This window comes from Tympanuchus pallidicinctus, unplaced genomic scaffold (assembly GCF_026119805.1).
Source record: "Tympanuchus pallidicinctus isolate F22 unplaced genomic scaffold, pur_lepc_1.0 scaffold9, whole genome shotgun sequence".
NCBI classification, from domain to species: Eukaryota; Metazoa; Chordata; class Aves; order Galliformes; family Phasianidae; genus Tympanuchus; species Tympanuchus pallidicinctus.
In genome coordinates, this window is record NW_026294813.1 from 21,574,371 (window position 1) to 21,635,318 (window position 60,948).

At 41.8% G+C, this 60,948-nt stretch overlaps 1 protein-coding gene across 1 annotated transcript; it reads left to right on the top strand.

Annotated features, from left to right (window-relative positions):
- Positions 1-25,939: 25,939 nt before the first annotated feature.
- On the top strand, positions 25,940-60,626 carry SLC14A2 (solute carrier family 14 member 2). The gene is made up of 16 exons (XM_052670004.1): positions 25,940-26,122; positions 27,038-27,166; positions 28,835-29,027; positions 29,862-30,009; positions 31,331-31,465; positions 32,293-32,342; positions 33,334-33,595; positions 45,563-45,822; positions 51,343-51,505; positions 52,229-52,418; positions 52,762-52,890; positions 53,891-54,083; positions 55,118-55,265; positions 55,858-55,992; positions 56,871-56,920; positions 58,822-60,626. The coding sequence occupies exons 1-16, from the start codon at positions 25,944-25,946 to the stop codon at positions 58,996-58,998; spliced, it is 2,541 nt and encodes an 846-aa protein (XP_052525964.1). The 5' UTR covers positions 25,940-25,943; the 3' UTR covers positions 58,999-60,626.
- The last annotated feature ends 322 nt before the right edge of the window (positions 60,627-60,948 follow it).

The window sequence follows — 60,948 nt, forward strand, 5'->3', positions numbered from 1 at the left end:
TGCATAGGAAAAAAAGAAGTAAAATTGCATATAGGCATCCCAGGAATGAAGGGCAGAGCTGAGAAAGAGAGTCTTGCAGAAGAAATCTTGGAGAGCTGGATTTGCAGCTCCTCCTACTGCCAGGCAGGCGCTCTGAGAATCTGGCAGAAGCTGAACACACAGGGACCCACGCCTTGCTGCCAGCAGACCTCTCCCCATCACGCTCACTGAGAGTGCTGTTCCAGCTATCGATTTGCCTTATGACTGGACTTAAGTGCCTGCAGCTTGAAACCATGATGCCCTTGCTCACCGCTTCCCTGCTTTGAATAGCTCTGTCAGCATGCAGCCACAGGAGCCATAGTTTATGCTGAACTGCTATAGTCAGTAACAGAGACCCATCCACACCCTGAGCTCTTTGAGCTCATTCTTGCAGTAGTTTTTTTTTTTGGATGTAGCATAAAAGTGATTGCAATCTAAAGGCTTGTTACAGTGGGAGAAAATGCAGGAGATGCTCAGGAGGGAACATAGGCTGAGGACACGCAACGTTGCCTGTCAAGGAGAGCAAGCCCGGAAGACAGCAGCTCTGCTGCTAAAAGATGTGGCTGCCTGGAAAGCCTGCCAAAGCACAGCTCAGATACCTTAAGTCATGAACATCAGATAAGGCTTGTCATTTTAAATAGATACGGTAGGCTCCTGGAGCACTCTGCATTGAGAATAACCATGCAGCCCGTGCTCTTGGTTGCAATCCAAAACCAAACTGCCTCTTTATGCATGAGTCATGAGGCTGTGGACTTGTTCCATGGCCCCACACTATTTCTTCATTGCTTCACACACATTTAGGAAACCAGTGCATAAATTCACCCGCTGGTTCGTTAGGCTCTCCTTCCACACACATGTATACTCATGGATAGGCCATGCCAAGTTTGCAAGATCAAATCACAAACATTGCTTGCAATTAGCATACAATATGCTCAAGAGCTGCAGCATGACAAACAGCTGCCCGTTGGTCAGGTACAGCACAGGGACAGAACCTGTCTGCATTTTCACATGGAAAGAAGCTGTGAGATGTTTCTGGGGAGGAAATACAGCACTCATTCCAGGAAGCTGTTATCAGAAAGATGTTCAGAACCTCACTAACCTCTGGTCTCTATTATTCCCCTTCCTCTGACATCTCCACGTTATTATTATCCGTTTACCACAGATTTAAACCATAGCAAAGAAAACAGAATAGAATCAATATCTCTCTTTGCAGCTAGGAGGACAAAAATGTTCAGCTTCCCGGTGAGGAAAAATGGCCCTTTCTTTCTTTCTTCCTTTCTTCCTTTCTAATTTTAAACTTCACTTAAGGTTTAGTGATTGAACAAAAGCAGACAAAAAATATTGCAGTTATCTGACGTACAGAAGTGTAACACGAAGTCTGCTCATTATGGATAATATTTATGGCAGATCATAACATTAAATTACAACTCAGCCGCCTCAGCCAGAAATTGGTAACACCACACATGTGCTTCTAATTAAGGGCTTTTGAAGTTGCCCTGGATATTTATTTTGGGGGGATTTAGTGCACAGAACGATTAAAGTTTGCTCTTGTTAGGAGTTCTGCAATCTGAAAAAAAAAAGGAGAAAAACTGCAAACGGACCTCAAACTAATATATATGTTCATTTTCGCATGATTGTATATGTGTGCTTGTGTTTGTATCTATAAAAAATAAAAATGTGTGTGTTAACATAGATAAAATAATATATTAAAAAGTGGGAGACAAAGGGTCCTTTATTTCAAATGTGGTCCAAGTCCAAAATTTGTGGCCGTAATTTTGTTTATAGGAAATCCTTTATAATGCTAGTTTAGTGTTTCCATATGGAATTCTCATAGGACTCTTTTTTCTCCCCTCCCTTTTTTATTTGGATAAGGCAGGAGAAAAGTGAATGTACATTCCAAAGATGCATAGTCATTCCGGATCAAATTCAATGGATTCTGGCAAGAGTTGAAAAACACAGATGCAGTGTTTTAGGTCTCCTGCTGTGCAGCCTCCAGCCGTGAGTGTCTGGTTGAAGCACTTTGTAAAATCATGAAAACCCTATTAAATTCATGAAATTTGATATACTGCATTTTCAAGCTAACTTTCCATTGAACTGTCCATGAAGATGGAATTTAACTGGCTTGCTTATACAGCGAGTGTGCACAAACACACTTAACCATCTGCACATGAGCAGCAGGAGTTGCAGCAGTCCTTTACAGGGGTCTTTTCCCTCCACTTCTACAGCTGAATGTTCCTCTCCAAACAGCAGAAACTAAACCTAACCTTCGGAGACATTTCCTATCAAGCTTGCTCTAACTTTTCTACCACCCAGCTCACCCAACAGCCTTCACACAATTAAAGGGCTGAAGAGGTCCCAATGTTTAGGTGAAGGGAAGCTGACCTCCGACACAGCTGCCTTCTTACAAGTGAAAACAAAATCCCTTGCTAGGAAACTACCCAAATGAAAGCAGGCTGATATTCTTACTTCATTTCCTATTGGATTTCACATAATAAAGCCATCATATGTTTAAGCTTGGGTTTCTTTTCTCCTTTTTTAAATAAAAAGTGAGAGTGGTCCCCTGAGGTGAATGGTCTTGCTGTTAAAATTGTCCTTGAGACATAGGCAATTGCAACCCCTTGCATGCCTGTCAAGGTGCAAGATGAATGTATTTTAGTAAAACCAATCTGGCCTTGCCAGATTGTCTAGGCACCCACTTGGCTGAAAGCTGTAACAGGTTCAATAAAATATGTGTGTACCTGAGTTCACTACATGACTGCGTGAGGTTTTCTCTACCTCTGCATGAGGCAAATGGGGCTTTCCTGTAAAATACATTGTACTTCCAATTGTGCCTTTTATTCAAGGATCTGCAGGTACTTTAGAAACACTGAAATTCATAAAGATTCAGACCAGAAGGAACATTTCAGCATTCAACCCATTTTACACAGACTGTAAATTTTATCCTGTAGATGTTATATTGAGTGTAGTAGTGTTGACTTCCAGTGTTGAGATGAAAACTTCCAAGAAAAGTGGAATCCACTACTTTTTCTGATAGTTTGCTCCAAAAGCTAACCCGCCCTTCTTTTAGAAAAGACATCACCCACAATAAATAAGCCCCAGGGTTAAAGACAGCATTGGTAATTATTATAATTAAGATTGTCCAGAGGAGACTTGCTTCCAACCTTTTTGAGCAAAACCAATGAAAATTTGCCTTCTTTTCTCTTCCTGGTCTCTATCAGTTATGTTCCATCCCGTCCTTGTAACAATTAGGATTTTGTGGAGAAATGCACAGCATTGATGGCACGTGAATATATCATCATAATTTTGGAACAATCTTTCCCCTTTCTGCTGTCTAAGCTTTGCATCAGCATGGGTTTGTAGCTTATTAAATAGGTTTGCACCTTTTGATGAAAGGTACTATTACTAGTAATACAGAAATTCAGAATTGGAAGTTCTTTGCAAAAGAAATATCCAGAAGTTTGTTCATTTGTTTAAAAATCACAGAACCCTCTGGTTTGGAAATAAAGTCTTACATTTCAGGACCACAGTGCATATTTAACACATTTTCTGGCCTCGGATATGCCAAAACAGAGACAATAGGCTGTTTGCTGTTTCCCATTCAAAATAAGAAAGGCAAAGAAATTCCACAAGTCCCTTAGGTACTCACTTTTTTTATAAATAAAGCTCTAAACTTGAGCTTGTTTCAACGCTGATGTTTTTGTAAGAGTTAGACGTGAATTCTCTTAGATTTGATCAGGTGAATTACTTTCTGGAGCTACCTGCTTATCTCTAGTGACCAAAAAGGAAGTCTAGTGCATCTCATTCAGACTTTTATGCCTTTTTAGATGTTTATTCTGGGTGATTTGCTCCTTTACAAAACACATTCAAATGAAGAAAATTGCCAGTCTTACAGTTGCTGTGATTGTTCAGAAACGTAAGCACACAAACAGCAGAGATATGGGTTTTTTTTATATTGGAGGATGGCATATTCCTGCTCTATGTGCCACTAGTGTCAAAGAGTAAGCTAAGCTATTTTACATGCCTTCAAATGATATTGATATAATGATCCATAATACAATACTCTGTGGTCTTCCAATTTCCTTTAAAACACTGAATCATTCATTTGCAGATGCAAGGAACATTAATTAATGAGGTTTATGTTAACAGACATCTTGAGAGGATTAACATGCAAAAATTAGATAACTGAGTGCAAGTCATTTAGGCTTAAAGTGCAACTCCTGCTGTGCTGTGTGAAAATTTTATGCAGAAAAGTACCTGTATTCTCCATGGTGCAACAAGCTAATGGGGGACGTATTAAGCTTTACTAATTCAATACACAAATCTTAATATGTGCCCCAAAGCTATGAGAGTCATGTATTTACTATTCTCTGCATTTTAGCAGGGAAGGCTGTTCAAAGAAGAAGAAAAAACAGTCTGAGAATATTGTGCTGGACATGCAGTAAGAAAAGAGAATCTGGGAGATTCTTGTCTTCATCCCAGCCTCTTCACTCCTACCCCAGCCCTTTCTGCCATCAACAGGGGGTAACAGGGACACATCTGTGGACACATCTCATGTGGGACTCTTTTGATCCCTGTTCTTTTGTGCCTTGTTCTTCCAAAGCCTCCTGAAATTTGGATTGATGCCTTTTTGTCAAACCATGATCCTATTTACCCCTGCAGTTTATGATGGTTTTGTCCTTCTTCCCAATAACTGAAGTGATTGGAGAGATACGTCCTTTTGTAGTCTCATTCTCTCTGTTGGGTTGCCATCCCATCAGGACCAGCAGATGACCATGTTCCTCACATATCCAGAGCTTTTATTCTTGAAAAGAGACTATTCTTGACTAGTATTTTCAAACGAGTAGAAGATATTGTAGATTTAACAGGTCTTTATAGTTTTCCCTATAACTCTCTTTTTTAAAATTTCAGACTACTACAAAAGCAAAAAATACAGAAGCAAAGCACTGCCACATTCAAAACAGAGCTCAAAGTTAATAACTAAGGCTAATAACTTCAAAACAAGATTCATAAACCACTTTTCTCACTTGAACCCCTAATGTATTTGACTTGGACAGTCTGCAGACCGCTTTCCTTGTAAGTCTCCTATCTAGCTGCACATTGCCACATATAGTCTCCAGCCTTACTGCATTTGAACTGTAAATTTTTTGGAGCAAAAAATGACCATTTTTGCAGTCTCTTCCAGAGCATCCAACTCCCTGATCAACACCAAATGCTACCACTGCACAAGTAATACTACCTGGTGAAATACTCATCATCAGGCTTGGGAGCAACAGCCAAAGGCTCCATAAATTCACACTACCACAGCTATTCATTACCTCAAACACTGTTTTGGATATCAACCTTCCTTCTCCCTCTCCAACAACAATAACATCTTTTAAAAAGGAGCACTGTGCTCATTGCTTAAATGTAATGAAATGTTTTGTCCACCACACAAGAAGCTAGGTCTCAAAGCCTTCTCTGTTTCCTCAGGCAAAACTCCAATGAGACAATTCAAAATGACCACACCATTACTAGCATCCTACTTAATAGGCACTGGGGGTTTCACTGAGGAGTAGCAGAAATGGACACAGTTCAACAATTCCTAAAAATCCAATTTAGAAGACTGGAAATACAAATCTGTTGAAATACAGCTCTCCTATCCTCTTGCAAATTCCAATGGGGAAGGAAAAAAAAAAAAAAAAAAAAAAAAAAACCTTTAAATGAATGTTAATATTTCTCTTGCTTGTGGAATTCTATTTTTAGATATAGGATTTGTATTAGATGTTCTATGACAAGCTTGGTTATCTTGCCTATTTTTATTCTTATTATTGTTCATATTGTGTTCTTTACGGAAGCCTTTATCTACTAGGAAAGATGTTATACATACCCCTCCCCCAGAAAAAAGATGGCTCTTCTCTAAAGAATGTTTGGATTAAAACATGAAACAAAAGATACATTGATATAGACAAACATATGGGAATCCATGAGCACAATACAAGGTAGTACCAGTCAGATGAATACACAAGATCTCAATATGCCAGAAGCCTGATCATTACCAAATTCTATATTTCACTGCTCACTGGTCTATTTTTGTGCAAATCACTTCTAATCAGGTAATTTGTTTCCTTAGCACCAAGTCATTTTCCTAGTAGGCCTGGAGAGGACTGGCAGATAGATGGAAGAAGAGAAAATAGGAAGGAATGATTGATAGCAAGTCTGACAAAGCTCTAGGAGAGCCTTTATATGGAAATACCAGGGGAAAAAACCTGCCTAGTTCTCAGTTCCCCAAAGATGAGTCTGTATATGGAGTCATAGGATGGGTTGTGTGGTGGCAACTGTAAGACTGATTTTGACAACTTACTGATGGATTAATGATACTTCTGAAATACCAAAGTGAATTATGGGGCCCCATCTCATTAGCTTAGGAGTTACAAACTTCAGTTTACCTTGGAGATTTCCTTCACTTTACAGATAAGAGAAGCCCACATTTCCAAGAGACTGAGCCTGCTTGTGACCCAAGATGAGGCCAGAGGAGAGAGGCAGAAACATTGCGTTTCCTTGAAGGTATCATTAAAGGAGAACTGCAGCTTGAATGCATCTTAAACGCACCAGAAATATGACTCCTTTCTGGTGAAAAATTTTGTATTTCCTGGAGTATATAGTAGCCTCTAGAAATAAATCAAAGTAACAGAATTAAAGCAAACCACAACCTCAGTCAACACCAGCACTCATGAAACTATAAAGCCAAGTCAGCCAAGACAGCCAGCACAACTTTGCCATGGGCAGATCATCCCCAACCTACCCAGTAGCCTTCTGTGATGGAATGACAGCATCAGTGGACAAAGGAAGGGCAATTGATGTCATCTAGCTAGACATCTGACAAGGCCTTTGACATAGTCCCATATCACATCCCTACATCTAAACTGATGAATACGAATTTGAAGGGTGATCTATTTGGTAGATAAAAAAAAATGGTTGGATGGTCACAGCTAAAGAGTTGTGGTCAGTGGCTCTATGTCCAGACCAATGACTAGTGCTGTTTCCGAGAGGTCAGTCTTGGGACAGTTGCTCTTTAAAATCTTTGTCAGTCACATGGACAGTGAGACTGAGTACATCCTCAGCAAGTTTGCGGATGACACCAAGCTGAGTTGAGACATTAGAAGGAGGAAGTGCCATTCAGAGGGACCTGGACAGTCTTGAAAATTGGTTCCACATGAACCTAACAAGATTCAGTAAGGCCAAGCACAAGGTGTTGCACTGGGGTTGCAGAAATCCCAGGTAATTGAACAGCCTTGTGGAGAAAGACTGGGCAACCTGATCTAGTGTCTGATTTAATGGTTGACAGCCCAACATACAGGAGGGGATTTAGGACTGGACCAGCTTTTCAGAAGCTTCTAACTCAAGCCATTCTGTGATTATATCATACTATGATTCCATCATTCTATGATTAATCAAGAGTACAATAGCAACCAGTTCACAGAGTTATTACAAATGCTTCTGTCTTCATCATGTCTTTCCCTATAGCCAGGGATTATTTTCATAATAGGAGCAACAATAAATATCCATAGTTGTTTAATCAGGCACAGAATTCCATAATGCTGACATATGTGACAGTATTAGGACAATTGAGCTAAATCAGTGTTTCCATTTTCACAGTGGCCATCTGGTTGCTAAGTGTTTCCATTTTTTCCTCCCATCACTTTGGCTTGATGGTTTGTGTATTCAGATCTATGTTGTTCCATGACAGCCCTTTTCAACCACAGGTCTCACAAGCATCAGTCCAGTTCCACAGTGGACAACCATTGGCTGAAATCTGCACAGCACTTAAGAGTGCCACGTACACTGTGGTAACGAAGGCCCTCGTCAAGAATATATTGGAGCCAAGAGACTTTTAACTGACTTCAGTAATCTTTGTATCTAGCTTGTGAGGATTCAGTTTCTGAGGTTGTTGATCTGTCACCTTTCATGAGCACTAATTTAACTAATGCATTTTTCAATGCAGCTCAACTATCTCTTGGATAATTTCAAATGTGCAAAGTCAGATGAGTGTGCTGTATGGCATGGTCCATAAAAATGAAAGGTCAGCTACCAATTGTCTTCAATTGAAGCTTAGTGACTTCAGAAAAGTCCCTTTCACAGCCATGATAATTTATGGGCAGATATATTTCCACCTATTTTCTTCCAACAACAAAATTCTCTGGTTTGCGGTCATTGATTTTATAAAAGAGATAATAAAAGTGTAATGAGTATGGAGATGCAAAAGTGGAAATGACACTGAGAAAGTAATAAACATTAAAATGAATATATAAACAAGTCTATAAACGAAACCCTCGAGACATTTGCCATGTGTAATGTAACTTTTATACCTCTTACTTCATAATGCATAACTTTCAAAGAAAATTAATTTAATTCCTTTGCTAACCTTACCCAACCCCAATCAAGCAATAGGTAGCAGGAAAAACAATTATGTGCACACACAGTAAACTTTCATTTAGTTCAAATGGTGATTCAAGTATTTTGATTGCATAATAAAGATCTGAAATCCATTTTACCAATAGCAACACTGAAATTCCAGCAATTTCATTCTTTACATGAGACTGCTCGGATGCTTTAACCCCACTTAAACTTCTAAAGTGAGGCTTTATGGGATACTTATCAACGTTTGCCTATGTGCATTTCATCAGCTACTTTTCTGTGTTTCAGAAATACTCTGTAAATACAGGAGCAGCCTTGCAGTAGGCTGAAATCTATTCAAATGTGTATGGCTTGATTTTCCCTGCTGCTAAGCCTCCCTGCCTTCTGCTGACTTCGACGGACTTTAAACCACACATACAAACATCGTAAAATCACAGTGACAGTTAAGATGCTCAATTACAAATATTTCCACAATCACAGGCAAACATGCCAGCCTTAAACAGTCCTACTCTCAGGTTTCCCTCCTGTAAAACAGAAAACAAAAGCATCTTATCATGCCTTTCTAAGGCTAGGATAGGACTGTTTCTAGAGCCAGCTGATGCCTAAGGCACGGGATGAATAAGCATGATCAAAAAGCCCAAAGATATGAAAAACTGGAAAAAAAATCACTCTGTATTAATAAATGTCTGAAAGTTTTGCTGCTCTTCAGTTTTTGTGTCACAGATGAGAAATCTACAGACACATAAAGGCTGCAATTCTGCACGTGATTTCATTAATTGCCAAAGGCAAGGTGTACAAACCTACTATTATCATGATTCATATCAATTTGTTTTTAAAACTGATAAAAATTCCAAAAGCTCCAGTTCAGTACATGGCCCGTTCCAGTAGCTGTCAGAGGACATCAGAGCAACCCATACTTCCTCTGACTTCACTGGAGTTTGGACAAGGACCCAGCATCTTTGAATCACGAGCAAATTCAGGAGCTTTGGACAGACCCTGAGCTTTATCCAACCCCAGGGTTCTTGAGTGCTCACGAAGACATGAATTAAATGCAGGCGTGGTAACACTAGTGTCAACAACACTGTTTTTTCCTACATCTCAGCTCACTTAACAAACAGGCAATTCTTCCATCTTTCATTGGAAAACAACAGAGAAGAACTATTTTCCAAGCAGACCTCATCCCAGGACAATGGCAGCCAGGAGCAGCTCAATCAGCTGCTGCAGTTGCCAGTGCCCCAGGACAGGAGAGCTGGGAGAGGCAGCTGCTAGTTTGGATGAACATCTGGGCAGCTGTATGCAGTCCAGAGCATGAGCATTTCTGGCCCCTGCCTGCCCTCTTCTTTGTGCAGGTCAATTAGTCAGAGGTTAAACGTCTCTTGCCCCAAGTTTCAAGCAGGACATGACAGTATGGTGGGCACTAACATATTTACAAGTCCCCTCCAACCGTCCTTTAAATCTGGCTGTAAGTGGCTGCTGTACTTTTAAACTAATACCTTTTTCCAGATTCTCAGCTTCTTAAGTATTTACAACTTAAAACACTTATCTCTCCCATTACCTCAACCAACTTGTCAATATGTCAGATGAGGAACATGTTGGCAAATTGGCTGCAAATGTTTTTTCTCCTTACCCTCACATGTCCAAAACATACAAATTACGCCATCCTGAACTCACATAAACTCCCAACTGTGTTTATTTCAGATCTGTAAAGCTGACTTGACTTTTCAAATTGATACAAGAAAACAGAAACAAATCACTCTACAGCCTCCAAGTTGGCTTCTGCTGCCCAAACATCTTTCTTTTTGTGCCTCAGGTCTCAACAATTCTCTACCAAATGTCTGAGCTCCAGCCATGCAGATGAGTTCTCACATGTGTCTTTTAGGTCTTTTCACACAGAGAGATTTCTTCTTCTTTTAACTTGCAAATGTCTGGTTTTCTTTAATCATTCACATACTTACTAAGAATCTTGCCAACGTCCATTTAAACCAAGCTTTCTTGTATTCAGTATTCAGTCACGCCATCCAAAGAGCTATCTTACAACTTCTACCTCTAGCATAATCTATAATGAGAACTGTGTGAATAATTGATTTTACTTTTTAATGCTTGAACTGACAAAAGTATGAGTAAAAAATAACATTAGATGAGTCAGAAATTGTTTCGTTTCTCTCAAAGGGATGAAAACAAGCACAAAAACACAATAAATGTTTTATTGCAGCATATTTCTCCTTTGAAAAATTATCACTGAATTTAGCTAAAGTAGGCTTTAAAAAACAACCAAACCATAACAGTTTGATTTCCCCTCCCTGCATTTGATCTTATTTGCTTTCTTCTGACAAATTACTCTGCTAAATACAGCTGTTAATGGTAGAAATTGTGTGACTGAAATGGCTTTTTTAACAATAAAGTGCATCTTTTTCTCTTCTATATCACAAGAAAGGGACAGAGCAGGAAATCAAACCTTTTCCTCTCTTCTCATAGCACAAAACAAAGTGATACGTTGCTCTTTCATGAGCATTGTAGACAAGATGCTCTAAATTCTTCACTGAAATCCCTCTGGTAGCTTGTGAAGTAGGAATTTTGATGGTAAAAATGGATGAGTGGATTATGTGGCTTTGCCAGGGACACAGCAGAGGATGAAACTCACACTGCCCAGCCTAGAAAGCAGTATTTACTCAAGATTGGATATGAGGATCTATCATGAGGTTTTGTTTATACCATAGATGTAGAAAACATAATCTGTGGCTCAGAGATAACATAGCTGATGTCGAGTTCAACATTATTTATAGTGTGTTTCTTTCACTGGCGGTGTCAACCATAGCATTTCAGCTCTTCCTAGAAACACAGGAAGTCCCAGAGCAGCTTTTGGGAAAGGTATTTTGGTGCATAACAAGGACCCTCGGTACATCTTGACCCCAAATCTAACCCTGACTTTGGCTCCAGATGAAGCATTCAGACTAAGGGATTCAAACCAAGGGGAAGCAGCTCTCGGCTTTTTTTTCTGCAGCTGGCAAACTACAGCCAAACCCTTGGCTTTCCAATTCAACTTTTCATGACCCTCCAAACTAATCCCAACCTTTGTGCTGGCCTCAGTACAACTGGCAAATTTATATTATGAGACTCATTATGCATCCTTTAGTCTCACAACCCTATATTACCTAAGCACTGGCTGTCAACAAGGCACTCAAGGCCACACAAGCCCAACAATATGGCAATTATATAAACTGACACTAGTTAGACATTTCCTCCAGACAACTGGAAGTCTTCATTGAAACAAAATGTGCATATCAAGCGTTACAATAGAACCTAGCACTAAATCTAACCTTGGCTATAGAAAAGGCATATTCCTCCATGCGAAAATTCACTGCAAATAAAACAAGCTGATGCAAACTTTATATTTTCCTTCACAGTCATGCCAAAGTTCAGCTACAAGCTTGGATCTGCAGCGTTTCTTTCAAGTCCTATGAAAGTAACTTGAACAATAAGACACAGAAGGAAAAAGACAGAAAGCACCACAGAAGAATTAAGCTTAATATCACATAGAGCTTAATACCAAATAAAGTGATACCAATATTCCCCAATTCTCAGAAGAAGCAAATTTGAAAATAACCGTAGCTGTGTAATCAACAGTTTCATATAGGTTATCATCCCTTATCTAAGACCAGCCTCTGCTAGGAATATATATGGAGACCAAAATCAGAATAAGGCAACCAAATCAATGGAGATAACAAAATTCAACTCTACTTCCCATTCTATGGCAATTTTTTTCACAGCTGTCACCCCACTGGTCTTCTTACAAGCACACAAAAACAAGAACACAGAATTTTGTTTTTAAAAAGGTACAAATTCTGAAGAAATCTGCACTAAGCAATTTCTGAAATTTCAAATTGTATTTTAATTTGCAAAAAAAAAAAAAAAAAAAAAAGCAAACAACTTTAGCAAATAAATTTAGTTCCTAAACTCCCAATATCTGCATCTGTGTTCTTCCAAAGCTCTCCTATACGAGCAACTAACCACAAATCTCAGGAAATGCACGCTGCCTACCCCAAGGATGAGCCCCAAAATGTTGTACCCACTCACAGTGAGAGAGAAGTGGGCATTATTCACATAGGGTGAAGCTGGGAACACATCTCACTCAGGCACCAGTGCTGCATTTTCACCTATTTGCCAATGAATGACTGTGTATGAACCGTGTCATGGCTTTGCCTCTGGTTCCCTATTCACACACATCCTAACTCCTATCAGTAATCTGGATAATCATACATCTTTCTTCTGGATGAGGCATACATCAACCTAATCCTAATCCTGGCTCTCCAGCCTTTCTTCTTTGGCATCCAACCCGAACATACCCGAACATCTATAAATGAAACTTAGGAGGAAGCTTGGCTAAATGCTCTTCTTTCTGTCTCATCCCTTTCCTCACAAGCATCGGTGTTTCAGCTAAAATATATCCCTGCACAAATCTTAGTTCAATTCTTCCCCTGTATCATGGGCACTCATCCCACTCCCAGTAGGAGTCACTCCTAGGGGCCCCAGCTCCCACCACGGCCAAGACATTGTTAAAAACACCCAAAGAACAATTTTCCTGCATTTCTGCAAGGAGGGGAAAAATTTCCTTTACCTCCTCCACAAATCCCTCATTTAAAAGCTTTGCTGTGGCGGAGTTCCTGGATCACGTGCTCCACCCAAAGAAGAATTAAGATTAAACTAATTTGTGCATTTGTCATCTGACCCTTTCAGCCCTCAAATTTAATTTAAAAACTTCTTGTATTTCTGAGAGATAATACTCACCTCTAATTAGAAACATCGTTTTTATCAGGTTTCATGTGCTTTCAGCCTTACAAGATCCTCTGTGTGTGAATGGAGCATCCTACTTCAACACAAATACATTGGCAACCAAAATACACCAGAGACATCTTCTGATGGTGTGATTTGATGTCTCAGTTATACGAAATTGCAGTTCTCTCAGCAGAGTAACAAAGAACCAAACAGGGAAAAAGAAAAATGTGGCCACAAAGCAAAGAACTCCACAGAAATGTGGAAATCTCAGGAGACGGAAATTTTCTCCTGAAAATCTCTAATGCTCTATTCGGAAAATCTCTATTCAGCCTGCAGTGCACCATTTCCCCATTTTGAAACCACAGTTCATTTTATTTGTAACTTGATATTACAGATGCATCACATTTTTTTAGAGGATTAAAGCAAAATGAAAAATTTTGAAAACGAAATAATCATAACTTGTATTCTTCTTGTTAGGGGCTTTATAAAAGGAGGGGTTTGGACACCCCATTTTTAAATTCCTCAGCCCTTCCCAAAATGCCAGCCTTTCTTGAAACACTGAGACTCCAGGTGGATATGCCTCATAACAAAGATACAGAGTATAGATTCAGTCACAACATAAGGAGGTGCAGACATGCACTGATCCAGCAGCGCATACTTGCCTCCATCTGCTCTCAGTATAAAACAACACAAACACAGAGCTGCTCCACTGGGGTTGATGGGTGTGACCCTTCTCTCACTTATAGTAGTGTGATTCTATTAACTACCGAGGAATAAAACTCGAGATGAAAACCAGACAACATCCAGTAAACTCTGGACTTGAGTTGCTGCAATGTAAGGCAGACCATGGAGTGGTGCCAGGGTCTGCCAGGACCCTTGGCAGTGGCATTGCTGTTATCTGCAGCCCTTGCACTTCTGCTTCCTCCATCTCAGGGCCTGATGCAATATCACTAACACTAAGGGAATCCTTCTGCTGAACTTTCAAAAGGAAGAAGTCCATATTCCCAGGGCTCAAGTGCCATCCAACTGCCTCCCAAACAGCAAGGTGGCTGCGTGGGATTAGGTACAAAGCCTTCTATCCTGTAATGCGCCCTATTTTTCCATTTTATTCTATTTGATAAGTTCCAGTGCTATGAGCAACCTGGGAAATTTGGTCTGTCATCTATGATCTTTGAAGTGTAAACTTCAGACTCATGCAAAACAGAGAGCAGAATTGATGTCTGTATTTCCAGGTGAGCAAAGCTGCAGACTTCAAAGGTTCGGTATTAGACTATGAAGCTTCTTAAAGACTGTCACCTGAGCTCCTCAAAAGCTGGCTGAAAGTGCACCCATACATCCTGATAAATGTATTCTTTGATCTGAGTGATAAAAACAACTGTTTTTCTACATGTAAACTCCTTTTTTGTAAATGTTTATGAACTGTGGGAAATTATGTCTCTGCCAGAATTTAAAATAAAGCGATTCAATGGGTTTGCTTTGCATTTACCATTCATTATGCTCACTAACATTGCAGGAATCCCAGGGGAGTTTTCAGGGAAGGTTTGCAGTGTTGTAGTTACCTGGGAAACACACAATAAATTGTTGCTATCTAAAAAAGAAAATCCCTGCTAACTTTCTATTAAACACTAAGAGATGTGAAGTATATGGAGAAATGTCTTTACAGTTACCCTGTTAAAATGCTGCATATTTTGTTTCAAGTTTTAACCAAATGTTGGCCAAGTGCTGGCACTTTTATTCATTGCGAGCACATTACAAACTGTGGTTTACCACACGTTGTTAAAGACAGTCCAGTGTTCAGCTGGACTGGCCCAGCAATATCAGCAACCATGCAATTGTTTCTGCAGTTAAAATATTTACAGGCAAAGTTTTGCTGGAGAGAAGTCTGATCCTTTCGTGCTTGCCAAAAAAACAGCAGCACATTTCGCAGAGTTCTTTTGCCATTCCTACTGACTCGTGCAGGTATCTGATGCCAGCAGAAATGTTTACAGGTGTAGCAACTAGCCGCCTCTGGTCAGTTTATGTACAGCTTCTTAAAGATATATTCTGCACGAGCACTTTGAATTTCAGGCAGGTCAAAGATCACTTAGGCCCAATAGGTCAGTGGTGAAGACCTAGATCCTCCAACTCCAGCATGCCACTGGTGTTCCAGGGTTCACCATACAGTGTCACATAAGTAGGCACAGAGATATCACAAAAGCAATCTGTACCTCAGGCAGTTCTGCTGCTGCAGATCAGCCTGGAGAAGAGAAAGCTGTGGAGTGACCTCATTGTAGCCTTTCAATACCTAAAAGGAGCCTATAAACAGGAGTGGAATCAACTCTTTACAAGATAACAGCAGGACAAGGGAAAATGATTTTAAGTAGAGGAAGATTGAGGTTGGATGTCTGGGGGAAGTTCTTTGCTATGAGAGTGGTGAGGTGCTGGAACAGCTGCCCAGAGAGGCTGTGGATGCCCCGTCCATCCCTGGAGGTTTTCAAGGCCAGGTTGGATGGGGCCCTGGGCAGCCTGGTTTAGTATTAGATATGGAGGTTGGCAGCCTTGCATGCAGCAGGGAGGTTGGAGATTCATGATCCTTGAGGTCCCTTCCAACCCAAGCTGTTCTATGATTCTATGATTCTGTCACAGCTTAAGAAGTCATCATCACTCTTAACCACCATCAATTAGGTGGACATAGGGCAATGTCCTCACAGCTCAGCATTCAGGACAGCACAGAACTGCTCCAGCTTCACTGCAGCACAGAAAGACTTCCTAAGACCACCTGGCACAGTGGCAAAACTAAATCTGTTTCTTCCACACTGAAATATCCTTAAAACATATTTCTTTCCTCACTCTTTCTTTCATTTTCATCGGTTGTAGCATCCCAGCCAGAAAAAAAGCATTACCCCTTGAGACACCTACGTTTTGTCCAGCCATATCCTGGGACTACTGGGTGACCCTGCATGAGCAATGCGCTTTCATCAGATGTCCTCCAAAGATCTCTTCCAACCTCAATCAGTCTATATTTCTATGGTCCTTTAAAAATATTTATGGCAAAACTGAGCTTTACAGGTCAGCTGGGTGCAGAAATTAACATTTCCCCACTGGTGAGACAGAGCAATGACTGTTTCTGAGAGCAAAGCATTCAGTCATTGAGAAGGAGAAATACAGTGGGCCACATCAAAGAGAAAGTTATTAAAATAGGGATACAAAAGGCAGGAATGACTGTCAAGACCAGACAGATAGATATGCTAAACTAGAAATGCTACAAAGGGAGATGAGATGAGATCTCTAGCTTCTTGGGTGAAAAATAAAATAGGGCTTAGAAAGAAAGACATCATACAAAAAATATCTGCAGGATTTAGAGTGATGACAGAGAGTAGAAGGCAAAAAGATGGGAATGGGAAGCTGTACTGAGCCCAGCAGCACGACTTTTCCTGAGCACGGACCCATTCCTGCTCGAGGTCAGACAGGATGGAAAACATCTCAGACCATCCCGATCGGTTTTCCAGCTCAAGCTCAATGGGGCTGTCCCTTCCCTTCTAAGAAAAATCTGGCCCTGCTTAGGATCACATTTCTAAGGCCATCATCCTTGAAAGAAGGCTGATCACAGCAAAACTGAGTTCTGTTTGAAGGCAAGGCACAGATCCAAACTGCCATCCAGCTCCAGGTCCCTCTTCTGGTCCCTCCAAACCCACCTCCTTGTGCACTGTGGCCTCATCACATAGGCATTTAACACTGTGCAGCTTCACGCTGCAGTTTTCACCCTACCTTTAAATCAGTGTCATCACGATGTAAAATAATGGACCGAAAGCCTCAGTTAGCTAAATTTAAAAGTTGACCTGCTTGTTTTTCCTCTCTTTATGTTTATTTTCCTCACCTGTTTCTTAAATTCATTCCTGAAACAAGCAGACCCTTTTTTGTTCCCACTCGCAAAGGATTTTTTAAAGAGAGGGAGGGAGAGAAATAGACCCACAAAGCCAAAAAGAAACAGAGGATCCAAGTGGAGAGGTATGTGTTATTGGACAAGTGTTTAATTTATGGGACTTGGCCCGCAGAACAAGAGTTTGAATTGTACTTCAATAAGTGGAGCTCTTAGAATAAATGTGGCTTGTAAAGTTGTTTTACAGTCTGCTTTGCAGAGCAGCCAACACCTCATGGAAACCTTTGAAAAACATTCTGTTTAGAAGCGATGGTGTTTATATTTCATATTTTCTCTATTTGTTTTCCCCTCTGGTTTTATAACTGAAACCATATGCAAGAAACCAGCATTTTTGTGTCTTAAAATATCTACCTGGTCTAACTACTTTTATTATTAGGGAAAAAAAAAAAAAAAAAAAAAAGCTGTGTTTTGAAAATTCTTTATACACTAGACACTGGATTCAGATCTTAACATATCCTTGTTTGATATCTCAAATTTCCCAAGTGACATTGGTATAGTCGCTTTGCTGAGATTCATCATCCCTCTCCCTCCACATATGCAGTGCAGCTGTTTGCACCTGAGCTGTCTGTCTTTCCCAAATGCTACAGAGTTTACAATATGATTCACCTGTACAGGACAGGAGAGTGTGAATCGTGCTCTAGATCCATATATTGACTAGCTAAAGGGAGACTACTTGAGCTGCTGAGGTAGAGACTTATGCTGGAAATCTCCATGGTTAGCAACACAAGCCCCACCTTAATCTCGCTGTATCACTGAAGGGATGAGATAGGTATCTCTGAAAGGGAATTCACCTCTCCATATTGACTGTAGAAAAAGCAAAAAAAAGTAAGGTTTTACATGGTTAAAGAGAGTCAGGAGGATTTCCACTCTACTGGCATCATTTTGGAGCTCTGGAAGGCAGACCATCTTCCATAGTTACACATGCACACGTGTGTATTCGTACAAACCATGCACAAATGGTGCCACGGGCACTACTTACTCAGTATGCTAGGACAATCCATTGACTAAACTTCGTCCTTTTGTTTGGCAGATTAGGAGACACCACAGAAAAGAGGGAAAAGAGGAAGCAGTAAAGGATTGCCTTGGAGAGAAGGAAAGTATTGCATTTTTATTCCATACAGAACCAGGAAAGAAAGATACAGAACGTCTACAAGACCACATCCTCAGATAAAAGCATCTAACCACAGATGTAAGAGTCATTTTACCCCATAAAACTATCCCGATTGCTAATTTTTTCATGGTGGTTGTGTTTGTACAGATATGACAGAACTGCTATGGAACATGGTTTTATTTAATGCCTGTGACAGGAAAAAAAATTACCCTACTATTTTGGGTTGATCTGTTTGTTGTTTATTATTACTATTATTATTACCATTGCTGCTGATTTGTTTTATTTAGGTGTCTTGGATAAGAACATAGGATTTCTGTGCCTGTCTTACCTACCTGGTCTGACTGTCTGGTAATTTCACCCTGATGGGCAGCTAAACTCCACTGCACTGCTCTCACTCTCTCTCCTCTAAACTGAAAAAGGGCAGCTTTTGTGCTCTGTTTACAGAGGCCAGCTTTGCAACACAACTGCTACCAAAACCTTGCCATGTAAACCCAACACAGTGTTTTGTGCCTGCTCTCTGCAAGCGTGTTACATTCAACCTCATGGCTGTTCTGAAATGCCCTGCTTTCTCCGTTTATTTCCAGTGTCACGGACTGATCCCTGGTAGAGCTTTGCTTAGTAAAGTCATTACAAGTCAGCCAAGCATTCTGTCACCATCCCAAAGTTTTGCCCTCTAGCTGTACAGTCTATTTCCTTTCCATTTCTTTATGGCTTCTGCTGTGAGCAACACGCCTTTACAAACTGCTTCTTTTCAAAAACCCTTGTGAGGCCACGTCCTTGGAAGTCAACACTTCTTTAGTCACCTCTATGCACTCAGCCCTCCCAGCTCCCCTACTGATTTCTTTTCATTTTGCACAGCTTGGAGGCAAGTGATACCGTGGGATTCAAGCCAGAAAGGATTGACATTTCTAGCCTGGGTGACTGCCTACCCAAGCTAGAAAGCATGACAACGAAACATTTGCATCCTGATGGTGGACACACAAACTTCTTTAGAGCCAGGATTTTCATTCAAATGGGAGAGGTTACAGCACCTGCTCACCATACCAGTGAAGAAGGAAAGACCAGTTGCTCAGGTTTGGTCTCAGCTGCCTTAGCGCAATGTTCATCTCCCTGCAATAATCAGAAATGAGCACACAATGTGCAGTTGAATCTCCAGGTACATCTTGATCAGAGGAGGTTTCAAATAATATGGGTTACTTACCCCTCCTGGATCATGCACCCTTCCACTGTTCACAGCCACCTTGTACTATTATTTGTTTGCAGTTCCCCTAACTATCTGCTGGCTTTGTGAGGGTGCAATACCATGAATATTTTCTCCAGTAGAAAAGCCCATGTTTACTCTAGGAAGCTTAAAAATGCAAAGCTCTATGCTATCATTGTCCTGCACCCCAAAAGCATGGTAGAACAGCAGTCTGCTTGGGAATTAATAGACACAGGTAGGTCCAGAGATGAATCACAACTGCTAGGCACAACATTACGGCCTGACACATGCTCCTGAGAAGAGGGATGTCTTTTAAGGACAGTGATGAATCAGTGTTTGCTGACAAAAGGCCTTTTTCTCAAGGAATTTCCCATCAGCAGTAGGTGTGCCGTAAGTGATTCAGGCTCTCCTAAGCCCTAATTAGCTAACTGTTCAAACGATTTCTCTATTATTCCTGGAGCCTGTAGCAGGAAGCACATGTCTGCTGCTTGATAGGTGCTCAATTCAAAGTATGTTTTTCCAGGGTAAGTCTGCTGCAGGGATCACTGTGCCCATCACAGCCCTCTAGGACCTTCTCCATCCCTTTGGGCTGCACTGCTGCAAAGCCCTACAGCTCATTGCTGTGGCAGTGTGGATGATTTTAGCATCCTATCTTTTTAGCACTGTTCCTTTTCCAAAAAATTTGGGAATTTCAGCCATCTCCTCCCAGGCTGCCTTCCCCCGTGAAGTGGATGAGCACGCTACCTTGCAAATAGAGGTTTAATTCCCCTCTGATATATAGAGAAATGAGAATCACGTGACCAGAACTGTTTCCTAGCTCCTGAGCTTTGATGCAGATTGCAGGCATGTTGCAGATGGCCTGGTGATTTAAAGCACTGTCCTGGGACTGCAGATCCCTCTTCCATAAACATGATGGTTGACCTTGCAAAAATCTCCATGGCTGGAATTTCTCTCACCTAAAAATAGTCCTTGAGGTTCAGCAGCCAATCTCCCTCTGGCAATCTCCTGCCAGAGGGAGGCACCCCCTTATTCACATCTAATATAGGCATATGAGAAAAGTGACATGAATCACTCTCCTGAGATACTAGCTTTCCTCTGCACTGATGGCAAAAGGCTCTCACATGACTGCTTTGCACTTAACCCCTAATAGTTAAATTATGTGAGAGAGGGAAAGAATTTTTAAAAACATCCAGGTCCCACATCTCAATTTCAGTGGGAATTGAGCAGTGCAGTCTTGTAAATCTGGACTTTATATGCTCTGCAGTGATGTTTCCCCTTTGTAAAAGCCAACTGTTTTTCTGATGGTGATGTTCAAAATGAACATGAGATACTCAGGTGCTGAGAAGGCAGACACGACTTCTCAGTACTTTTTCTCCCTGACGGTTACAGCTGCGCTTTGTTGTTGGTTATGGATGTTGTTCATAGCTAAGGGGCCACTAACTTTGCTTTACTGATGCATCTTGTGACTTGGAGATCCTAAAAGTCGCTCCATGTGCTTCTTATAATCCTCCTTACCCATGGGATCAAATAAACAGTGCTGTTTTTTTACATATACATGTTGAATCTACAGCCCCAGGCTGAGGCTTGTGTTCAAAGGCCACTGCAAAGAGCTGTGCTGCCAGCAGAGAGAGCCAAAGCACAAGGAAGCAAGAACTGCAGGATGTATTTCCAGAGCTGCATGTAAATTTGTACTCCATGGGGTGAACAGAAAACATCTTCTGGTGGTCAAGGATCCTCTTCTGAGAACATCCAGAACCGTGGATATTTTTACCATCAGCCTGTCAGGCACAACAGCTTTGCTCTCAACTAGGCGTCCCTTCTCATTCTGCTCTTCTGGTGCAGGCTGTGCACTGACAGCCACCTGCCAAAACCCAGGCTTCCACCAGAAGGTGGGGCCCATATTCCACAAAACATGGGGCAAGCTCTTGGCAGTATCATCTGCTCTTGGTCAGCATCTAGAGACCCAGACACACTGCTCCAAATTGATCAGAGCAAACTGATCAGAATCTTTGCAGAAGTCATCTGCAGTGTAACTCCCTGGGGTGCAATGCAGTGTGTTTTCTCTGAAGGGTTTATGTCTTAATGATCTTCTTAATGATCTGCTGTAGTACTTTGGAGTTTTATAAACAAACAGTCCTGCCTGGATATTCATCTGCTTATTAAAGAGCCCACAGCCCTGAGCCAAGGGGCTCATCTTCACTCAGAGCCACATCTGGACGCCAATTTCTGAGCAAGGCTTTGATGCTACCTCAGTTTGCTTTTGGTGGTCTATGAAAAGCAGATGTGGAATGAGGAGCCCTGGCTAGGATCCTGCAAGGCACGCAAACCATGTCCAGTTTGCCCACTGCAGCTCTGCGCCACAACTCCATATCAGTATTAGATCATTTTATGGCCATCATCCCCAAAAGAAGAAAACTAGAGCAAGTTCTAGATGGAAGATTACACTGCTCTCATGGCAGCTCGTACTGTCCTCAGCAGTGGCTCAGGCAGGTGTCTAATCCACGAAACCTTCCTTATTTAAAAAATGATGTCACTGTGGGTCTCTAAACTACAGCAGAAGGTTGCCAGAGCACAAAACAAGAGGTTTACTAACACGTGGATTTTGTGATTTACAGTTTCCTCTTCTCACTACTCAAAAAAGATGGATCTTGGAGAAATTGCTGTGGCTGAAAGTCCGGCTGAGAGGAACCTATGTGCAGAGAAGCAGCCAAGAAGCCAGGACGTGCTGGGGAGAAGTGGAAAACAAATCCCCCAAGTTTTCAAGTATCTCACAGGAGAAATGAAAGAATATGGAGAGTGGATGAAAAGTAAGCATAGGGGTATGCTGGGGCTGTCTGGAAGAGCACGCTGGGAACATATACATCACCAACTATACATCCTGGTCCACAAGACCACTTCACCTTCTAAGACATAGCAGAGAAGGCATGGCCTGAACTCAGTATGAACTTCTGGTGCTTTAGCCCAAATTGTGTTGTTCTTGAGAAAGAAACTTCACTGCCATTACCATGGCTGCACGAATAATTCAGCACGAGCAAAAGATATCTTTTACACTTAATCAGTTATGTCATTAACATCATGTTCCTCATAGCAGTGCCCAGAATCACACGTCAGAGATGAGGATTTAGACTTGTCTGTAAGTGCCTTGGATTTGTAGCCATCTCCCTGTCCATGTGTGGGCTGGCAATGGGGACTTGACTTCTGACTGTACAGGCAAAGGCTTTGTATTTACCAGCCTTTGGGGAGTAATAAGCACCATGAGTGTTACGTTCCTATAAAGTACAAAGCAAGTACTGATCTCAAAGGTTTACTGTCCAGGCAGGAACAATACATCAGCAGATGTTCTGTGTTACTCAGAATTATTATGGGGTTTGAGCTTTGAGAGGCTATGCAAAATTGTGGCTCCTCTGTCAGGGCAAGGTTCGTTAGCAGCACAGCTCCAACCAAGGGAGAGATGTAAGAGGAGGTGAGCTGAGTTACCTCCATTCAGGGAGCTCAGGAGAATGGCAGTTTCATAGAATCATAAATCACTGATGTTGAAAAGACCACTGAGATCATCTAGCCCAACCATCAACCCATGCCTGTGAACACTCAAGACCATTTCATTCAGTGCAGCATTCACCCTTCTTCAAAACCTGGGGATAGTGACTCCACCAGCTCACTGGGAAACCTGTTCCCCGTGGACCCAGATTGGTTCCTTAGCAAAAAGGAATTTCTCCTCTTTTTGTTAACTCCTTGCTACCTTTAGCTTGATAGACAGCTTTTATTACTTGGTGTCCTGAAAATCTTCCTGCCCCTGCATGTTCATAATATTTGAATATAGTTAAAACTAGTGCCTAAACCCAAAAGCATTGCTGACATGCTTCATAGCTCAATACCAAGCATTAGTAAAAATTATCTCTAATTAGTACAACCATTTTTCTCTAAAGAAGACACTCCCTCCAGGATCAACAGCAACATACTTTTGGGATGTCTCTCCCGGGGATGCTGGATAGATTCAGAGTTGTGTCAGTCCCTTGAGAGTTCCTCTTTTTGAGCTACCTCTATCACAAAGCAGAACTTAAGACCCAACTGTAAATAAACAGAGAAGGGAAGTGGAAAAGAAGGGGGTGGTAGGAAGCTGTTACGAATAAGACATTGCCCAGATTCAAGAAGCAGCCTGGCACTTCACAATGTGTCTAATTAACAGTATAAACTGAGTAACTGAATTAATTTCAAATATTTAAGAAAACGAAAGGCACGGGCAGAGTTTCTTTTTCATGTTCTTACACTGTGTTTAATAACACACAATATTACAGTGCCATTTCCATTTTGTCCTCAAGCCAATTTGCACAAGGGTCGGGAACACAGCTACTGCGGTGCTGCAAAACCCTCTTCTGTACATGGACTACTGCGCAGAGGTGCCCTCAGACAACCTCATACCCATCAAGTGGAATGGGTTAGAAGGTGGGAACTGGGAGAGCAATGTTCCTCCTGCTGTAAGAAAATCTCAAGATCACAACCACTTGAGGAACCTGACTATAACTCTATGGGTCCTAACAAGATATATCACTGAGTTCTGAGGGAACTGGCCAGTGCAGACACCAAGTCACTCTCAATGATATTTCAAAATTCATGACAGTCCAGTGAAGTCCCTGGTGACTGGAAAAAAACAAAGGTAATATTGTGCCCTTTTTTAAGAAAGGTAGAAAAAAGAACCCAGGGACCTACTGATGAGCAAATCCTCCTGGAAGCTATGCTGAGGCACATGGAAAGGAAGGAAGTGATACAGGATAACCATAATGGCTTCACCAGGGGCAATATCTGCCTGAGCAATGTGGTGGCCTTCTGTGGTGGCATAATTGCATCAATGGACAAGGGAAGAGCCGCTGATGTCATCTGTCTGGACTTCAGCAAGGCTTTTGACATGTTCCCCTATAACATTTTCTTCAAATTGGAAAGACATGGATTTGATAGATGGACTACCTGCAGAGTATTGGTCAATGGTTCAATGCAGATGATGGCTTGTGTCCCCTAGGGGTCAGGATTGGGCCCAGTGCTCTTTAATATCTTTATGTCAATGACATTGACATTGGGACTGAATGTAAGTTTTCAGGTGATACTGAGCTGTGTGGTGCAGTTGACATGCTTGAGGGGACTGGATGCCATCCAGAGACCTAGACAGACTTGAGTAGAGGGTGAACACAGGAGAACCTCATGATGTTCAGCAAAGACAAGCAAAAGTTCTTGCACCAGGGCTGCGGCAACCTCCACTATCAGTACAAGCTGGAGGATTGGGGTCAGCCATGCTGAAAAGAACTTGTGGGTACTGGTGGATGGCAAAATGGATCTGAGAGTGATGAGGTCTTCCTTGAGCCTTCTCTTCTCCAGACTAAACATTTCCGGCTCTCTCAGCCACTCTTTGTAAGACTTGTGTTCCAGACATTTCTCCATCTTCACTGACTTTCCTTGAACATGCTCCATCATCTCAGTGTCTTACTAGTAGTGAGGAGCCCAGAAATGAACATACCAGTTGAGGTTCAGCCCCACTGGTGCCAAGTGCAGATATACAATCACTTCCCTGATGCTGGTGACTATATTATTATAAGCCAGGATTCCACTGACCTTCTTGGCCACCTGGGAACAGTGCTGGCTAATATTAAGACATCTGTCGACTAACATCTACAGATCATTTTCGGCCACACAGCTTTCCAGCCATTCTGCCCCAAGCCCATGGTGTCACATGGGCTTGCCCTAACTGGAGTACAGGACAGGCATTTTATCTGGTTCGTACAAATGGTCTCAGCTCATCAATGCAGCCTATTCAGTTATCTCCAAAGAGCCTTCCTACCCTCAGACAGATCAGCACTTCCTCTCAGCTTGGTGTCATTTGCAAGCTTACTGAGAGTGCAATCAATCCCCTCATCCAGACCATCAATAAAGATATTACACAGGACTGTCCACCACATACTGAGTCTGAACATTACACCATGATGCAAGCAAGCATGCAGATTCCTGCTACCTCATATATCTGAGCACTGAGACACCTCTGCTATGGGGACCTGCATCACACCCTGTCTCAACAGAATTTTACCACCTGACTTTTCCATGTTCTGGGTCACCAGCTTTCTCCATAAAACAGCAGAAGTGTTTCTTTTATATTTCCCTATCCAAACAAAAACTAGTTTCAGTCTTTGCCTCTGTCCCTCTCTGCATCTGAATTATGCACAGAAACGGGTCTATCTCCTTGTTAAATTTATAGCAGAATCTTCTGCAAAGACTTTTTTTTTAACCATCATAAATAAACCATTTTTTATTAATCTCTCCACAGACTCCATAGCAGCACCCAGTCCCTGTTATTTCAAGTGCCAGATGCAAAAATATGCTCAGACAGCAATAAATCAGAGCCCGTTTTTATAGTCCTGTTGATACATCGCCTCTATTCTGTGGCGAGAAAACAACTGTCAAGCTGAGTGTGCTTTGAAGGAGTCCCAGTGAAATGGTGCCTTATCACCAACGTTTTTATTTTATCTCCGTCAGATAAACCCCTCATGTTTCAGCTGGTGGACTGGATCTTGCGAGGCACCTCTCAAGTGATGTTTGTCAACAACCCTCTCAGTGGGCTCATCATTTTAGTGGGGCTTTTCATCCAGAAGCCATGGTGGCTGCTGACGGGCTGTGTTGGAACTGTCACATCAACGTTAACTGCTCTGGCTCTCAGTCAGGAGAGGTATGTGGGATCTTTGAGATGATCATTATGATATCAGGAGCATGCTGATAGGTTGTAGTCCTGTTTTCAACCCTATTAGAGCCAGCAGACCCACTTTCCCCACTTGACTTGGAGGAAGTCAGGTAAGGACAGAGCTGTGGTTCAGGAGGTTGATACTTGGCCACCACTGTGAGAATAATGTCACCTAACCCAAGTCCTGTTCTCTCCCTGATAACCATTATGTTTTGCCATCACCACACCCATACAATTTGGATCACACAGAGTTTTCTGGATCATCATTCTTTACCAGAGGACTGAAACACCTCTCCTATGAGAAAAGGTTGAGGGAACTGGGATTGTTTAGCTTGGAAAAGAGAAAGCTCCATGGACACCTCACTGTAGTCTTCCAGTACTTGAAGGGAGCGTATAAACAGGAGGGGGAACGGCTGTTTGTGAGGGTGGATGGTGGTAGAACAAGGGAGAATGGATTTAAACTGAGACAAGGGAGGTTTAATTAGGTATTAAGAGGAAGTTTTTCACACAGAGTGTGGTGAGGCACTGGAACAGGTTGTCCAAGGAGGCTGTGGATGCCCCATCCCTGCAGGCACTCAAGGCCAGGCTGGATGTGGCTCTGGGCAGCCTGGTCTGCTGGTTGGTGACCCTGCATGTAGCGGGGGAGTTGAAACTAGATGATCATTGTGGTCCTTTTCAACCCAGACCATTCTATGATTCTATGATTCTAATAATAGTTTAAAAAATCATACATTCCACAGACCTCTGCAATGAAAGTTGGCAACTACCTCACTGCTTTTTCCATCCTGCCTCTACACTCCGTTCACCAGGAGCAGGATATTTTCAAGTTGCATTCAGCAAGTCTCTGTGGCAGATCACCTTCTGCACAGCTTGCTGCTTTGCAAATATTTCTTTGTATCACAGATCAGCCATTGCATCAGGGCTGCACGGCTATAATGGGATCCTGGTGGGAGTGCTCATGGCTGTCTACTCGGATAAGGGAGATTACTACTGGTGGCTTCTTACCCCTGTGGCAGTTATATCCATGGCCTGGTAAGTGTCACGTCTCTCTTAGAGACAATTCTCAAAGAATGAGGAATTCTGCTATGTGAATATTGTACACATTACAAGTCTTGTCTGCACAGTGCCCTACATCAGTAGCTCCAGACAAGGTAGCATTGGAGAAAGCTCTTTATTGAATAAAACACATTGGCAGGAAGTCAAATGAACCAACAAAATCAATCATACCTGAAGGACAAAGCAGCCCTACTTCAGTGCACATTTATGGACCTCATCAGATCTCACTGGGGTGGATGTCAATGTGCCCAGCACTCCTATGATGCTCCCTTATCCAGGTGCTGAACTGACCTGAAGCTCCTTCTTCAGGCTGAATTCCACCTTCCCATCTCAGATGTGCGACCAGTCACGAATCAAATTTTTCCCTACAACTAGTTCCAAAAGCTAGTCAGCATCCTTTCAGGACTATATTTACCATTTCTACATACAGACCTTAACAGCACTGCAGAATCTGTTTAACAGCCTCAACAGAAATTAATTCAAAAGCCAGATTTTAATCACCATCAGTGACAAGATACAAATCATGACTGCATTTCACTGCTTTTGAAATCAGATTTTTCAATATTTTATTTCACTAGTCACTGTCGGCGAAGGTCATTTTGAGACACACTTTTAAAATCCAGAACATGTTGCAAGAATGTTTAGTCTGTCTTGTCTGCCAGAATTCCCTGAGGCTTTTTATTCAAACATTTCCCTGTTTTTCTAGTTCGCAGGGCTCGAGGGTAGAGCTGAAAGGTTTTAAAATTAGACTTTTCAGAGATTCTCTTTTTCAACCAGTAGCTTGAATCTCAGCTTTAGAAGTCAGAATTTCTTTAATTGTTTCTTTTTTTCCTGACAAGATGTATAGCTGGCAGAAGCTTTGTATTTCAACACAGAAACTGGGACACTGTTTTCACTGAAGTGGTGGGTATTTTCTACAGCAATGAGCAAGGAAGCCTTTAAACTGCTCTGGAAACCAAATTCATCATAAAAGAATAGGCTTTATCTGAGAAAACAAAAGGAGAACAAAGCATTTTTTTTCATTGATAATATCTTCACAACAGGACACAATAAGTTGCTTTTGAAATCCCAAATAATTGGTTTCTTTTGTTTTCCAGTTTGTTTTGCTGTTTTATTTTGTTTTGCTTTAGATTAGAACCAGTCTGATGTTCTTTTGGGACTTGAATCCAGCTTCTTGAAGAGTTCAGGTCTTGAAGTTGTATTTCTGTAAGCTGTGCAACGCCTACTGCAACTCTGAAGCTAACTGTAAGGGTGGCTCAGCCCGGTTGCATCATCAGAGTTCAGATAAAACCATCAAAATACAGCCAATTTCCATCAAGTACATGACCTTCACTCTCATTCACATATTTTCTGGGCCCCATTTAACCAAAAAAGACCAAAAAGGAACTTATGTCGTGAGAAGACTCCTCAAATATATGCTTACATCCACTAATGAGTATGATAGTTGCTGTAAAAGGACAGACAGCATTCTCTAACTATTGGACAAATGCAGTCTGCTATGTGAAGGAATTCACTGCCTAGTATTTCCAAAGGAATACCACTGGCTTGCACTTTCCAGAGCTTATGACCAAAATGGTAGGATGAATCACTATTGTAAATATGATGAACAAGCTATACTTGTTTCTCTTTTCCTTTCATTCTTAGTCCAGTCCTGTCCAGTGCTTTGGGATCTATTTTCAGTAGATGGGACCTTCCTGTACTCACTCTGCCCTTCAATACTGCGGTGACTTTGTACTTGGCAGCCACAGGACACTACAACCTTTTTTTTCCTACAACCCTCATCAAGCCTGTAGCATCGGTGCCCAATATCACCTGGTCTGCAATCAATGTGCCTCTGGTAAGCTTCACCCCAACACGTTTATGTTGTTTCATTGAAAATGTGAGCATGAAGACATTTATCTCTGGGTAGCAATTTCTCATATGCCCATTCTGAGCAGCACCCATTTGCAGAAATAAATGGCTTAGTTCATTTCATACAAGAGAGTGTCACATAGGCTCCAGGGGCAGTCCTGGCTAATCCAGCAGAGAAACTGATCAGATCTCAGAGATCCTGAACCTCTCACTCCATCCAAAGTTAGATTGCCCATAAACATGCCACAGCTGCTGTTATCACACGAGTATATCCAAATATGCACACTCACTGTCCAAATGTGGTCAACAGGATGTCAGCAGGACTGTCAATGAAAACATGAAAAGAGGGAAGAAACATCATGATCTCACAGGGGTAGAAATTAATTTACACTCATTCTCCTCTGGCCAGCTTTAGTACTGGAAATTGTCTTGTTACATCCACACACTCAAAGAAATGTTAAGGGGAACAGATATGCTTCATCTTATATAAAAAACTCAAATCAGCCCCAATACAGGATTACTGCTTAGGAGAGTAACAGTTTTTCTCCTTCACTAAAGTCATTTACAACAAAACCACAACAAACACAAGCTGATCATATTACCCCAGAACAAATAAAAGCCCATCTTGGACTGATGAAATTTGGACCAAACAAGAAGCTAACTCTGGACTGAAGGACATAAGCACTTGTGTTCACTCAATAGACCTTCTCAGAGCCAGGGTTGTCACCTTTCCTTTCTAATCAATACTTTGGACAAAATAACTGTTGTGTCCTCCACTCAGAGCTACAATAACATGTCCCCTATCTACTGGCCATTGCAGCTCTTGCAGTCCATCCCAGTTGGTGTTGGTCAAGTGTACGGCTGTGAAAACCCCTGGACTGGAGGCATCTTCCTTGTTGCTTTATTCATCTCTTCCCCACTTATTTGCTTACATGCTGCAATTGGATCTACAGTTGGAATGCTTGCAGGTAAGAAATATTCACCAACATTATCTCAATTAAGAAAATACACTGATCCAAGCCAATATGAGATTCTGTCCAGGATTTACAGTTGCATGGGCTAAGGGAATGCACTCCTGTTTTTGAAGGTGTCTTTGAATTTTAAAGGTCTTCATTTTAAAGGTCACTCAGCATGGTGAAGGGAAGAACAGATGCAGGTTTTCTACAAGCTCTAAATTTGGAACTAAATTTGGAACTGTGGCAGGTAGTTTGTTCCATCTTGCTTAACCTACTGCCACCGGATGAACAGAGAGCACAGCCTCACTCCACTAACCAGAGAAACAATCCTAATTTAACAGAAATGAATGTGACCCCTGAATACAAACAACACCAGTGCCATTTATGTGAGCAAATTTAATGAAAAATATGGTAGAATTAGCATAGTCTGAGGCAACTACAAAGGCTGACAAAGGTTCAGACGTCCAACACAAAGTTCTGATTTGCACTCTGAAGTGCTTTTTACAAGATGTGACCCACCATGAGTTTGTGTTTTAAAGAAAATTATCCATAATTTATAGGGTTAAAAATATTTGACAAGTTTCACGCAGGTCTGACATTTAACTAGAAGAGAAGGGTCTGGAGAAAACATGTGGAAATATAAGCAAGGTGATGAGGGACAGGAGACAGCTGAGGACATTACGGCAGGAAAAGTATTGCCCTTAAGAATAAGGTGGCTTGTGCAATACATAAGATGATGCTGTTTTTAGTGATAGTCCCAATACATATGAGAAGTCCTGCAGAAGTACTTATGATGTCAGGCTTTTTGCAAAACCTCAGCTCCCATCCACAGCAATGATGGAGGGACCAGAACACATTTAGCGTTTTGGCAAATTTTAGCATTTTAGCCATGAGGAAGAGATGGAAAATTATGCTTACTTCTACCAAAACTGTGCCTCCAATACTCAGGACATGAGAACATGTGAGATTTAAACAACACACATGACCACAGCTTTCTGCAAGGAAGAAACCCAAGTGAGAAAGCCTTCACGCACTCTGGCTGAATCTCCCATCCAGATATCCTAGGGACTCGCTCGAGCAAATATGGGGCATAAGTAGGAAGTTTTATCTGAAGAAGCATTTGACACTGAACCACTGCTGTTCTATCACAGCTCCAAAAAAATGAGTTCCTTTAGAGTTCACCCTTTTTCTGCAAATGAACGCTGTGCAAGTGTGAACACTGTAAATTTGGCTGGATATCATAAGGAAGAGACTGAATTTCCAACAGGTAAGATTTACTTCCTGCAAATACTTCCCATAGCTGACCTCAGCCCCCTGTTTTTTTGTCTTGTAGCACTGAGTATTGCAGCACCATTTGACAGCATCTACCTTGGCTTACACAATTACAATTGCGCTCTCGCATGCATTGCAATTGGAGGCATGTTCTATGCCCTGACTTGGCAGACTCATTTGCTGGCCCTTTCTTGTGGTATGTATCTTATATGATAAGGGAAGCAAAAAATTTTTGCATCTACGCAGTACATGAGCAGTACAGGACAACTCTGAATCAATTTTGGGATTCTGATTTTCCAGGAGTTACTTCTGTCATGGCATCAGATTTAAGCTTGGAGGTGCAAACCACAAAGGCCAAAGTAAAGGCTTCTAGATAACAAGTCTTCTGATAAAGAGAAACATCTAGAAACAGTGGAAGGAGTATTTGTAAGGAGACAAGCTATGCCATGAACAGAAGTTTAACAAATTATCCACTCAGGAGATTCATAGAAGCCATTCCAAAATTGTAATTATCCTCAGAGGATTTGCTTCACAGGAGGAGAGCTGTTGTGCAAGTTCAGTTTAAAATCCATTTAGCCAAAGACACCCACCTCCAGCAAAAGCCAAAAGCAGATAATACAGGAAGTTTAAGAACAGTGTACAGTGTAGAAATTCCTAATGAAGGTTAACCCAGCCTCCAGCCATTTGTCATGTTTGATTTGAACATCCCTTCTCAGTTGCTCAGGGATCCCCACAACACACAGGTCAAGTTGTGTAAATGGATAAGGAAATACCACCATCACCAGCTCTTGGCAAAACCATTTTCTTTCACCATCCACTGTTACAGAGCAGATAAGACCAATTGTAGACCACACGGCCAGACACAACATTGGAGCATATTAACCAACAGTTGAATTCTAACATTAATCATATAAAATGAAATGATTTACTGTGCATTTGGATATTTTTATTATTTCTGATAATTTCCTTGGAAAGCTGAGCTATTCTTTGCCAATCCTGAACTCTTTGGTCTTCTTTCGTCAGCACTGTTTTGTGCCTACTCTGGAGCAGCTCTTACTAATGCACTATCTGTGGTAAGTTTAAATATTTTCTGAGCTTTGTTTGTTTGTTTTAGCTGTGTTCTGATTTTCTCATGATACAACGCTGAGGAAATGCTCCAAAATTCTCCATCTTCTGACAGTACCAAAATGAGAGTGCTGCAGCCAGCAGCATTTCTTATAGATGGTGCATCAGCTGGACCGTGCACCTGCAAACTCCACAGTTGACAATATGACTTCAAAAACCTCTGGAGCATATAATCCAGAATGGGAATTTGCACATAGATTTGCAAGTGCTTATGGTTTGAGATGCAATATTAAGCTGCAGCCAACATTTTTAAACGAATCCCAGTGGTCTAAAATTTTATTTGCTTTTCCTAATCTGCCCTCAAATTTTTGACTCAAGTTTGGTCTGGAAATGAGAACTATAATTATTTAAGATTAAAAAAAAAAAAAAAAAAAAAAAAAAGGCCATTGCTATCTTAAATACAGAAACATTGTATCTGGGCAATTCAAGAAAGAAAAGAAGCTAGAAGTGCCAGGCTTTGTTTCTTCAAGATCTGAGAGAATAAAGCAAACCTACATTTTAATAAAATTGATTTAGTAACTTACAATGATTTAAAAAAAAAAAAAGTAGAACTAACAGCTTAAATGCATTAAATATACTCATGTGGCATTCTCTTAATACCATGTAGGCCTATGCAAAAGGCTGCTTTAAGCACACCTTTTGTTTTGGATATGGATTAGGGAAGAGGACAACTGGTTCTTCTCCCTGTAATCTTGGTTTCAGCATGCTGCAGGACAGGTGAGCACTCTGGGTCCCAGAGCAGGACTGTTGGGCAGATGCAATGCCAGTAATTCATGGGCACTGAGGACTGAAGGTGTGTGAACAGTATTCTCAGAACAAGTTTTACAGGACCACGAGGGTAGGATTTTGGTCATTTCTTAGTCAGTTGAAATGTCTACATGTGAGCTGGGTGCAAAAGAGGTTCCAAAACACACCTATCTGTCCACCTTCCTCTACCAGCTTGGACTACCACTCTGTACCTGGCCTTTTTGCTTCTCGGCGCTTCTCTTTTTGCTGTTAACCTCAGACAACCCGGACATCTACAAAATCCCCCTCTGCAAAGTCACCTACCCGGAAGCAAACAGGATCTACTATCTGAGAATGAAGAGAAGAGCATCAGAAAGCAGAAGAGAAGAGCAGAAGCGAAAGGAGCAGGAACCTTCTGGCGACTCAAGAATAAGCACAGGTGGCACTCCCTTGTGCACCCCCAAAAACAGTCGCAGTCACTGATTTCAAATGCCCAGGAGTTAGCAGTTCCTGAGCAGTTGGTTGGATGCAGCAAATACCACCTTCAGCAGCAGCCTGTAAGCCAGGGATTCAGCACTGCCCTTTCTGGATAAAATAGAATTTGCCCTTGAGGCAAGCTTTCCAAAAAGCACTCAGGTAACGTAATAATGGCTGTCTTATCAATCCACATGTTGTTAACTTGAAAGCCACCTCTTATCAACAATAATTATAGGAATAGGCAGAAGAACATAAACACTGACAAGGAGCTGTATTTAATTTTAGATGTGTAATTTAACAAAATAAATATGCCGAGAGGGAGCTGGTATCTAATAATAATAAATAATGTAAGAAGTACATTAAGTGCTGCACTTTAAATTAAGAACATATATATTTGAAAATAGAATAAACAGACTGATCTCTTCCTTTCCTGTGTCCCATCAGTGTCTTGCCTTCTTTCTGTGTCGTAACAGTTACTGCACACACAGGTAAATATTTTTACAGAATGCATACTATTTTTTTGTGCCATCTCCTGATTCCCCATTAAGTGTCAAGACAATGAAAGTATGAATATACGTGCTTTAATCATACTGCAGAAATGACTAGCTAGACATGATCAAAACATTTTTCTTTTCTTTGCATCATCTTCTGTCTTAGAAATAGAAGACCTGTCTCCTGCTGACTGCAGGATTGCAGGTCTGAATCGTGGCATGCATCCAGTGGAAAACATTTTACATAAAGAATGAGATAAACATTTACTGTTGGTAGCAATTACTGCAGTTCTTTCTCTCCCTTTCCCAGGGAAACGCTTCCTTTGAAATAAGCCACAAGCAATAAGCGAGTCAAATACTGCCCTTGTCTGCTGGGGGCTGGACTGGACTGGGGTCTTCTCCATGTTTTCAGGAGCTGTCCAAGAGAAATCTTGTGAAACACCATCGTCATCGTAATGGGAAATAGAGAGTGGCTTTGCTGCTGTGTCACCCAGTGTGGTGGTTTCTAACAGGCATAAGGTACAAGCGAAACACTGCTATTTTAAGCTTCCTCCAAGTCCTTTTAACAGGGAGGGTCCAATTGCCCACAAGAGAGCTGTCTTTGGGAACATTTCCAAAAGCCACTACAAAGCAAGCCTAGCAGAAAGGCTTCCACATTCTAAAGTCATTTCCTGTGATCAGTTTAAAAATTGTAGGCACAAAGGATGTTGAAGATTTAAGGTCAAAGTTCAAAGAAGTATCAGTCACTGTTCAGATTAGATGCTGTCCTTTTTGCATCTTGATGTGGGGTTGTTTTGCACGTTCATTTGAGTCTGTCTGAGCAAAGGGATGGAAGCAAGCTGTAGTGCTGTTTTTGAACTTTTCTTAAAAAAGATGTTCCTCAGTCCTACCCAAGAGAATTTCTGTCTTTATAAACACCAGATTTGCAGCACCAGAAGCTGAAGTCACTGTAAACAATCCTTAGGAGAACCATCCAGGATTGAATGGGAGACAATGGTGCAATTAGAAAATCTGAACATACTTAAAAAGGGAATTTAGTTTCTTCTTATTATTCTATTTGGATTACAACAGATATGACATTCTACCTGGGAGGAAAGCCCCAGACATGCAGATAAGACCAAATTTTAGTAGACAAGATAATCCTGACATTGACTATGCAGAGTTCCAGAGAATTTTACAGTCTGTTCTACCCTTCAGACTTGAATACCTAGGTTACATCTCTATCCTATTTTAGACCTCGGGATAACCTCTGAGTCTGGCCATATAGATGTGCTCCGGGAAAGCACTGAGGGAATAAGTGGGAATTCCTGCATACCATAAGTTTTCTTAGAGATTAATAAAAGAGCAAGAATCTGAACAGCCTATTCAGTACATTCAGTCATGAGACTTTTGTCTTGTTTAGATGTGTGGGACTGACCTTAGCTTGATATCTTGCCTACCTCTACAAGCAAAAGGAAGATCTGACCAATGTTCAACTACAACAGGCAGAAAAGTAAATGCTTTACAGCAACCAAAGGCTCCCATGGAAATCCCAGGAACCTCCTGAAAAATACTCAGCTCAGACAAGAGGAAGGCATAGGTTACTTCTCTTCATCACGCAGGTGAAGGGGAACCATTGATTTAGGAGAAAGTTTGTTTGCAGAAACATTATCCAGGCATTGAACACAAGAAATAAAGCCTTCAAAATACCATAGAGGGCTGCTGCAGATGGTTCTACAATCTCAGACATGATTAAAGGACTTTTGTAGGCTGCCCATGCAGCTACTTATTCGTGTATGGTAACTGAGGGGAAAAAAAGCAATAGGGAACAAAGAAACCACCAGAAAAGTATCGGTAGGCAGTGAAGAAAGCAGAGAACCACAAGAGAACAGGTTGGCAATCCATCCTTTATGCCACACAAAGAAAGAATGCCAGTGCCATTAAAACAGAAAAGAAAAAATAAAAACAGTCTTGTATGGACACAAGGTTCCAAATTCTGTAGAAAAACAAAGTCAGATGGTCTCTTCATCTGCTCTGCAGTTTAATTTACCTCGTAGACAACCTAGCTTCAGAGGAAGAGTTGAAATGAAGCAGCAGTTAGAAAAATTCTGTAATAAATTCAGCTGAAATAATGTTTCAGAAAACTCAACTGTGGTTAATTATGTCAAGCATATTATTTATTTTCTTTTTTAAAAAAAAGAGTCGAGTCCAAGTATAATATGGCTACTGGAAAGAATTTGTCATGAAAGAGCCATTACAAACATTAACTTCTCAGCCACAAGCAAATCCATCATGAAATCAATTAGCAAAGCAATTTCTAAGGTTGAAGACATGCATAAGGAATAGAGAATAAACAGGGTGGTTCTGTCCCTGGCTAACCAAAAGATTTGAGTAACTATAGCCAGTACTAACATCTCTTGAAAACAGGCAAGATAAATATCAAATGTCTTCTAGATGGGAGCAGTAGACAATCAAATCACTGACTGAAGCTATCAGCAGCCACAACTCCAAATTTCAGTTGTTCCCAAAAGTGCCAGCTATCTAATATGAATTAAATGCGCCTATAAAAAAAAGAATAGCCAAAAAATTAAACCCCTTCTATAGTTAGAGCAGTCATTCCAACCAGTTTACCTCTGCAGTAAATGAAATAAATATTCCTGTGCAAATAAACACTCAACCTAGCAGTAGTATATACAGAACAACTTTCTGAATGTCTGCCTTTGGAAACAAAAGAGTGCAAAAGGGAACAGGCAATGCAACATGAATGAATTATAAGATGCCTCCCCCATGAGCAGAGAAGCCATTTATTTTGTTATAACTGGATAAGTACCACTACATATTCCACATGACTCCAAGAGAAAATGCTTTCATTGTTTCTTCAAAGGTCATCTATTTGCCTCTAAACCCTCAGTTAAAAGAAGAAATATATCTTTATTCTTTGAGTTGGCTCTTCCAGCTCTCCTCACATAGGCACAAGCACACGAGGTCCGTGCTTCAGATGTCCTCATCTGGGTGTTGATGACTGCAGAATGATCTAGGGAAACATGAAGGGGTGGAATTTGCCTTCCCAATGGACATTAGCTACAGCATAGGCCAGAGCCATACTGAGTATCTCATTGCTCACTAGGTCTTTTCACCTGGCAGCCCTTTTCCAAGGTGATTTATTAAACGTGGGACATGATGCAAGACCCAGGAAATCAGGCATCCAGTAGACCTGCAATCACAGGTGAAGCACACAAGTCGAATCCCTCTAGCCCTCCTCCAGCAAACTTAGGTTGCCACATTGAAGCAAACCAAAGCCACCCATTTTTGGCCTTGTACTTATTTTCTTTTTTAACTTGAAGCAAGATTCAAGTTGAACGTGAGCACCTAAAACAGGGTGGCTGTGTTTTGTGGTTTTTTTTATGCCATTTGTTGTTTGCAGGGGCTTAGATTGGAAATATTCCTTTCCTTTCTACTTTCATCAATAAGTTCAGCTGAAGCTAGGTCTCAGAGGTTTGTTAGGATTGAATTTGTTAACTAGCCTCAGGAAGAATTTGACAAGTCAGGGGCACTGGTGGTTTGCGAAGAGCTGACAGGAAGAAGAGATTTTTAGCCAAAGGCTATCAGAGACCTCTGTGAGACCCCTCTGTGGAAGGAAATTCTCTTGGAGCAGAGGTTTTGACAGCAGTCAATAGTGGAAACCATGACGTGAGCGACCTGAAACCACTGAAGGCCTTTCTGAGATATGAGATGGAAACTCTACTAAAAGAAATCATTACCTGTGGATACCTTTGAGATCAGTCGGGGCTTGGTGTGGGGCCACACACTTCTCTAGACACTCAGGCACAGAGCATGCTCAAATCCACCCAGCCAATGCATAAAGAAAAATGCATTTTATAAATGACTACCTCTCGCATCTTGTTGAATCTTAGACCAAAGTTAAAACCAGGTATTTCAGACAAAGTCTGGCCGGCCATGGAGCAATATCCACTCACTGCACAGCACTAGTATCTCCATGTTAGCTGATAGATGGAGTGAGCGCTCACTGCTGGCACGGCAGGGCTTTATACCTCAAAAACAATTCTGTAATATTTTAACAGTGTTTCATTGACCTGTGTTTGCTTTGGGCCTGCAGTGCACAGTGTGGCCAGGGTTTGAGTTCAGCCACAGAAATACTTAGGTCTGCAGATCTTGGATGGTGAATCCAGTCTGTAGAGGCACCCGATGGTATTATCTGCAGGAGTGGCTGGATCTACCTTGCTCATCTAGGGAAAGAGACTTATGGTTCCTGGTCTTCTATCTGTCTCATCAAGAGTCTGCTCAGGGTTTGTTGTCCGTGGGACATTCTCAGCCAGAAACAGCCATTGCTTTTTCTCCCAGATATTGTACAGACACGTTTCCATGAACCAGCAACACTCTGCTCTCTCTCTGAGATTCATACCCAATTGAACCCTTGTCAGAACATCACCACATACATGAAGCACATGAAGCAATTAGAGAGCATTTAGAGTGGGCTTACAAAGATGGCAAAGGATCTATGGGAGAGATGTGTAAGGTGTGGCTGAGGTCCTGTGGTCTGTTTGGCTCAAAGAAGAGGAGGCATACAGGATGTCTCATGGCAGACTGCAGCTCCTTCAAGGACAACCATGACAGGTCAGAGTGAACACCAGGACGTATGATGAAATTCCAAAGGAGACAAGCAGAGAATAAGCAGCTTGGGAGATGTCCCACAGGCTGACATCTACTAGAATTTATTCTCATGCTGAGTTAAAGCTGAACATCCAGCAACCCCTCATGTACTAGTGGGGTCTGGTGTGGATTGAAGAAGCAGTACAGAGGGACATCATTACAGAGGATGGTGACAGCTGCCCTGGAAGAGTACCTGAAGTTGTGAAGTTGGAAAACCTATGCTTGTTCTTTCAAATATCAATGGGGAGAAGTGCCTAGTAGGTTGTGCAGGAAGGGAAAGCCGGACAGAACAAGGTGGCTTAGTCTTCTCTCCCTGAGCAGATTTTCTTGCCACACTGTCAGAGCTGCTCTGTAATAGAGCCCAAGGCACTTCCCTCCAAACTCCATTCAGTACTGCTGCAAGCTTAAAATAAATACTGTAATTCTTTCAGACAGTGTCATAAAGCCCCTCAGCAATGCCAGCACCTCTTCTACCAACAGCCACAATTACAGATTGGTGTCTCAGTGCAAGCAGGAGTACCAAGTGATCAGACAGGGAGGGTAGGTGAACTAGCAGCCACTAGCAAATACTGAGAAAGGCTTTATGTTCCAAAGGGGCAGTAAAGCAATACAGGATATCACCATGAGATGAATAAAAACCAGAACTTTACCGCATGTCCAAGTATGATAAGCTCCTAAATTTTCCAGCTGCTGGGAAGTTGTTCTGTGCTTTGTCAGTACCCCAGATTCCCCAGCACAGGAGGCTGGTCTTTTTTGGTGAGCTTTGGGTTGTTGGTTTTTTGTTTTTCATTAACAGATCACATTTTCAAGGTAGCAGAAGTGCCACCACCCTTAGAGAAAGATCGGTTTGCCAAATCCTCTCCCCTCACTTCTCTTTAAACAGAAGTGCACGTTTTAATTTGGAAGTTGCAGAGTTCAAAAAGGGAACAAACTCTTGGTTGCAGATGATTTTTCAGTTCTCAGAGGGTCCTTTACAAACTCCTGCAGCTGTTGCAGCAGCAGGAATTCACACGTCCCAGTGGCAAGATGAGAAGACCAGGGACAGACCTGTGGAAAGCAAAGGTTTGTTTTACTACACTCTGCCTGGGAACAAGAACAGTTTGTGTTTGGGCATATCCAGATGCAGCTCAGAGCATTTAACAGCTTAAGCTGCCATGGATCTGCATTCTCACATCCTTCTCCAGGGACAACCCTTTGCACAAAATGTTGAGGTAGAGCTAAATCCATGCTCCCAAAATACATAACTTCATTCAGAACAGAAGGAGTGAAGCACACAGACAGGTGAGAGCACTTCCAAAAACACTCAGATACTTCAACCATCAGAATGCCTAGACATAATGCACAGGCTGACTAGCACATCTCTGCAGCCACAGAACAAATTATGCACAAGGCCAAGACAGATGGAAAGATCCTTTCATTGCACAAATATCGCTATGCACTTTCTCTCCCTCATTTTCCCTCATTTCAGGGCACCCTTGCCTGTGCTGTGTTTTGCTTTTCTGCTCTTATCTCATTTAACTCGGCACTGACAGCTCCTTCCTCTGCCATCCACAAACCTCTGCAAAACTACTCAGCCAGAAGTCAGGCAGATACTTCCTGGCTGCGGAGAAAAACAGAAAAGCAAAGATGATGACAAGCTATCAACCAGCTTTCTTACTGTAGCTGAGTAACTTTATTTCACTTGAGTAAATTAAGTCCTGTTCAGGGTATTTTCCATTCCCAGAAATTGAATTAGCCAGCAGCCATAACTTTTTTTTTTTTTTTTTCTATTATCTACTACAAAATGTGAATCTTCACAGCAAATGAATATCTGTGTGCTTATGTGCATATATGAAAATGCTGCTGTGGAGTTCTGCCTACAAAATCCCTCAAGCATTTACAGCCAGTGCAGCTACACCACTAAACATTATACTGATTATTAACTTCTACTTCTTCCCACTGTCTGATGATCCAATTCCAGAAGCAACTGGTCCTCTTTGTTTAATTGATTAGACCTGCAACTCGTGCCATGCACAGCGGCTTCCACTTCTATTACAGCCTGCTTAGCAAGAAAATAGTAGCCACTGGGATTTATATATTAAAAGAGTTTCTTCCTGGAATCAAGTCAGTGTTCCACTCTTTGCTAAGGCCCAACAGCTGCCTGTCCTATAATGTACAGGCGTGTGAGATTGGATTATTTCCTTGAAAGCAGGGAGGGACTGAAATCCCCATTATCAGGGACAAAGGAGAAAGGAAGACAAACTCAAAGTAAGCTGAGATCAGATGCAGGGGTGTTCAGTGAACTGCCTAAAACTGCAAAATTGGAGGAAGCAGCAAAAAACACTTTGTCTTGCATCATAAAAATGAGGAAAATGTGGCCAGCTTTAACATTCTCATGAAGTTCGGGCTGTCTTGAGATAGATTTGGAAAATGAACCCCTTTGGATCTGGGCTATTTCGTGGAGCCAGAAACACAGGGCAGGGATTTGAAGGAGGGAAATTTAGGTTGGATATCAGGGGGAAGTTGTTTACTATGAGAGTGGTGAAGTGCTAGAACAGCTGCCCAGAGAGGCTGTGGATGCTCCAGACCTGGAGATGTTCAAGGCCAGGTTGGATGGAGCCCTGGGAAGCCTGGTCAGGTTAAATGGTTTAATGCCCATTAAATGTGATGATTGGCAGCCTTGTATGTGGCAGAGGGGTTGGAGCTTCAGGTCCCTTCCAGCCCAAGTGATTCTACAATTCTATGAAGCTGAAATTAAGAATTGAGTTGCAGTTTCCTGAAACACAAGTGCCGAAACACAATGATATGCTTAGCCTTGGCTTTCAAACTCTCTAGCATTTCAAGAGGTTTCAATCTGGCTGATGCAGTCTACAAAGGAACAAGTGACATTGGAACCAAGAAGCCTCAAGATTCGGATGCACGGCATGAGGCAGAGAGCTTTGCTCACCACCAGCTCCTAGAACCTTGAGCAAAGAACAAACAGGATCACACCAAGTGCCAGCAGAACTGATTTTCCCTCCTCCAGGATAGATGTACAAAACAGGGAAAGAGGAGAGGATACGAAGGTGTCTGAAGGTAAAAACAGCTGTACCAGAGATTATTGTCTTCCAGACAAATGCACAGGTTTCCAGGCCTGTGCCCTGAAGTGCCCACTGCTCATAAGAAAAGGGGTGGTACTGCCAGGAAAATGGAAAACAAATTCAAAGGGGGGGATTCAACCAGATAAATAAACTTAGTTCTTCTTTTACTTGTATTCCATCAGGCTTCCTGAGATACATCACTCAATTTTTTTGGGTATCCTTCAAAGATATCTCCTGTACTCAATGCCACAGCCACCTCTGTGCTAGTAAATAGAATTGTGTAGGGGAGCAGCTCATCATTGCTACCTAGACAGCGAACCAAAAGCGCAAATATTGTCAGGTGAGGCCTTGGGCTGCTCAAAGCTATTATTTACTCCTGTTAGCAATATTTTAAATACACACCTTGGAAAATCCACAAATAAGTCACGTATTGCTTGCTAACCCAACACTCAGCACATTGGTCTGCAGGAAGAGTACAAACCTATGAGAGGGCCTCCAGAGCAAGTACATAGAATGTGTGTGCTATGAGACCTACTTAATATTTGGAGCATGCATCATCAGTAGTGTCCAGAGTCCCCAGAACCTGGGGAGCTAAGCCAGGGACAGGGAATTGATATTCACAGGGCTTCTGGAACTTCACAGAGTATCTGCTGATTTTTATAGCTGTATACGCAGCAGTACCAGAGACATACCACAAGAGGGAGATGAACAACAGAGCTGGACGGCTCTCCTTGCCTGTATTCCTGATAGCAACTTGCTAGAGAAAGTACTGTGCAGCCATCATGCTGAGGAATGTCAAATAACAGCTTTGTCCAGAGAATTTTTACAGGCCAAATTGAAGGGTCAGAAGCTGCCTGCATTAGCATGGCTTTTGGTCCATTCTAAACCCAAAACTATTTCGCTCACCAAACAAATGCAAGATTATGACAGACTCTTTGCATGCTCTCTGCTGAAACAAAAATTTCCACTCTGTTTTTACTCATAAAAACAAGATGATAAAAGTAATGTGGCCACAAACACTGATGGGAACAGACTTGCTGGTGTTTCTCCAGGTACCTGGCCTCCAGAATATCTCAGCCTTTACTTGCTACGATTTCTGCCTCCCCAGCCAGCATCCGAGCTGAGTATCACCTACCTATAGAAAAAAAAAGAGACTGGAGCAATCCGAGTTATTAGTTCAGTAAGTATTACAGCAGGAGGTTAGTCTAGGTGAGCTGCAGAGATGACTTATAAAGTGTGTTATCCTAGATTTAAATCACTGGAGCACTGTTTTTGGGGCTGTCTGCTGTAACATCTCCATAGAAAAGTTAATGATGTGCTTAAGATAAGTGAGCAGAAAGGTGGGTTGAAAACTGCCTGAATGCTTGAACCCAAAGTGCTGTAATCAGAGGAACAAAATCAGATAGAGGCCAGTCAATAGTGTTGTTACCCAACAAAAATTCAAACATAGAATCAAAACAAAAATAGAATCATAGAATGGCATGGGTTGAAAAGGACCACAAAGATCATCTAGTTTCAACCCCCCCCTGCTATGTGCAGGGTTGCCAGACACCAGACCAGGCTGCCCAGAGCCACATCCAGCCTGGCCTTGGATACCTCCAGGGATGGGGCATCCACAGCCTCCTTGGACAACCTGTTCCAGTGCCTCACCACCGTCTGCATGAAAAATTGGTTATTATCTTAATGATCTGGGATGTAGGGTAATTTGAAACGTCAGCAAACCCATGGAAGATACAGAACTCAGGGGAATGGCAAATATACCAAAGAGAGGGTCATACTGCCATCCAGATGAAACTCAGCAGGCTGGAGAAATGGGTCTACAGGGCACCCAGCTGGGAAGTACATGGGGCTGAGGGAGATGAGACTGTTTCCCCTGGAGAAGAGAATGTTTGCCGGAATATTTATTGCTGTGTGCAAATATCTGATGAGAGAATAAAAAAAGGCAGTCAGACTCTTTTTAATGGTGTCCCATGACTGACCTGCACACCAGTGAGAGATAACCTGCAAATACCATCCACACTTCACAAACAGCCCAACCTAGCAGAGTCAGGATATGTTCTGAGTTTTAGCAATCTGCAGAGCTGCATATGTGGATTTATGTCACTTCAGAGTACCTGTTGAGTCCAGGAGCTGCTGCAACTCCCTGTAAAGAACTGATCCATGTAGTGCAACTGGAGCCAAGGAATACAGCCAAAACCATCAGCATAATGGCAATCTGCTAAGTGATTTTCCCTCTTGAAGGCAACAGAGCCTTGAGAAAGGCACGGAAACAGAGCATGTGAAGCTGGTTTAGGGCCATATGAGTGTTTCCTGGCAGAGCTGACACGTTCAAACACTGTGCCCAGCTAGTTCAGCTCCTGCCTGATCATTCTGGCACTTCTCCAAATAGCTCAAGTACTAAGTCCGATTGGGATCCAGCCACCAAACCCTCTTCTGACAATGTCAACCACTGATCTCTGTCCAGGAGGACTTCTCAGAGCCTTCTCAAGGAATGGCCTCTTCCAGTCTTCCCTTGAAGCCCAAATTCCAAAAGATCAGAGCATGAAGACATACTTCATCAAGTATTTAGGTTGGCAGGTTGGCACCTAACTTGGCATAGATTTAATTGCACACACATACAACATTTTCCAACATTCCCACTCTTCTGCACCAGTACCTGTTAAAAACATCTCCATCAAAAGAGATGCATCCTGGGAATTAACACAATGCAAACAACATCACTTCATTCACGGAACACACACTCTATTTCCCCTGAGCTGGGAACAAAGTCATAAAGCTAGATGGGTTCTTATTCAACAACTCATTACTCTGGCAGTCAGATGAAGTTGCAGGGTTGCTTCTCTAAGCCATCACTCTTTTAGAGTCCTAAAGTGAATGTAGCTGTGGTTTAAATTAGCCTGACAGGTTCCTTAAGTTCACAAGATTTTTTGCTGCTGTTTCTCCTATTATTCAGTCTTTCAAAACTCTCCTCTCCAGCTTCATCTCTGCCTTTCACAGATATTTCACAGTCTTATAAACTTCTCAAATATGCCACACTTGTGATAATCCAGATTCCTCCAGCAGGCTAGGGAGGCAATGTTAAAAATGCAGAAGGGGGGGAAAAAATAAAAAAAAGAAAAAGAAAGAAAGAAAGAAAGAAAGAAAGAAAGAAAGAAAGAAAGAAAGAAAGAAAGAAAGAAAGAAAGAAAGAAAGAAAGAAAGAAAGAAAGAAAGAAAGAAAGAAAGAAAGAAAGAAAGAAAGAAAGAAAGAAAGAAAGAAAGAAAGAAAGAAAGAAAGAAAGAAAGAAAGAAAGAAAGAAAGAAAGAAAGAAAGAAAGAAAGAAAGAAAGAAAGAAAGAAAGAAAGAAAGAAAGAAAGAAAGAAAGAAAGAAAAAAAATCCTCAACTGGTAAAAAAAAAGAAAGAAAAATTAGACAGTGGAACCAAGTCTTCCATTCCAGTTTGTTAACAGAATAGTGGCTCCAAAAACTGCCCAGAAACAGCTGAATCCAGCAGGCTGCATGTTATTGTGGTAGCTCTAAAACCTTCACAGCAGGAACATCAACACATCTGCAATCGAGTTTCCTCATCACCGTAAAAGCAACATTTTTGAGAAGGAGGGGAGGAAAGAAATATGCTGAGAGGTCCTGGGTAACAGAGATTAACATTGGAGAGGTCCGGTGTAGGTATACTTAGAGTCTGCTTGGAAGTTTGGAGTCTCTCTTAATTTTGGAGGAGAAAGGACGGAGTTAAAGGAGACTTAGTTCAAAAACAACAAAAAAAGCAGCAGGGAAGACGACATTTGGAGAGGCTTTTGGCAAGAGACCAAGGACAGAACAAGAGGAAAGGTGGGGAATTCAAGAGGGAACCTTCTTGACATTTGTTTGGAGCTCACAAAGTGGGAGGAGAGACCAACTAATTAGTGATATCAGAACAGGAGCCATGCTAGCCTATATAAACTGGTGGGGCATTTTCTTTTCTCCGCTCTTATCCCTGCTTTCCTTAGTAGCCAGCAAAGAGACAGCTGTCCCCGAGGTCATCCAAAAGGTAAGAGCACATTGTTCCTTCCTTCCTTTTAATGCACAGCCAAAAAGATGCACCCTGTTAATGGTTTAGTGACCAACTTACCCAGGTCTTCCTCCCCAAAACATGAAACAAAGAGCTTTTAAAAGTCCTCAATGAGAGCAGCAGAGGCTCAAGAGAGACATGGAGATTAGGGAATGTCACAGGAATTTCAATTACTGACAATTTTCTAGCAGGCTGAGGATTTATTAGGACTTCTTAGCACAGTTGGTTGAACATTGAGGAAGAGGAAAAAAAAAAAAAAAAAAAAAAAAAAACTGGGACTCTTTAACACCTCCTTTCACTGCCTTTCTCTTCTACAAAATGAAAAATGCCCAGATAGTAATAGTACGTGGTTAATGTGATAGCATCTCTGGATTTCTCTGTCCCAGAGACAGATCTCTGAAAATTGAATTGGGAATGGGCTTAATGAGTATTTGAATCTGAGGGATGAGCTTCCTTTTGAACAAATGCTTTGCAATCTGTGGTCTGTGGGAAAAACTGAGCTAATTTTTTTTTCAGTCAGGGTCAAGTGCATTATAATCTCTCTGTTATGGGGTGTATGCTCACGCATGCGTGTGTTCGCATATATGTAACACAACACTTAGCAGCTTTACTAAAACCCTGTCAACATTAGAGTTCATGTAAGAATCTGGATTGCTGAGGATCTGGCCCTTTCCTCCTATTGTGCTTGGATGCAGGAATTCCTCTAAAAACTTGCTGCACACACTGAGCTGGCTGCCTGCACACTTCACAGCAACAATGTGGAGAATGCAAGATACAATGGCTGTAATTGTGTGGCAGCAATTCCTTGGGCAAACAAATACCAGCTGTACTTTCTATCCCTTTGATTTTGTAGCGAAATTCTATCAGGGAAAGGGAAAAATTGAGAAAGAAGAGGAAGTCCTATGTAACTTTGCTGCATTTTCAGAGGTAAAACACAACACTGAGCAACACGGACACCAAGATGGGAATAACTATCACCTATGAGTACTGAACAATTAGCCATAAAAAAGCCCTTTTCTTTTCCCAGTTGCAAGCACAGCATTGCTATTACTGTGTATGTACATAATGACTGTATGCCAGGGCTTGCCTTAATTTTAGCAAGTGAATGAATACCTTCTTGCAGGCCAGATGTTGTAGGAGAGCAAGCAGCATGGAGTCTGCCCTGCTGCAGCTTTAATGAGGCATTGCTGAGATGCCATAGGTACGGCATGGCTTGGTCAAAATGTACATAAGTGGAAGAGAAATTGATTTAGGGAGACATGAGGTTGTGTAACATTAGGGTTTTGCTGCAGGACATTTATTAACTCTGAAAAGATGACAAAGAAACCCGATATGTTGGCTTCCTGCCTCTGTGATGATTTCACTTTCATGCAACAGAAACATCTTACTTTTCTGCTCTTCTTTAACAGCTGATACAAAAGTATTTGGATACTTCTAGCTGCAGAACTCTCACTCTTGCTTACATATACATCCTCAGTGAGGACGTCAGTGAGATCTATACCTGGCAGCACAAAGACCTCCAGGCAAGGGGAGGCAGAAAAAAATCTGTAATAATTGCAGGAAAGCAGCAGTGCCCCAAAGCCAGCTTTCTGGCACAGTTAACTATGGGGAAAAAAAGCTTTTGATTGTTACACTGTGCTGACAGCAGACCACAAATCAGTACTTGCTGTTGCACACCAACACTGCATTTTACATACCACAGACAAATGGATTTAAGGAATTAAAAAAAGCGATTACAAAAAAAATAAAAATAAAAAAAAATCAAGTACTCTGTACCTATAGAATAGCACTTTCGGAATTATTTCCATTTTCCTTCTTTGTGCCCTAGGAAAAAGAGTGCTCTGACTGAAAGTGACACATTAACTCCACTTGAATGGCTGTTCAGAAGGCCTGCAGTAGAGCAGCCTTCTCGCAATCCCCATCAGCAGGGACACTTTTCACCTTAAATTAAAATTCAGACATCTCTGTCCTGAAATTCTCTGAACATCTCTATTACTCTGGGATGAGGAGCCATTTGTCCTCTATCCTTTCTTAAAGAGCTGCCATTACCTATTCTGTATGGTAATGTGCTCACAGACCTTTAGGATGAGCATGCAGAGCAGCCACCACGTCTCATAATTTCACAAGCTGTTTGAAGAGACCCACAGGTTCTCTTCTACCTCTGCTGCTGCCATTTTCCAAGTGGCTCACTGGTACTTCATACTTTTTCAGGATGACTGAGTAGCTATGTCCTCCATACTGTGGGTTTCTGGACAGAAAAGAGTTTCCAAGGGACAGAAATACCTGTCACCACAGTCAGTGGCAGCTGAACCACTACACAGGAGGAAACCACCATGCAGCTTCTGGGGTGTGGTTCAGGTTGCCAGCAACAGAACTGGGTATGGACCTCCACTGTGTCACAAAAACCCAAAGTGTGTGTCTGGTTTAACCACCAGGCTGCTCTGCAAGTGCTGGGGTGTTTCATAATTACACCCTTCCACTGTAGCATGTGTTGTGTAATAGAAAAGTTGGACTGATGTCCATGTGATGTCCCTCCAGCATCTCACCTTGGGAGACACATCACTTGACAGGCAGGGAAAAAATGATATGAATTTGACCAGGTGATGCCCATGATCACCTCCAAAGCATTCTCATTTAAAATATTCTGGAAGAACAGATATGCAAGGTTTTGACACAGCCTTCATCAGAGATGAAATTCAGACCAGAATAATGGAAGTGGCTCATCTGGCCTTTTTGCCATGCCAGTTCACTGAGCTGACTTCATTTCAGTCCATTAAAATCCAGAGCAAATGAATTTATAGAATTGCTCAGGTTAGAAAAGACCTTAAAGATCATCAAGTCCAACCACAATCCAACTATGCTACCCTAACTCTAACAACCCTCTACTAAATCATGTCCCTGAGCACCATACCTAAACAGTTTTTAAACACATCCAGAGATGGTGACTGAACCACCTCCCTGGGGAGCCTATTCCACTGCTTAACAACTCTTTCTGTAAAGTTTTTCCTAATATCCAACCTAAACTCACCCTGGTGCAAAGCAGGTATTGGGTAATTTTCCAAGATTAGGCTTACACTGTGCAGTGCTGCCTTCCAAAGTTTGTGCAAGCTGCACAGCACACATCACAACCAAACTTATAGTTTGAATTGGAAGGGGTCCATAAGGGCCATCTAATCTAACTTCCTGCTGCAGAGCACCCACAGTTCCATCAGGTGCTCAGCCTGACCTTGAACGTCTCCAGCATCCACCACACCTCTGGACAATCTGTGCCACTGCCTCTCCACCTTTACTGTAAATCTTCTTATATCCAATCTAAAATAAAAGGGCTTGGAGTATGCAGTTATTACATACTGCAGGGTAAAAATGAGAAAGAAATAAAGCTCCATTCAGACGCTCACTACAGAATTCCACTGTTCAAGTGGACCAGAAAGTGGCTCCAGCACTTTTCACTCCACATGGGAGAGCATCTCCATATCTCATCTTCTCAATAAAAGTATCTACTCAGGATGCAGGGAAACATGGACACAGAGCATCTCTTTGAAAGTACAATAGCAACAGCGTGTGGTTTTACGAGTTAGTGTCAGAGAGAGCCTAAGTTACCTAAGGAGAAAGACTCTTTAAATTGAAAATGTAAATGCACTTTCACCAAATGAAGAGCATTTATCTTGGCTGGAAATTTTGATTTAAGTGAAAGTGCATCCAATTCACTTATTCCATTATTTCAGAATAAAATATGGTAAAAGCGAAGGTTAATGAATCAAAGTAATGAATTATAACTGAGCCAGGAAAAAGCCCTCCAGCACTGAGACATTGTCCCTAACAATGCTCTCATCTTTTTCATTTCTCCCTCCTCAAGCTAAGCTCCTTGCCCTTGTGTCCTACCCAAAGGCAGATTCCACATTCTTCTACATACTGGTCCTGCCTTCAGCTAGTTTCATGTTGGTCTTATCCTTGAATTAGTTGGGAATTTCCCAAAGACATAAAATGCTCATTGTTATGTATAATATCTGCAGTAACAGGGAACTGGCCAGGATGTACATCCTCCACCCATCTGCAAGCATAATGCCCAGGAAGGAGGCTGCTTTAATTGTTTTTCACCCCTATTTCTGAAATACAGATTCTTTTCTTCAGCTGCCAAGAAGGCTTTTACTAAAGATGCAAGTTGAGCAAGTTGAGCACCAACTGCAATACTTCAGTGCATCTATCACCTTACTTAAACTACTAACTCACAGCCAAAGTTCTTTACTTCTTGCACTCACTGGGGAGAACCAAGGCATCTCTGTTTCTATATTTATTCAACATTCTATCTCATCTCATCACCCAGAGAGTGGTGAGGCACTGAAACAGGTTGCCCAAGGAGGCTGTGGATGCCCCATCCCTGCCTGGAGGTATTCAAGACCAGGCTGGATGTGGCTCTGGGCAGCCTGGTCTGCTGGTTGTTGACCCTGCACGTAGCAGGGTGATTGGAACTGGATGAGCATTGTGGTCCTTTTCAACCCAGGTCATTCTGTGGTCCTATGATTCTATGGTCCTATGGTTCTATGGTCTTTATCTTCTTTGTCTAAACAACGACCAACAATTAGTTCTTTTCCTCCTCAAAAAACTGAGCATACTCCAGGGCAAGGTTTGGATGCTTTTAACTTGCCGAGTTCATGTTGAGAACTGGCCCTTAAAACAAGTAACAAATCAGCTATGAGGCATTTTTTATAAGCAGTTTTTACAGTTAGGTGCAATCCTCTGAGCCATTTGACTGAATGAAGTTGTCTAGAGCTGTGTGAGGTGTATGGAATAATTGAAGCAGTTTCTTAAGTGTGATAGAAACTCTTAACAAGTTGGGTTTTGAGATGAACTTCAACTTGTGTGAAGCCAGTGTCTGTTAATGCCACCTTTCTCTGCTTAAAGTCACCATTTAAATTAGAACTGCTTGATTTCTGAAAAAAAAAAAAAAAAAAAAAAGTAATACAGTTGATCAGGGCGTTAAGATCAGGTGAAATAACACTGACATAATGGCAGTGGTTCCTTTGAGTGTTCAAATCCATGGCTGTATGAATGTCTGGAAAGTCCCAAGTGAGCATGAAGAGAGAAACCATGCTCAAGGAAACCTGGGAATCAGGTGTTCAGACAAAGGATTTTCCTCTTTCAGCTCCAGAAAAAAAAAAAAACAAACATTTCTTTACCAGGACAATGGTGAGGTGCTGGAACAGCTGTCCAGAGAGGTTGTGGATGCCCTGTCCCAGGAGGTGTTCAAGGCCAGGTTGGATGAGGTACTGGGTAGTCTGGTCTGATATTAAATAGGGAGGCTGTTTGCCCTGAATGCAGCAGGGAAGTTGGAGCTTGGTGATCCTTGAGGTTCCTTCCAGCCCAAGCCATTCTATGATTCTATGATGATTCTATGATTCTATTTGAGAAATAACATGTAGAAAAAAGGACAAGCAGACACCAGTAAGAGTCATTGCAATGAATTGCATGCTATTTGTTTTTCCTTGGATTCTACCAAAGGCTCAGATCCTCACCATGGAAAACAGCGTTGATGTCAAGATAGAAACCAGGGGGGAAAGAAAGCCAAAGAAGCAAAGTCAGTTAAGTAGAGGTGGAAAGAGAGTCTGCAGAGCTGTTGGGTACATCACAGGAGACATGAAGGAATTTGGTGCCTGGCTGAAAGGTAAAGCTATTATTTCACCATAACTAATTGGGGGAGTCCAAAGAAGAATTATATTAAAAGAGTAATAACTAACTTCTCAGTAACAGGATTCAAGCTGGAGCAGAACAGAAATGATATCTGCCCTGAATTATTTCTGTGCTATGGGAAAAATGCAGCTTTGTGCAGAGAGCCACATCTGCTGCTTAAATCTTGAGGATGGCTGAGGTGACATTTGCCTCCTGACATGCCACGGACAAAATGAATGTAGTCCCAAAGAACACAGGCTAGGATGGTTATTCTGTGCCCTGCCGTTCTTCAGAATATTCCCTCCCCTACCAGCTGATCCATTTCTATCAAGCCTAATGCCACTGTGAAGCCAAATTACACATAGGTAAGTGTCTTTGGTCCCCATAATAAATCAGCAATTGGCTACACGTACAATTTGCCATCTGAGGCACAGGCCTCATAAATTAGGCAGTGTATATGAAACTGGTCCAGGATACTCTTCAGCACGGGACTCTGGCAACCACTCTGCTCGTCTCAGCTTTCCAGATGCAAGACTTCAATACAGACCATAATCATTCTCAGTCAGGTTTTAGAGTCTTTTTGATTCATTGCTTTGGTCATGCTGCCAAAGTCACTCTGCCAAAACTGTTTACGAGTTTAAAAATAAATAACCTATCCCAAATCAGTCTCACCCGTGTGCTTTTAGTTATTTGTATTACTTAATTTGATCTCTTCCAGATAAGCCCATCATGATCCAGTTTGTTGACTGGGTGCTGCGTGGGATCTCCCAGGTGATGTTTGTCAATAATCCCCTCAGTGGTCTGATCGTAGTTGCTGGTTTCCTGGTGCAGAACCCATGGTGGACACTCACAGGCTGCTTAGGAACAGTTGTCTCAACCTTAACAGCACTTATTCTGGGTCAAGACAGGTAATGTGTCAAACTGTATTAGACTTCCGCATACATGTGAAATAAGAATCGTGGATGAAAGGAGCACCTATCCTTAGTTGAAACTGTTAGGGCTAGACTGATCTTCTCAACAACACCAGCTACAACTGGTCTGCGAGGACACTGAATAAGAACTGTGGAAAGAGTAGGGTGTGCTTAAAGGATTCAAGTGTGTGCTCAGGTGTGTGAAGCTGAAGGTCAGTACACAAGCCTTGGCAGGTCAGCATCAGAGAGTCTTGGTTATATGGGATAGGAAGGGATGATGCAGGTGAAGCACCTGCAGGGAAAAGATTTCAAGACAGTTGTTTGTTTTTTTTCTCTTCAGATCGGCCATAGCAGCAGGCTTGTATGGCTATAATGGGGTCTTGGTGGGATTGCTCATAGCAGTCTTCTCTGCTAAGGGAGATTACCATTGGTGGCTTCTACTGCCGGTGGCACTGGTGTCAATGACATGGTAAGTGAGACATCTCTGCTTCTTACTCCAGCCCCAGGGTTTCCTAACTGAAGGAATGGTTGAGCCATTGTGTCTTTATGTGCTATACACTCTACAAAGGAAAAGAAACATGACTGGCATGTATGTGCTTCTAAATCTTGGATTACAATTTATACTTTTAAACAGGTGTAGTACTCCCATAATCATAAATAAACAGAACGAGCAAAAGGAAAATTGATGGCAGGTCCTATGTAATTCAGTGCCCTAAACGTTAGCCATGTGATGCATCAGTTCATTCTTGTCTCAGGTGAAATTAGATGATCGTTGTGGTCCCTTTCAACCCAGGCCATTCTATGATTCCATGATTCTGTGATTCCCTGCCATCATCAACCACAAGCATTTCATCTATTTAAGTTGCTGTATAAAAGTGCAGTGAAAATTTACCTCACCAGGCACAAAGGCTGCTCAGTAGTCACAAGATATGATGTTTGATGGTTATGGAAACAAAGAGCTAATAATACTTTACTGATATATGTGGCACCATAGTCTGCCAGGTGTTTGGATAATGAAAATATTGAAAGCTGGTCTTTGGTCCCCAGATATCTAGTTGGAGATTTCTAGATCCCATATATTATCCATCTGCCAGAAGTTTATGTAGTGTTATACTCACCTTAATAAGTATGCCTTTGATATCTGCCTTCTGATGGACCCAATCCCTAAGGTTGAACAAAGGCACACAGCCTTCTTTCCAGTTCAGTTAGACCTGGCATTAGTACCCTCTACAGAATCCATATCAGGTATTTCAGAAAATAAAAATTAAATAAAAAACTAAGCACAGCTATTGATCTGGGGAATAACTCCGCACCAGTGGAGGACCAGAGGACCCTAGTCCCCTCAGGTTCACCAAATTCACCACGTACCATATTGCATAGCACAGCAGGAATCTATACATTGCTAAGTGACCTGTGGAAGGCAGGGAATTTGCTGATCTCCTAGTGAGACCATTTTGTTCTTCTTTCAGCCCTGTTTTCACCAGCGCTTTAGGTTCAGTCTTCTCTAAGTGGGATCTGCCTGTTTTCACCTTGCCTTTCAACTTGGCCTTGACCCTCTATCTGGCTGCATCAGGACCCCATAACCTCTTCTTCCCTACAACCGTCATTCAGCCTGCAACATCAACACCAAACATCACCTGGACAGACGCTGACATGTCAATGGTAGAATGCCCTAAACAGCTTTCTCCATTAAAAGCATTATGGAACCGTCTTATCCCCCTTTACATCACCATCATAAGGCCTGGCAATACATTTACACTGCACTTACAAAATAGGTCTTATCCAATACATAAGGCTTTACTCCAGGAACTGAGATTTCTGATATCCTGAAAACAAGAGAATTTTGGGGGATATAGTATCATTTCCTTGCAGTTGAATCTAAATATTTATAGTACAGTCTTCAAAGGCTGTCTGCAACATATTTATCCATTACTGTGCAGATACTGATGACCACCTCATAGCAAAGGCTATGCTAAGGCTCAGTTAACTCATAAGTCATTTTTAGCTTTCCACTCAGAGTACTTGTAAAAATGCATCAGAAAGCAGTCTTTCTGAGAAGGCATGATAAAGCAGATATTACTAAGACAGAAATGTTACAAACTTTTTTTAGTTAATAATCAAGTGGGACCTTTCCAAAGAAGCATTTTATTCTGCTGCATAGCACAGTAAACAGCAGACAGAAGAGTTAGCACTTTCCCCTAAGGCTCAGTGGTCTATTTTAAGGGGTTCCCAGGGAGTGATTAAGGAAGTTAATTGGCACTAAATAGCAAACCACACAGGTTGCATTTCCAAAAGAACCTTTACCGTGACACATAATTTTATGGGTACTATAAACGAACCATTCCACGCTGATGGAACAGAGCAGTTTGAAGGAAATTTTCTCTAAACCATCTCTATACCTGCAGCCAATCTGGGTTCTTCTCTCCTGTCCAAAGCAGGGAAACATCCACTCCTTTGGGAATGGTCCATCATTTTCTTCCCATCCAAGCCACCATTTTCATAAAACCTCCTGAAACAAACAGAATTTCTACCTCTCAGCCAAACTAGGTTGAAAGCGACCATCTAAACTAGGTTTGGCTTGATTTTGTTGGTTTTTTGGTGGTTGGTTTTTTTGTTGTTTTTTTTTTAAAACAAAGCAACAAAGAGGATTAAGAAAAAAAAAAAAAATGTCTTTTTTTTCTCTTTCATTCACTCAGCTGCTGCAATCCATTCCAATTGGGGTGGGCCAGGTTTATGGCTGTGATAATCCCTGGACTGGGGGGATTTTCCTGCTTGCTCTATTTATCTCATCTCCACTCATCTGCCTGCATGCAGCAGTCGGATCAGCAGTGGGGATGTTGGCAGGTAAGGACTTTATTTGATCCACAGGTATATACAGAGAATAAAAGAGGAAGAAGAGTGGCTGGAACATTTATAGTTGCAAATGTGTTTTCCACTGGAGAAATATTGCTTGAAAAAAAAACGAGCTCTTCTGTTTTAAGAATTCTTTTGACTGACTTCCACATTCTCTTACCCCATTTTACGACGGTGGAAATCTTCGGAAGAAAGTAATGCACTTTTGGCTGAAATGGCTTTCTATCCTGAAATACTTCATTTCTGGATATATCTTGATGTTTTTAGGAGCAGCTTAGTAAAAGTCATTGCCACAAGTCTGACTGTGCAGGCCTTAGGGACTCGTTCAGAGTTTAAATGTGCACTCGCTGACTAATATATCTGCTGCTGCAACTGTAAGGCCAAATTCAGCTCAGCAGTACCAGGGAAAATCCACAGCGAGTACATTAGTCTGAAGTGTCTTTAGTCTTGGACTGTCACAACATGGCAGCAAACCAGAATTCAGCATAGACATGCAAGCTTGAGCTCCCCAAAACAGAGTTTGGGCTATTTCTCAGCTGTTTGGCTAAGAAATGATATATTTTTGACTTTTTTTTTTTGGCAGCACTGAGCTTAGCAACACCTTTTAGCACGATCTACTCTGGTTTATGGAGCTACAACAGCTCCCTCTCATGCATTGCCATTGGGGGCATGTTCTACGCATTCACCTGGCAGACACATTTGCTGGCAATTGCCTGTGGTATGTATACCCTATGGATTTTCATTACTAACATGACTTCCTTTTGAAACAAGACAGGATGCACTGATACTAGAGGTGGACTAGTATCCACCTCTATGGATAGAGGTGGATAGCCTCTCATAGCCACTTTTGGACAGACATGGGCTAGACAGACAGACGGTGGAGGTGGATGTTAGAGCTGTTGCTCTAATGCACCCTGACAAGATAAAAACAGTGTGTTGACTTGCAGCTAAGAGCTGTGTTCAAAACAAAAGAAGCAATCAGTAGATTAACTAACATCTTTGAAATCAGATGCTTCATTTTGAGACTAATTATGTACACTAAGAAAACTGGAGCTCAAGATCAGTCTGCATCTGGAATTAGGCAGCATAATTTTCCCAGTCTACTGAAATGGATACCAGAGGCATGAGCTAAGCAACACAGAATGATTGAAGAATTATTTATAAGGCAATTCAGTATGAAATTTCAATATCACAGTGAGCTGGGAGTTAAACTATTGCTCATTCAGTGTGCATATAAAAAAGATTTAGCTTTGTATCTCATTGACCCACCTTCTAGCCCTAGAGGCAGGAGAAATGGAAGGGTTATTTTCCCATTTAACTCCATCCATCAACCTATTTCCTTGTCAGTGCATGTTTCAGAAGATTCTATTTCCATATTCACACTTTTTATCACTCCATGTCTTCTTTGTTTTGCCCTTTCCACAGGAGGTTGGAGGGCATGCTGCAAAGGAAAGATTTTTAAGAGAGGGCTTCCCAGCCATTTTCATAAGCACTGGTTGAACTACCCAAGGCAGCGTGAGAGATGTTTCTTCCTGCTGGTCTCCTCCATGCTATGAGCAACCAAACTCACCTGAAATTATCTTTTTTTTTCCACAGCACTCTTCAGTGCCTATCTGGGAGCGACAATGACGAATATGTTGTCTGTGGTAAGTAGTTTATTAGCTAAGGTTTCGTTTCCAAAAACAGGTTTAAACACATACTATGTTTTCCTGACTTCTGAGGTGAAACATGAAGATCCAAAAAGCAATTCAGCCGAAGGCAGAATAGATCTGAATGAGGAATCATGGGCTATCCAGGGGATGGTGTTCCCACTTAAATTTACAATTTTTCTTCCTAGAAGCTTGTATGATCTTCCACAGGCCATACTTTCTGCCTGAAGTAGATGAGAAAAGGTTTGTCCACGTGTGTAAAAAAACCTTAAATTCAGTTTAGTTCCTTTGACCAAGTACAAAAAGTCAGTCAGGAGAACAGCACAAAGTTAAGGTAAATGAACGTTTCTGTGTGCACTCCTATCTTCACAGAATCACAGAATGGCCAGGGTTGGAAGGGACCTCAAGGATCATGAAGTTCCAACTCCCCTGCCACAAGCAGGGCCACCAACCTCCACCAATTTAATACCAACCTCCTCCATTTAATAGCAGGCTGCCCAGGGCCCCATCCAACCTGGCCTTGAACACCTCCAGGGATGGACGGGGCATCCACAGCCTCTCTGGGCAGCTGTTCCAGCACCTCACCACTCTCATAGGAAAGAACTTCTCCCTGACATCCAACCAAAATCTTCTCTCCCTCAATTTCAAATCATTTCCCCTTGTCCTGCAGTTATCTACCCTTTCCAAGAGCTGACTCCCCTCCTGTTTGCAGGCTCCCTTTAGGCACTGAAAGGCTGCAATGAGGTCACCCTGCAGCCTTCTTTTCTCCAGGCTGAACAAGCCCAGGTCCCTCAGCCTGTCTTTATAGGGGAGGTGCCCCAGTCCCCTGATCATCTCTGTGGCTCCTCTGGATCCTCTCCATCAGCTCCCTGTCCTTTTTGTACTGGAGGCTCCAGACCTGGACACAGCACTGCAGATGGGGCCTCACAGGAGCAGAGCAGAGGGGGACGATCACCTCCCTGTCCCTGCTGGCCACCCCTCTGCTGATGGAGCCCAGGATGCCATTTGCTTTCCAAGCTGCAATGCACACTGCTGGCTCATGTTCAGCTTTTCATCTATCAGGACCCCCAGGTCCTTCTCTGCAGGGCTGCTCTCAAGGACCGCTCCTTCCAGTCTGCATGGATGCCTGGGATTCCTCCGGCCCAAGTGCAAAACCTTGCACTGTGCTGTGTTGAACCTCATCAGGTTCACATGGGCCCACCTTTCCAGCCTGTTGAGGTCCTTTAAATGGCATTCCTTCCTTCCACCGTGTCAACCACACCACTCAGCTTGGTGTTGTCAGCAAACATGCTGAGGGTGCACTCAATTCCGTCATCGATGTCACTGCTAAAGATGTCAAAGAGCACCAGTCCCATGACAGAGCCTTACCGGCTCCAGGCCTCCACCTGGACACCTGGCCATTGATGACCACCCTCTGTCTGTGGCCTTTCAACCAGTTTCTTATCTGTTGAGTGATCCACCCATCAAATCCACACTTCACCAATTTGGAGATAAGGATGTGGTGGGGGACCATGTCGAAGGCCTTGCTCAAGTCCAGGTGAATGACCTGGGAAAGTCACCTTTCCCTTGTCCATGCTGTCACTCTACCATAGAAGGCCACCTGATTGGATCAGCATGATCTTCCCCTGATGAAGCCAAAGTCTTAGGTCCTATCTTAGGTCCATCCATAGTCTCTGCAGGTGCACAGAGAAATCATCCTTCTCACCAAAGCTAATAGATGCTAAAGGCCAGTGAACAACATCAAAATCTCATACACAAAGTCTACATTGCCACAGAGATCTTCCGTACAAAGCCAAGCCAAGATTTCCTTGAAAAAATTTATTCCAATTTATTCCTGTGACAGAGAGTCCAAATGAAAGACAGGCAGTAAAATATGTGTTTTGTGTTTTTCTGTGCAGTTCGGGGTGCCACCAGGAACCTGGTCTTTCTGTTTATCCGCGCTGACCTTTCTGTTAATGACCACAAACCACTCAGCCATCTACAAGCTTCCGCTCTCCAAAGTCACCTATCCAGAAGCCAATCGAGCATATTATCTGAAGATGAAGAAACATCACATGTCTTGCTGTGACGTATAAAGCCGGAATAAGAGACATCCCTCACAGATTGTAAGGCAGGAGCACAAGGTTCCCTCCTAAAAAGAATAAATAAATAAATACATACATACATACATACATACATACATATTTTTGTGCTCTAAAGTAAAAAAAAAGACCAAAAACCCCAAAAGCCCCATCATCTTTGAACAGGGAGACTTTTTCCATCACAATTTTTTGTTCTGCCCTGATTAGATAGAAAATTGCTGTGCTGGAAGGATTTTCATAAGACCAACCTGTCACAGTTTAGAAGCACATATGCCTGGAAAGACACTTGAGTTTTAAAAAGTGGGGAAGTGACTCAGAGGTGGCAAAGAAAATTCTATTTGTGAAATCTGAGTCACTGTAATCAGATGTAAAGTAACGAAGATCAGAGCATATCTCAGCTCTTTATTAGGAGTACTATTTAAAGGCTTAAAGACCAGCTTACTACAGCAATAGGATTCACCTTAGAGAGCTTCATAGTGGCAGAGAACTGGAACAAAGAGTACCATTTGCTAAGTAGGAAATAGGAAATGAAGAAATCTTCCTGGAAAATCTTCAAGCCCAGTGGAGAAAGCTGTGAATTAATAACCATCACACATGTGATGGACACAGATGAATTGCAAGCAGCTTTGCTAATACTCGCAAGTCTTGTCATGAAAGTCAAAATAAGGAGAAAGAAGGAATTGCCTATAAGCCCCAGATTTGAGGTGTTCTAGTTTGTACTAGATTACAACAGTTCGTGAAAAAAATTGTTTCAATCCTACCCTGTTGCACAGAAAATTCAAGGCCAAGAATGTAGATGCCAGTAAAAAGAACGTTTTTCTATAATAATAAATACAATGATTTTATGTTTATATCAGCATTTCACTTAATACTCAAACTTGGTTATGGGTTAGCAAAGGAGGGGACAGCAGCAAAGCCACTGCTACCTCTTCTCTATGAAAAAAGAATGGCTCTGTTTAGCCCAACCCACAAGCAGAACTAACTTGACCTGATTTTCTCAGCCTCTGAATTGATGTAATCAACTTCAAGTAATGATGTCATGCAAAGCAGTTAGGGGAATATGAGCATTCAGTTTTACCTCAAGGCCTTTATAAAAGGCAATGGGAGTTACCCAACATCATAACTTCTACCAGCACACCGGATCATTCATAATGGGATTGATTAATCAGACCTCCAAGAGATGCACAGCTGGTACTGAACATAGATCTGTGGCAATAATTGGTAGCAAAGATACCAGTTAGAGAATACGGGCCAGATACATTTTCACCACAGATATTTTCCTCCATGCTTAGATCATTCAGTTGGCATTAGCCTATGCACTTCAATCATAGAATCATAGAATGCTTTGGGTTGGAAGGGACCTTAAAGTTCACCTGGATCCAACTCCCCTGACAAAGGCAGAGTTGTCAACCACTGATCATAATGTCACTCCTGTTCCTGTTGAGGCAGAGATAAAAGAAAAGTAGCTTACAATTCATACTGCTGATTTTTGAGCTTGGGAAAAAAAAAAAATACCACCTTTTTATGAGCACCAAAAAGACCCAAGAGAGAAGCGTTTGGGATGAATTGTTGGCAGCATTTTCTGATGAACCTTTGCATTTTCATGTATTTTACAGTTTTTCTGTATGACTGACATCCTGGAGATTGCTTGTAAAATGTGTTATTTACTGTATTTTAATTGGTAAATAACCGCATTATACCACATGGAGTTTTTTGGGTTTTTTTTAAACAAACATTTATTTGAGTTTGGTATAAGTTTCTCTCTATTTATTGTCTCTAAGCTCTTCCATCTCCTTCCCTGGAGGTATTCAAATCCCACCTGCATAGTTCCTCTTGCAATCTAGTGCAGGAAACATGCATTAGTGAAGGGAGTTGGACTCAGTGATCTCCAGAGAATCCCTCCCAGACCCTGTGATTCTGTGTTTCCAAAGTGAGGCTCTCTCT

Bases quoted from the DNA above. Each gene is read 5' to 3' on its own strand.
- SLC14A2 (XM_052670004.1), top strand. From the start codon at position 25,944: ATGTTTCAGCTGGTGGACTGGATCTTGCGAGGCACCTCTCAAGTGATG. The intron at 54,084-55,117 runs GTAGAATGCCCT...TCATTCACTCAG, and splicing joins CAGACGCTGACATGTCAATG to CTGCTGCAATCCATTCCAAT. The intron at 55,993-56,870 runs GTATGTATACCC...TTTTTTCCACAG, and splicing joins TTTGCTGGCAATTGCCTGTG to CACTCTTCAGTGCCTATCTG.